Source organism: Corythoichthys intestinalis, chromosome 11, assembly GCF_030265065.1.
Source record: "Corythoichthys intestinalis isolate RoL2023-P3 chromosome 11, ASM3026506v1, whole genome shotgun sequence".
Lineage (NCBI taxonomy): Eukaryota > Metazoa > Chordata > Actinopteri > Syngnathiformes > Syngnathidae > Corythoichthys > Corythoichthys intestinalis.
Window position 1 is genome coordinate 21,823,523 of NC_080405.1, and position 53,130 is coordinate 21,876,652.

The following is a 53,130-nucleotide window of genomic DNA, read 5'->3' on the forward strand; positions in this document are numbered from 1 at the left end:
GTCTCGATTCAATCCTTCTTCCTGAGATAATCCTTCCTGTTTGTATGCGGTAAAGCTTTCGTACTTTTTCAACAGAAATCCGGCGTTAGATCGCTGCGTGTGTGTGTTTGTGAATAGCTCCTCTTGATGTGGGCGGCCCCCTACTTGAAGCTGAGGTGCAGTGCATGACCGATCTGACCTGTCAATACCATTATGAAGTCTATGCTACAGATATGATGGCACTGTATATGAGACTATATAATACAAAAGCAGTGTCCAGTGGTCGCAGCTGATAACAACTGCTGTTGAATGTAATACTCCACAAATGTGGCCAAGTCTACAAGTCAATTACAACACAGACACTCATTAAAGTGCTGAATCAACCCATATACATCCCGTGACACAGTGAGTCTAGAATTAAGATCCTGTTCCGGCATGACCCGGCACAAATTATCCCCTGCCGATAACCATTTCTATTCCTTTATCATTTTGTGTTGATTCTTCTTTCTGAATGTTTCAACAAAAATGTTTGATTTAGCTGAAAATATTTAGAAGACATGTATACATAAAAAGTAAGAAGAAATGGGAATTCGATCGTGAAATGTTTTTTGTCAACTGTAAAAAAGGAAGAAAACATAAATTTTATTAATTCCTTTTCATTTGAATGTTGGGTGTTTCAATCCAAACTTAAGTATTTTTTTAAACCATTGTTTCTGATAAATAATCAAAATAAAGATATTTCAGTTGAAAATTTTAATTGAATGGTATTTTGAGAATGTTTGCTCTTTTTCCATATTGAATTGCACGAGGAGTACAAAATAACCCCCACATTGTACAAAACAATGCTACTTCTATACTGACACTGTGAACCACCATGTATGTAGAAAAAACATGTGACAGAGCACATAATTTAGAAAAAAAATATTGTGCAGTGTTCTGTGTGACTGGGATGAACAAGATATTAATAACGTTTAACCTGAAACAATGGATCATCTGAGCACATCTAAACACTTAAATTACCAAAGCTTCAAAATGACAGCGAACAGCAGCTGAGGTGCACGAGGCAATAAAGTTTGTTGATGAGCCCTTGAGGCTAACTTGCTTGAGCTTGCAATTCATAAGAGAAGGAGAGGGGGGTGGGGGGGGGGGGGGGGCTAAATGCAGTGCAAAACAAATTTAATAGAGGCGCGTCCTTTGTTTACTAGGTTTAGACCGCTGTTACCCGAAATTAAAAATAATTGGAAACTATTAAAATCACGTTTTCTGTTTCTGTAAATGTTCATACGTCAGTATGTAAAAGCTCTTTCAAAGAAAACATGAATTATTGTCACATAAAGAAACAAGACTGCAGTCTAATTTCTTCATTGAGTCATCAAACATTTACTTGCATTCCTGAACTTTTTTTAGGGGTAAGTATGTTAATGTTTTAATCTATGGAAAGAGCATTCATTTTAACATTTCTCAATACTGAATAAATTTGTGAAAAGTCAAGACCTCACTGAAATTGAGAGTCAACTTTAAAGTTGATGCTGGTCTAATAGGTGTTGGTGTTCTAACAATCTATACATCCACTTACTACAAAGCTTGTCCTCCTTAGACTCACGAGAGAGTTGGAGCCTGCTTCTGTCACAGGTTTAAAAAGATGTTATCCATAATTATACAAAGTAGCTTATCAAATCAATGCAAAGTAAAAGTTGAATTCTACTCCACACATAAACAAAACAAACTTGCGATTAATACAAACAACATCCCCATTTAAACTTTCTGCTCAGAGCTAAACATTGTTAGCTTTCTTGAGCAGTGGTGAAAATGTAATTAAGGCTTGAAAGATTCGCATTGGCATCCTATAATACTTCGAGAAAGTGCTCATTCACTTCGCAAACTGAATTGAGCGCAACAACAATAGTTCTTTAAGGTGTGCATACACAATACCTTGTTGTCAGCGTAGTGACGGAGTTTTGGCCAGACACTAACCACTACTTACCAACAAGTAAAAAACAGCAGTGCAAAATGGTGCATGATTGAATCACTGTAATGTACAGTATTAGGAACAAATAAAACAACATTTCAGTCATTTTGGTGTTTGCAAAAAATATTTTTGGGGTGAAAGAATTACACCAATTATTGTTAGGCCCGATTGAGACTCTCATCTGCATTCCAATAGCTTTATTACTTGAAAACGGAACTGGAAAAAAATACAATGGATTTATTATGTTTAAGATACACTACTGTTCAAAAGTTTGAGGTCGCTTAAGCAAAAAAATAATGATTAAAATGCAAACAAATTCATAATCAACCGGTCATGGCATTCCACTACATCATAACTGATTTTCAGTTTTTGGGGGGAATAAAGTTCCGTGGCGGGGTGAGAAACAGCGTAGGGTTTCTGAGATCAAACACACTCTTGTTTTGCTATGGTTATTTAACGTTGCAAGAACTGCACTGGTCTGGAATGAATTCAATTTCATGACGCTTGATGATGGTCAGTTCCAAAGATGTTTAATGTGAGACATGGTAATTTCTGAATAAAAATTCAAGGATTATACCCAGGCTTTACCTTTGGCTGCATTTGTAAATATAGCACGCCCTCTTACTGATAAACTATTTTCTGGCCTGTTCCATATTAGCCATAATTTAATCATTTAACATCTATTTAGTAGCAACAATCACTTCCTCCTATCTTTTTTTTAATTTGTGAAATAAAAGTCAAACCGAGGCATGTAACATGTTTCCACCCATGTGATTTTGTTCTACTATGCCCTGGAGCGCAATGAATCAGCAGACAAAGCAAACAAGTTGAAGCTCCTCAAAATAATGTTAAAGCCAAAAAAATCAAAAATAATTACATGACTAGGCAATTTCGGGTGTGCTGCCCATAGTTAGCTGGGGTAGGTTCCAGCACCCCTGCGAGCTTCATGGGGATAAGCATCTCAGGAAATGAATAACTGCAAAAATTAGCGGTTACAGACGACAGTGTGTAAAACTCAAGTTAATAGCTGTCACAACTCGTGGGATAGCCTTTCTAATTTGTACATCATATACATCACCATAGGAACCTATCATTGTTGTTGCGTATGTGTCATGTATCTTTCTGGAAATTCCCCCCAACACAAACACGTACAGAGATGATTCATAGAGTTGTTCCTTGGGCCCCAAAAAGAATGTGAGGAAAAGGAGACGTTCTAAATTGTGGTTTCCACAGCCAGTTATGACTCACAAACACGAGGGAAAAACAGGGAGGGGTGAAAAGATTATTCTGGGATGGCTGCTATAGCAACATAATAAGCAAGGGGGCAGGTACTAACTGGGTTGTTTCCATAGCAATGCCCTTTGTGTGTATGGATAAATATCACATGCCACAAAGCAGTTTGTAATAAGGAACTTTGGTTCCGCCTTGTACTGTTTTTTTTTTTTTTTTTTTTCTTTGTGATGACACGCAGACACTCCCCTTTGCAAGGAGCCTCACTTCTGTCACCACATTGATTGCACAGTAATGACATTAAAGCGAAAACTCCTTCACAATACAGTTCTACTGTTTACCCAATATAACAACATTAACAGTTATGAAGTACACGAGATATCATTAGCAACTGATTAACCCACTACACCAGAAACTTCTTACACAATAGCCGATGAACCACTCACAGTTTATACCTTTGAAGTCTTAATTTACGAGCAAGTGATATGGGGTTCTTGCTTCACTGTAAGGAACACTTCCCGTCTGTTGCTCTTCAACACAAGCAGACATATTCCCAAGCTGTGCATTCCACTCATAACTGTAAATGTTTCAACAAACCAACTTTTTTCCCCCCTCTGGGTGGGATGAGCCCAACAGCAAGTTCATACATGAAGCAGAAGTAAGGTGTTCACATGTGAGGGTCATCCGAAAGAAGCTGATACTGTGAGCCACTCAATTTGTTGTTAGTGTTATGCCTTTTTCTTGTGTTTGGTGTAGACAACTGATAATCACCCATCTTCTCTGCCAGTACCAATGGTTCTCATTCAGGTAGAGTGTGAGTGGAATCTCTTCCAGCTGACTTGGGCTAAGAACTCGTTCTGACTCAGTCACCCAGTACAGAAATTGTAACTCCGACAACCAAACTCAAGAATGAACATTCATGACACGCCCAAGCCACAAACTGTCTGTGAAGCTTTTGTTTACACTGGTATATGTTCTCAGTGTAGTATTTGTTTTACTATAGCCAGTAATACTACAGTAATGAAACTTAATGATCACCATACCTAGGTCAATATTTCTTAACTTTGTGGCCATTGGCGAGCATCTTCATTTTGCTTTCCATTGACAGTGAATGAGGTCATGCTTCAACTTTCAGATTCTCGTAATACGAGAAAGAGGCAACTTTGGGGTTTCACATCCAGAAAATCAGGGGCTGCCTGTTTTCCCTCCGCCGTACCTCTGTCTCTCCTCCCTCTTACCACGCACTATTACAAACTGCGAGAGAAATAAACGCCTCGTTTTGTTATGTAACACGTCTGCTTTGGTAACGATATCATGTCATTTTGTATTTTGTTGGACACTTTGGGTTTTGTTTTGTTTATCGGCCTTTGGCAGAATCAATTCCAACTTCCCTCATTCTATTCTAGCAATTAATTGCAACAGTCTATTTAAATGGCACAGAGAAATGCTCCTCAAAACACTATAGAAGTCAATTTCTTGCCTAGGATACTTGCTTTGCCGAATAGTAGCTACAGTTTTTTTTTTTTTCCTTTTGTCTGAGTCCTTAGTTGCCATTGCTTAGCTATTGAAATGTTTGTGGCTCCACGTCAAGTGGTAAAGCCCTCAAATGCTGAGTAAGAATCCATTTTCCTGCCCTAATTGCCCCTGAAGTTTTAGCCTGTTTGTGTGTTTAGCGGGATCTTTAGGCCCAACCCCAAACTCAAGTGTAAGGACGCCTCTATTAAACTCAGAGGGTGGCTCTGTGCATGTGTGGCAGCTAAGAGCTGTTTCTGTCTACTTGGAAACATTCCTACGCCAACTGACTTCCATGAGCCATAAAGGCAATGGTTGAGCCCTTAAACATGTCAAAAGGGGAAGGTCTTGTCTATTTACGGCAAGCAGCCATGGCTACAGTTTTTTTAGAGGAAGAAAAAGCTGCACATTCCTTGTCTAATTATAAGTTTTCATCTCTGGTCATAATCAGCTAACCCAAAAAAGATCTATAATAACAGTATTCATAATGTATTGACAGTGTGAAGCTGGTTTAGATTTTATACCATTAGACCCGGTTTTGATCCAGTCTAACATAGAAACTGGTTCAGTCACTGAGTGGATGTACAATTACACTTTATTGTAGTACGGCATAAAAGTATGTTCCCCGTGGTCACATGCATCGCCCCCGGTATCGCTCTGCACCCCCCTGTGGGGGCACGCTCCACTATTTGAGAAGTACTGCCCTAAACTATAATGTTGAATAATCGTTTCTTTCAGATCATTTGACAGTTGTTTTGAAGCTCCCATGTTTCAATTCTTTAGAGATGATGCAAAGAGGAGAACAATTTGAAATTTGCCACCTTAAATACACTTTCTCATGGTGGGCTTTACCTGTGTATGTAGGTCAACATCAGTCAGCTTATCAAACAAATTTTGAGTTCCAAAAATTAGTACTAAAGATTTTTTAATCAATAAAAACACAGGGGTGCCCAAATTTAATTCATCAGCCTATTTTTAATTATTATGCACTTTGTTCATACTATAAACTTCACTTCTCATGTTACTGTGTTCATCTGCTACAGTGGGGAGAACAAGTATTTGATACACTGCCAATGGGTTTTCCCATTGACAGTGTATCAAATACTTGTTCTCCCCACTGTGTATGATATATTTAACTGAAATTTTTGTTCTTAACATTCAGTGATTTATATAAGGAAAATCTTAAATCTTATCGGGGGCGCCCAAACTTGATTTAATTGCAGGTAAACAACAAAAATTAACATTGTTTTACTCATTAAACCAAATATATCAACAAAAATTCATATTCTGAGGAAAAAGTTAGGACACCTTGCCACCTAATAGTGTGTGTTACCCCCTTTAGCTGAAATTTCAGTGAGACACTTTGTAGCCACCCTCCAGTCTTTGACTTCGGTCTGAAGAAAGTTTGCTCCTCTCCTCAACGCAGAATACTTTCAACAGTGACTGACGGTTGAAGTAAGAGAAAACGGCATGGTGCGATCAAAGGAGCTGTCTGTGGCCTTCAGAAAGAAGATTGTAGACGCTTATGAGTCTGATAAGGGATTTCAAAAGAATATAAAATCTGCCATTCCACTGTCCGGAAAATAGTCTACAAGAGGAGGGCATTCAAAACAACTGCCAACATGCCCAGGTCTGGCCGTCCAAGCAAGTTAACCCCGAGAGCAGACCGCAAGATACTAAAAGAAGTCTCCAAAAACCCTAAAATGTCATCACGGGACCTACAGCAGGCTCTTGCTACGGTTGATGTGAAAGTGCATGCCTCTACAATCAGAAAGAGACTACATAAATTTAACATTCATGGGAGGTGTGCAAGGAAGAAACATTTGCTCTCCAAGAAGAACATGAAGGCCAGACTGAAGTTTGCCAGAGTGAATGTTGACACAAACCAGGACTTCTGGAATAATGTTCTTTGGACAGATGAAATTGAATTATTTGGACACCAGAACAAAGGACATGTTTGGCGTAAACCCAATACAGCATTCCAGGAAAAGGACCTCATACAAACTGTGAAGCATGGAAGTGGAAATGTCATGGTTTGGGGATGCTTTGATGCAGCAGGACATGGCCAGTTCACCATCATAGAATCCACCACGAATTCTATCGTGTATCAGAGGGTGCTTAAGGAAAATGCGAGATCATCTTTTGATACATCAAAGCTGAGGCGAAACTAGACCCTGCAACATGATGATGATGCAAAACATACCAGTAAATCCACCAAGGACTGGCTGAAAAGAAATGGAGAGTCATGGAATGGCTGAGTCAAAGCCCAGATCGTAATCCCATTGAGATGCTGTGGGGTGCCTTGAAACGGGCGGTACATGCAAGAAACCCTTCAAACCTCTCACTATTGAAAGTATTCTGCATTGAGGAGTGGGGCAAACTTTTTTCAGACCGATGTCAAAGACTGGTGCTTGGCTACAAAAAGCTTCTCACTGAAGTTACTTTAGTCAAAGGAAGTAACATTAGCTAAGGTGGTAGGGTGTCCTAACTATTTACTCAGAATATGCATTTTTGTTGAGATATTTGGTTTAATGAGTAAAACAATGTTAAGTTTTGTTGTTTACCTACAATGAAATCACTTTCTTTTCCAGTGATAAAGAAAAACAAGATCAGACATTGATATGTGAACATTTCTTAATGAAGAACTGAATATTTAATGGGGTGTCCTAAGTTTTTCACATGACTATGTATATACAGTACTAGTATGTTTGTACAATTGTAGTCAAAAGTTTACATACACTTGGGAAGAACATAATGTCATGGCTCTCTTGAGTTTCCAGTTATTTCTACAACTCTGATTTTTCTCTGATAGAGTGATTGGAACAGATACTTCTTTGTCACAAAAAAACATTCATGAAGTTTGGCTCTTTTATGACTTTATTATGGGTGAACAGAAAAAAGTGATCAAATCTGCTGGGTCAAAAATATACATACAGCAGCGCCAATATTTGGTAACATGTCCCTTGGCCATTTTCACTTCAATTAGGCGCTATTGGTAGCCATCCACAAGCTTCTGGCAAGCTTCTGGTTGAATCTTTGACCACTCCTCTTGACAGAATTGGTGCAGTTCAGTTAAATTTGATGACTTTCTGACATGGACTTGTTTCTTCAGCATTGTCGACAAGTTCTCAATGGGTTTAAGTCAGGACTTTGGGAAGGCCATTTGAAAACCTTAATTCTAGCCTGATTTAGCCATTCCATTACCACTTTTGATGTGTGTTTGGGGTCATTGTCCTGTTGGAACACCCAACTGCGCCCAAGACCCGATCTTCGGGCTGATGACGTTAGGTTAGCTTCAAGAATTTAAAGGTAATCCTCCTTCTTCATTATAAACTATAAACTACATAAACTTTTGACCACAACTGTATATACTGTATATTATATATATGTATATATATTAGGGCTGTCAAACGATTAAAATTTTTAATCGAGTTAAATACAGCTTAAAAATTAATTAATCGTAAATAATCGCAATTAATCGCAATTCAAACCATCTATAAAATATGCCATATTTTTCTGTAAATTATATGTATTCTGTAAAATAAATTGTTGGAATGGAAAGATAAGATGGATATATACAGTGGGGAGAACAAGTATTTGATACACTGCCAATGGGAAAATCCATTGGCAGTGTATCAAATACTTGTTCTCCTCACTGTACATTCAACATACGGTACATAAGGACTGTAGAAGGCATTTCACTCTACTGTCATTTAAATCTGTCTATGCTGTCCTCACTCCGAAGCGTCTACTTTTTCCAAAGCTAGACAGCTAGTGAACGACGCCTTAGTAATCAGACTTCTTCCTTTTTCATCTGATTTATTAATAAAATAGCCTCGAACCATTGTCCTCTTTAGACCGTCATAAAACTACAAAAAAAAAAGAGTACACAAGCATTGCATTAGCAACAACGTTAGCTTAGCACGCTATACAGGTTCACTAAACATAAACAAAAAGCGTCTCATACAAAAAATAGAACATTCCGCTTACTAACATAATATCTACATTCTTTACAACAACCATACTTACGGACAAATCTTGTCCAATGATCATATAAGCACAACATTACAACGTAGGCATCAGCCCGAGACGTCGTGCAGCCATATGAACTGGCAAGAAAAAAATAAACCATGTCGCAAAGCGACCACAAGAGTTCTCTGTTGTGCTGCAGCACAAAAAGCCTTGCTGTAAAACGTACCAAAAGGCAGAATACTGTCTGAGCGGGACATGTGCGTTAATTGCGTCAAATACTTTAACGTGATTAATTTAAAAAATTAATTACTGCGCATTAACGCGATAATTTTGACAGCCCTAATATATATATATATATATATATATATATATATACACATATGTCGTGATGACCTGCTCGGTGAATGTCTCAGGCAACAGAAGCCCAGTAAGGAGGAGGACCCTGAGGAGATATAATGGAAGGACAAGCCCCTGTATGGTATGTACCACCGACAAATTGAGGGTTTAGCTGACATGGGAAAAACATACCAGTGGCTGGAAAAGGCCGGACTGAAAGACAGCACGGAGGCACTGATCATGGCAGCACAAGAACAGGCCCTAAACACAAGATCAGTTGAGGCCGGGGCCCATCACACCAGACAGGACCCCAGGTGCAGGCTATGCAAAGAGGCCCCTGAGACATTCGAGCACATCACACCAGGGTGCCAGATGCTGGCAGGCAAGGCATACATGGAACGACATAACCAGGTAGCAGGCATAGTGTACAGGAACATCTGTGCCAAGTACGGACTGGAGACCCCAGAGTCAAGGTGGGCGACACTTCAAAAGGTGGTCGAGAACAACCGAGCCAAGATCCTTCGGGACTTCCAGATCCAGACGGACAAACTGGTTATGGCCAACCAACCTGACATAGTGGTGGTGGATAAACATCAGAAGACGGCAGTAGTGATAGATGTAGCAATCCCGAGCGATAGCAACATCAGGAAAAAAGAACACGAAAAGCTGGAGAGATATCAAGGTTTGAAGGAAGAGTTGGAGAAAATGTGGAGAGTGGAGGCAACAGTGGTGCCAGTAGTGATCGGGACACTAGGAGCAGTTACCCCCAAGCTGGGTGCATGGCTTCAGCAGATACCAGGAACAACGTCTGACATCTCCGTTCAGAAGAGCGCAATCCTAGGGACAGCTAAGATCCTGCACAGAACCCTCAAGCTCCCAGGCCTCTGGTAGAGGACCCGAGCTTGAAAGGAGAGACCATACCGCCCGGGTGGGCGAGACACCGTTTTTTTTTTTTTTTTAATGTGTGTGCATCACATCCAATAAGCATTCGTATTTATACATCTTGGAGTTGAAGATTATCATGGGGCGGCCGTGGCGCAGTTGGTAGCTAGAGTTGTCCTTGGACTGAAGGGTCAGTGGTTCGATTCCTGGCTACGACTGCCCACTGTCAAAGTGCCCTTGGGCAAGGCACTGAACCCCGATTTGCCTCCAATGGGTTGACAGTGCCTTGCATGGCAGCAGCCCGATTGGTGTGTGAATGGGTAAATGTGTGCTAATGTAAAGCGCTTTGGGCATGGTAACCATGCAGATAAATGCGCTATATAAGTACAGTCCATTTACCATTATGGTTAAATTAATAACTTGCCTAATAATTTTGCACACAGTGTAATAGGCCATTATGCTCCTGCTCTCACTCTTTTTGTAGCCTTTGTGTGTATCACTTTTGGGGACCGATATGAGTAGAGAAGAGTAAGACTAAAAGTGACGTAAATTTAATTCGCTCAAAGAAGTGCATAGTATGCTAATGGTGTGTATTGCAGTATCAAAGAGACCGGAGATGTTCCCTTGAGCCATTAGATCAGTGATCCCCAACTACTGGGCCAATGACAGGTTTTTACATTATCGGATTTTAAGCAATATCTGTAGTCAGAAGTTTTTTTGTGGAAGACTAAGATGCCATGTCATCCGGATAAAGAGTACAAAAAACCCCAACTTGTTAATAACGCTAAGTTCAAAAGCCAGCATCTCTGTGTTATGGGGCTGCATTAGTGCCAGTGGCAGGTACATTAATGTTGAAAGGTACATACAGTGGTACCTCGACATACTAACACATCAACATACGATCCTTCCGACATCAGACATAAAATTTGACTCGTCATTCGTTTGACATGTTTGAAATGCGACGATTTACAACCGCGTCGCAATTTAATTGTTTTACCGCAAGAGGGCAGCACGGCGGATTTTCTTGTGAGAGAAATCAACATTGGTCTCAAGAAGGTTTGTGCAGATGGTAAGGCAAGGCAAGGCAAATTTATTTATATAGCACAATTCAACACAAGGCAATTCAAAGTGCTTTACATCACATGAAGATCATAAAAATCACATTTAAATCAACACAACGTAGAAACGAAGACAAAAGATCGCATTTAATCACAGAATAAAAATAAATAAATAAAATAAAAATAAAACAAAAACTACTACAAATAATAATAATTGAAATCAGCAATGGAGATAAAAACAAGAGGAATAGAAAGCAGGTAGATTGAAATATATAGACAGTTATAGATATGCAGTGCTAAACAAAAGCGTTTTTAGCCCTGATTTAAAAGAGCTAACAGTTTGAGCATACTTCAGACGTTCGGGTAACTTGTTCCAGAGGTGAGGAGCATAATAGAAAGATGGTGAAAGAAAAAAGGTGACGCTCACCGTTGAAATTAAGATGGAAATGATAAAATAAAAAATAAAAAAATTTAAAAGTGTGGTGTGCACGTCAGTGAACTGGCTTGACAATACGACCAGAATCTGTCTACTCTCTCAAAGGTCCTCCTCCTCTACCTCCACCCGTCTCCTCCGACCTCTGTTAGTCATTCTTTATAAGTTAAGGTGACAGTTATTACAGTATTACTGTAACATCGGCAAGGAAGTAGCCAGCTTCATCAGGTTTTTAATCATTTATGTCCGAACTTGTGAAACACAACACGGCTACTGTCCACCATAGATGATGCCAATAACAGAACATGAAAAGAGAAAGTTGAAACTTCCCACTTTTCCGCACCTCTCTCTCTCTCATCATAGGTCACATAGTGCATTCATGAATAGCATGCAAAACACAACCGTCATATTAGAACCCGATTCGTTACATTACTATTATTATTAGAGGTGTGCATCGGTACTGCCCTCACGATTCGATTCGATTACGATTCGGAGGGCCACGATTCGATTCAATTCGATTCAATTCGATTCAATTCGATTCAGAGGGTCACGATTCGATTTGGTTCGATTCGGCAATGCATCGCGATGCCTTAAAGCCTGGGATGCATTAAAATTCTAAAGCAAAGCATATTTTTCGTGAATCATGAGGCAACACAAGCGGTCAGACATTAAACAACTTTTTATTGGCTCTTGTGTCACTCCTGGTTGAAGTCAAATGAAAATACTTTTAGATATATATTTTTTTAAAAAACAAAAAAACAAATCACAGCATTTGCTTTGAATGAGACCAGGGCTTTCTCTTTTTTTTTTTTTACACACAGTAGCAGCCTTTCACACAGTGCAACATCTGAACTCCTGTGCAAAATCAGTAATAACAGTCACTGTATTTTAGTCACAACAACCCATCGATAAAAATATTCAAGTAAATATTAAAGAAAGCGACAAAGAAAATATTGTAGTGCAGCAGCATCTTTATCGCAATATCAATCCAGGGATCAGTTCAGTTGCAAACAAAATATCCAACTAAACTGCAATGTAGAACAAAGGTAAAATGTTGGCCTAGCCCACTATAGACCCTACTCACCTACGTCACAAAATGGGCGTGTCGCTGTTTCCGGCCGCCATATTGTACCTCTTTTTCAGACCTATTCTCATTGTTTTCAATTAGTCGAGCAAGTTATAGAGCAATTCATGGAAGCCCCGGTGTTATCTGACGCTGTAAACTCATTGGATCCGTTGCATAAAAGGCGTTACGTGGAAAAGCTTCAGTTTATCCATTCGCCAGATCCGTATTTGATGCCTAAATCGATGTTTTTCGACCCGCTGGCTTCGCCTGACATCTGATATCCTGATATTTACAACTATCTTGTCCACACAAAATCAGCCTATTCTCACGAAAGTTTGAAAAACTTTAAGAGCTTGGAGGCTTATAAATGCTACGTTGCTGGTTGGGTGAAACAGGTCCTCGTACACGAAAATTCGGCAGGAATCTTGTGCTCGGAAGGTGAGTTACGAAATTTTCAATTCAAAATCTTTTGTTCTTGCTAACATCCACTGTCAAGTCTAATGTATTTCATGTCATTTGTCGATGGAGCTAGGGCTTTTAATGTTTATATGGTTTAGCGATAGCACTCACTACATACATACGTGTATGTTGTCGGCGATTAGCCTAGCAATGATCTTAATTGTGGTTGTCAGCCAAAAACCCTCTAAATATATATTAAATGCATCTTACCAGATATAAAATGACTACTACATAATCTGTGGTAGTCGTTTGGAGCCCAGTTTTCGCGTCGAATTGCAGCAGCCCATCTCGCTCTTCTCTCCGGGTCCCTCGGAATCCGGTAAAACTTCAAGTCTCTCCGTCTATCTTCTCTGTTATTGCAACCGACCGCCACACACGACTTCACCATTTTGAGTATTAATGTTGACGAGCAGTAAAACGTGCAATAATAGGAGGAATTTACGAAGCGCTAATGCATTTATATGACGAGTATCCGGACAACATGGCGCGGGGGCGTGGCTGTGACGTCACGTGAGTAGGGTCTATATATGTGCAATCAACTTAGAAATGCAATTAGTAACTACCACATAACAATAAAAAATAATGAATTAAAATGAAGTGCAGCAGCATTTTAGCAGCCATAATAATCTGTTTCAACATGAAGAAATATCATTTTTTTTGCAATTGAGAGAGCAGAGAGATAGTAGAGGTTAGTTGGGGCCTAAAAAATCCAGCCCGACCCGACACGGCCCGCTGGTATTGAAGCCCGACCTGGATTGGAGTGACGCGGAAAAAAAAAACGCAGCAGCAGCAATTTATTTTCATTTCTTCGAGATGGCAGAAAAAACGCATGTTTCCTAATGTTTAAATAGTTTACATATTTTGGTGATCATTATAGAAGCATTTGCACAACGAAATAACGCTGGGAAAATTTAATATTAAAAAAAAAAAACATGCGATTTTGCAGACACACAGAGAAGATTCAAAAGGATCACATTTGTGTTGCCTTTGTGTGCATAAAAATGTGTCTTTCGTAACGAATTCTCAGTTGGCAGAAAAAAAACGCAAGTTTTCTTAATGTTTAAACAGTCTACATATTTTTGTGATCATTATAAAATCATTTACACAACAAAATAACGCTGGGAAAGTTTAATATAAAAAATAAATAAAAAAACGAGTTTGCAGACACACAGAGGAGAGGATTCAAAAGGATCACATTTGTGTTGCCTTTGTGTGCATATATAAAAGTGTCTTTCGTAACGAATCGCAAGCGCCACAGCAGAGGAGAAGAAAAAGCGGGCGGCGCCACTGCTTCATGTGAGTGCACAAGCAAATGCACAATGCACAAATTTTTTTTTTTTTTTTTTTTTAAATAATTTATTAGTCCGGCGCGGGGCAGCCCGACCCGAACGTGAATGCTTAACATTTTGGGCCCGAACCCGAACTCGGGCACAAGATCTAACCTCTAAGAGATAGGACATAACATAACAATGGCTGAAGCGGAGAAAGAGGGAGCAAGAAAGATTCTTGATGCACCTAAGACATTGAAAGCTGACATCTGGAGACATTTTTGCTTCTATGAGGTTTGTGGGAAACTTGACCAGAGTTATGCTGTGTGTAAAAAATGAAACATGACAATAATAATACAAATGGGGAAACCAAATCCATTGCATCACCGGAATTGTGCAGGGAAGATTTTTGAACTTACTTATATATTTTAAAATGCACTGAATCGATTCGACTTGTTGCCCGCATCGAATCGAATCGTCCATGCCCCGCATCGGGATGCATCGCCGCATCGATTATTGTTGACACCACTAATTATTATACTGATTAGTCTTTATAATCTATTTGTTTTCCGATGTGTAATAGTTATTTTCAACTGTACCTTTAGTATTTATGAAGGATTTAGTACTGGTGTTTGAGCTGTGGAACAAATTAATCGAATTAAAATGTATTCTTATGGAAAATCCCACTCGACATACAGCCATTTCCACTTATTAACCAGGTCCTGGAACGAATTAAATTTGTATGTAGCGGTACCACTGTACTGGTTTGGGAGAAACAGATGCTGCCATCCTAGCAACGTCATTTTCATGGACGCCCCTACTTATTCCAGCAAAACAATGCCAGACCACATTATGCCCGTGTTACAACAGCATGGCTTTTTAGTCCAGTTCAGGTACTAGACTGACCAGCCTGCAATTCAGACTGGTCTCCCAGTGTGGTGCATCATGAAGTGAAAAATATGACAACGGAGACCCTGAACTGTTGAAGAGCTGTAGCTGTACATCAATAAAGAATGGGAAATAATTCCTCCAACAAAGCATCAACAATTAGTGTCCTCAGTTCCTATGTTTACTGAATGTTGTTTAAAGAAAAGGTGACGTAACACAATGGTACACAAGACCCTGTCCCAGCTCTTTTGGCACGTATTAAAGCCAGTTTGAACATTAAATAGATTTATAACGGATTTGTAATCATTTTAGTCTGTTTTTATTTAACACAACTTCATTGGAGTTGGGATTGTACATGTTGGTCCCTGTCCCGTGTTTTCCAATTTTACCATTTCACATTACAAGGCACCTCTGCGGTCCAGTGCCATAGCAGTTATATAACCTGAATTTGTCAGAAGTCAGAACGCGCCAGTGTGTCTAACACACCAGTAAAGACAGATTTACAGCAGATTGTTTGGAAAAAAAAATCTAGGCCATAAATATGGAATCAAAAAAACAAAATTAAAAAAAAAATCCTCCAAATAGCATTCAGGTACCACAGTAAGCCAGGGTTCCCTGTAAACATTTTAGTGCGAACATGAATGGTTTGGCCGTGCCTGCGTGGGTTTCCTCCCACATCCCGAAAACATGCGTGGTAGGCTGATTGAACAGTCTAAATTGTCCGTAGGTATGAGTGTGTGCGTGAATGGTTGTATGTCTCTTTGTGCCCTGCGATTGGCTGGCAACCAGTTCAGGGTGTCCACTGCCTACTGCCCGTAGTTAGCCGAGATAGGCTCCAGCACTTCCGCGACCCTCGTGAGGAAAAAGCGGCATTGGAAAATGGATGAATGAATGGTTTACAAAAAGAAAAAAAAAGAAAATGTAATACGAGTCATATTAGTTAAAATGGCCTCATTATAGTTTTAAAGGGATCCTCTGTTTTTAAGACAAGTAATTCTTAAAAGATACATGTTAGTATGAGTTATAACAATTTGATATTAAAACCCCTCTTAATGTTTTTGTTTTAATAAAGTTTGTAAAATTATTTTAAGTGATAGGTCGCCATTCTTGTTACGTCGCAGTGCGTGACGTCACTGGTCCCGTTGCCGAAATTCCAGCGTGTCACTCGTTAGCTTTCCCAACATGTCGTCAGTTCTACCCTTCCTATTTGAACCAGATCTGAAAAGTGAAGAGCAGGATAGCACTGTCGGTCGTTCACAAGACGAGCTTCAGGGAAAAATGCGTGCAGCAAATACCTGATAAGACAAAAGTTGGGCAAAACTGGTGATGCGAAAGAGTCCTGTTGGGAAGTCCGGTTGGGAGCGAGAGTGTATGCTGTCCGGTTTTATCAGCAGATATTCAAGGTAAGCATATAGCGTTTTCAAACTTATCCCAATATAATTATGTAGATTGTTAGCATCCAGAGCTGTCGTGTGCTTACAGTACAGGCCAAAGAGCACACCTTGTGTAATCCATGTCTTGTACATTGTAACGCGTGGTAGCTAGGATACGTGTATAAAAGTACCAAAAAGGGGAGAAACTTCCACTTATGCACATTTATTCACAAAAAATAATATTTCCACTTTGACCACTCTTCACTCGGGAGCTCAGCAGTACGCAAACACACGTTCCCTGATGAACTCCAACATTGTTGTAAGGTCCACGCCAGAGTCACTGTCGTCACTGTAGCGTGCCATAGTGCTTTAATTATTTAGTATGATTTGGGGAAAAATCCCACAAATATTGTCACCAAAAAAGATAGCAATAGTAATCCAAATCCGCGTTTTTTACTCACTCGAAGATCCAGGAATTAAACCGATACCATGGCAATGTCACAGCTGCGATCAGGCCGTCGATTCCACAAAATAGACTGATCCGAAAAGCCGCTGTGGGACCGACGAATCAAAAAAAATGGACAGACCCGAAACCAATATTGCAGTCGCGGTGGAATCGTCGGATCCAGAAAATAGACGGATCCCTTACTTGACTGACAATCCAGGAAAAATGTTCGGGCGCTAGTTGCAACGCGTGGTGGGTAGGATACAGGCACCAAAAGGGGTAAAAGCTTCCACTTATGCACATTTATTCACTAAAAATGATAATTCCACCTTGACCACTCACTTCACTCCCCTTGTTTCCATTTGACTGGAAATTGCATCCAAAAGCAGCACATCGTGCCATTTTACTCCGCGAGTTTAGGCAGCAATAAGCAATTGTTGAACACGAAAGATGCCAATGACGTCATCACTGCGAGCCCACAAACCATGGCGCCAACTAACGGTCAAAATACGGACTAAATATTATAAAATATTGCCACTGATTTAACATTTTATGTGTTTCTAACAACATATTTTAGTATAAGAGAACAATTGTGGTTTATTAGAGCCTACATGTATTTAAGTTAGAGGATCACTTTAAATCCTTGAGCGTTTGGCAAACCGCTTTAGATTGAGAGTTAAAGTATCTAACCACTAATATACAATATTCTATATGTTCTAGTATTTTTGTAATGCCTATATCCGTCTACAAAGTATTTACTGTGAGTCAACTTTTTCCACATTTTACGTCGTAATATAATAACATGGCATCCTGGAGCAGCCTACTGGTTTAGCCCTTAAAGATAATGATTAGATTATTCTTAAAATAGCTCACTAGTGTCAGACATTACTTTCTAGATATCCCTTTGCCTTAATTGTACGTAGCCATGACTATCAGAGGCCATTGACCTCTGGAACACTGCTTTTTGAAAATTGGTTCAATTCAATCTGTAAATACTTCCCAGATATATCGTAATGCATGTTACAAGACAACATTTTCAACCAGGTGCACATTACTAGTCATTCTAAAAAAAAAATAGCATATTGTGATAAAGTTCATTATTTTCTGTAATGTACTGATAAACATTAGACTTTCATATATTTTAGCTTCATTACACACAACTAGTTCAAGCCTTTTATTGTTTTAATATAGATGATTTTGGCATAAAAGTCAAGAAAAAACAAAAAATCTCTGAAAATTAGCATATTTCATCCGACCAATACAAAAAGTGTGTTTTTTAATACAAAAAAGTCAACCTTCAATTAATTATGTCAGCTATGCACTCAATACTTGGTCATTAATCCTTTTGCAGAAATGACTGCTTCAATGTGGTGTGGTATGGAGGCAATCAGCCTGTGGCACTGCTGAGGTGTTATGGAGGACCAGGATGCTTCGATAGCAGCCTTAAACTCATCCACTGGTGTCTCTCAACTTCCTCTTCACAATATCCCACAGGTTCTCTACGGGGTTCAGGTCAGTAGAGTTGGCAGGCCAATTGAGCACAGCAATGCCATGGTCAGTAAGCCATTTACCAGTGGTTTTGGCACTGTGAGCAGGTGCCAGGCCGTGCTGAAAAATGAAATCTTCATTTCCATAAAGCTTTTCAGCAGATGGAATCATGAAGTGCTCCAAAATCTCCTGATAGCTAGTTGCATTGACCCTGCCCTTGAGAAAACACAGTAGACCAACACCAGCAGCTGACATGGCACCCCAGACCATCACTGACTGTGGGTACTTGACACTGGACTTCAGGCATTTTGGCATTTCCTTCTCCCCAGTCTTCCTTTAAACTCTGGCACATTGATTTCCGAATGACATGCAAAATTTGAATTAATTCATTTGAAAAAAGTACTTTGGACCACTGAGCAACAGTCCAGTGCTGCTTCTCTGTAGCCCAGGTCAGGGGCTTCTGCCTCTGTTTTACACACGCCTGTGCACGTTGGCTCTGGATGTTTCTACTCCAGACTAAGTCCACTGTTTCTGCAGGTCCCCCAAAGTCTGGAATCGGCCCTTCTCCACAATCTTTCTCAGGGTGCGGTCACCTGTTCTGGTTGTGCAGCGTTTCTTGCCACACATTTTCCTTCCCACAGACTTCTATTTGCTCCGAAATTTCTTTCTGTGTCTTCACCTCTTGCCTGAGGGTGTCATTGACGGCCTTCTGGACAGGAGTCAGGTCAGCAGTCTTGCCCATGATTGCGGTTTTGAGTATTGAACCAGGCTGGGAGTTTTTAAAAGCCTCAGGAATCTTTCGCAGGGGTTTTGAGTTGATTCGTTGATTCACATGATTAGGTTAGTAGCTTCTTTAGAGTACCTTTTCATGATATGCTAATTTTTTGAGATAGGGATTTTTGGTTTTTGACTTTTTTGCCAAAATCATCAATGTTAAAACAATAAAAGGCTTGAACTACTTCAGTTGTGTGTAATGAATCTAAAATATATATGAAAGTCTAATGTTTATCAGTACATTACAGAAAATAATCAACTTCATCACAATATGCTAATTTTTTTAGAACGACCAGTATTTCTCCTATTAGCAGCTGATAGAAATTTTAAATCAGAGGCCAACCGGTTCTCCAAATCCTTGCAAGGTGTTACTGTCCATTCGCAAAGGCAGCTGGAAGGCCAGCTCATGTCTGCAATTCCCACGGGGGAGGGGGCCACAGCCATTTAAGGACTTTAAAAACACTAGCTGTTTCTGTACGCCTCCTTGTCCAGTAGCCATGTACTACAACTGATTTTAAGGAGTGAAAAACCACCCTCCATGCTATAAGTCACTCGTGCAGACAAACTGCTAAGAGAGAAAGAAGCAAAAAACATGGCTTTACAGAGTAAAGCAGAAAGGCTGGCAAAGATGGAACAGAAAAGGTTGCTACTGGCCCAACACAACAGATTCTTCTTGTGGCCCACTTTACTTTAGAAGTCTTAAGTGACAAAACGTGAGAACCACGATATTGTGTGAAGCTATTTACTGTGTAGGAAATCTGCCTAAAAACCATAAAACTGCATACGCTTGTGTTCAATTTTCATTTCCTTACATAACTGGAAGGCGCTTGTGACAACTCCCATTCGCTACCCTCATTGTTGTAGCGACTACAATACTGTGGGCCAAGTTATTTAGTCAAGTTACAGAGGCCCTCCTCTTTCATCCAGAGATCCACAGGATGAGTGAGTCATGTGTTCACTGCTGTGGGAACATTTCCATTTTCTCCATTTCCATGAGCGAGCGCAAAGCCAACTAAAATGGCCTCTCTGGTTCTACACTCGCATGGATTTGCCCTTAAATAACACTCTTAAGTCACTGCGGGGCACTTTTTCATAGAACTGTCATTTGGGTACTGTTTGACAGTGCACACTCCTTTTTTTTGGGGGGGGGGGATCTTGGATCATCATGAGTTACTTATTTGTACTGGGGAAAATATTTATGCCCTTACCAAATGCCACATTCTTATGAAACTGCAATAAACGTGGGTGTGGATGAAAGCACATTTGCTTATTGCCAACAGACAAGTTTAGTGTTTGATTATAGGTTTGAAAGCCATAAGAACTTTGATTGTGACAATGCTTGATGAAAGTCATTAACTTCTAAACCACTTGTCCTTTCAGGGTTGCAGTGCTTTATACCATGCTAGCTCACTATTGACATAACACAGGCCTGTCTTCAAGAGTTAACAATATTATTAATACTTTTGTTAATCGCAGGCTGAAGGTAGCTCCAAAGCAAACGACAGTATAAACAAATAACTTGTTTTATGCTCGTTACAAAACCTGATCTCAACAGCCATACAGCTTTTCAAAACTAAGTATTGGCTGCTCCCCGGAGGAAGTAGTGAGAGGTGCAGGAAAAGTTGACAAGCTCGCAATGTTTTTCAATTTTTACTTTAAAAAAAAAAGGGAAATTTCCAGAGGTGGGTAAAGCAGTAAATTTTACTCAATAGTAGCGTTACTTCAAAATAATATTACCAAAGTAAAAGTAAAAAAGTTTCCAGTGAAAAGAATACTCAAGTAATGAGTAACAATGTAACTGCTTATATTTTTGTTTTATACTTATATGAACTGTTATGATACATATGGTATGGTGCCAGGATAGAAAAAATAAAAAATCATAGCTAATCTGTACCCACAGTTTACTCATCTGTGGGTACAGATGAGTAAACTGTGGGTACAGTTTACTCATCTGTACCCACAGATTACTAAACTGTACCCACAGATTAGCAATCTGTACCCACAGATTACTAATCTGTACCCAGTTTACTAAACTGTGCCCACAGTTTACTAATCTGTACCCACAGTTTAGCAATGACCCGGAAACAGTAGTCACTCCGAGTCCAAACGCCGAGGGACCGACCGAGCAAGCATCTGCACCATTTGCCCTCGGCGAACAAAGGGGTTTTAAAAGGTAACTATTGCACGTTTTCTTTGGTAGGCGTCTTTCAGGTGTCATCAATCAATATGGCATGTTGTATTTGCACATTTTCTGTGCTGCTGTCGTGTCCATGCGTGCCTAATTCAAGTAGTGTTCATTTGTGAGTTAGCTATTTTTAGTAGCCACATTAGCGGCTACTAACACACAACATGCCATATTGATTGATGACACCTGAAAATGTAGATGGCTACCAAAGAAAATGTGCAATAGTTACCTTTTAAAACCCCTTTGTTCGCCGAGGGCAAAAGGTGCAGGTGCTTGCTCCGTCAGTCCCTCCGCGTTTGGAGTCCCCGCCAAACATTGGTGACTACAGTTTCTGGGTCATTGCTAATCTGTGGGTACAGATTAGTAATCTGTGGGTACAGTTTACTAATCTGTGGGTACAGATTAGTAATCTGTGGGTACAGTTTACTAATCTGTGGGTACAGTTTACTAATCTGTGGGTACAGATTAGCTATGATTTTTTTTATTTTTTCTACCCTGGCACCTGGGGGGCTCCGTAGTACAATAACCTATGACAGAAAAAAAAAAAAATGGATACCATCGAGAGAGAAAAAAAGCAGTATTATTCGTCCAAAGATCATGAGTGCCCTCTAGTGTAGAAAATGGTTCCTTTGTTTGAATAGGAAATACTTTCCATACCAATTACTATTATTAAACTAAAAGGATCATATCTACGGTTTTCCATTGTCAATCGGTTCCAAATAAAAACTGGGAGATTTAAATCCGCGCTTTCGCTTCATGTTGAAGGCAGCGCTCTTTGTAAAATACTTCATTTTTCTACAGTGCTTTAAAGATGCCATGTGATTGAACAGGCTGGCATGATCATAGAACGGCAAGCTTGCGTCAGATTGGTGCAATGGAGTCGTGGGATTATTGCTGCGATGTCTCATTGGTGAATTTGGTAGAGCTACTCTTGGCATCAATGGCAAAAAAAATAATCTAATACGTAGATTAAAGAGGGAAAATGTAACGACTCTTGAGTAGCCCAAAGTAGCGAAGTAAGTAGCGTTTTCTTCACAAATCTACTCAAGTAAAAGTATGGCTGAGTAAAATTACTAAGAAGTATATTTTTCTCAAAGTTACTCAAGTAAATGTAACGGAGTACATGTAACGCGTTACTACCCACCTCTGGAAATTTCAAATAAACATAACATGGACAAAACTTGAATTCTTGGGGCATTGCACAACTGGAGCATTGTAGCTGTATAAGGAGGTTTCACCTCTCATTCTAGCAGGCTTCATCAGATCATACACATAGATCAAGAAAGACAACGAGATCTAAGTTGAGCATGGTTGCATGCGTGAGTCAATTTTTTAAAAAGCACAATTGAAACTTAAATAGCATTAATGAAAACCCTTTATTTTGTAGGCAACAAAACAAGATAGGGGCCACAGACAAATCCAAAAGACCATCAGTTTTAGTTGTAGCGGAACCTGGTGGTGAAAAGTGTCTGATGGGAAGCATGGCGAGCAGAGGCGCAAAGTGCTTTTGTTCCAACTGTCCCACTGTCCACTCATTTGAAGATTTTTCCCTGGTTGAACTTTTTGCCCACATGCTTGAACTCTCCCTCCCATGCAAAATATTCCTTCACCATCGTCTTGCACTCATCACTGTTTGGATCCAGCTTGCGCCAGTCATATGACTCATAGTCGATTTGCCAGTCGGGAGAGAGCTGGGGAGTGGAAAGAAACACAAAGCACTCTTTTGAATATCTGTACACTGGCCTCAGGTTTCGAAAGCTTGTTTTGCAACAGTCAGATGAGCTGGTTTGTCCAACAACATAACTTTGCACAATGAAGGGGGGGAGGCGGAAATTGGTGCGCGACATATCTGGAATTTTAGCCTTAGTCTGAATGATTGATAGAAGAATTACAAAGCTTGTGCAGCGTGTTCTAAAACAAGGGGTCTACCAATGCAGGAATCGTATATCGGCCGTCTGATGTGTATTCTCAACCACCCTGTGTTCCATTTTGATGCTTTGAAATGTGACCATAGCATGAACCAGCCTTTTAACTCACTTATTGACCAGAGATGACTGGGATGAATATGATCTTAATTTACTTTCCCCCTGTCAGATTAAGACAATGTGCCACAATATGGCACCGCCTTGCCCAATGACTGGGGATGGCACGAATTGGTTGCGGCACACCAATAAAGTGCATGCACAGTTATTTATAAACTATCCGTTCATGAATGCAGAAATGTAATTAAATTAGTTGTTTCACATTGCCGTATCAGTTGTGAATGTGGAATTGTATAATTATGCAGGTTTGATGATCTAACCACACCAAAAATAACAAAACGGTAACAAAATATGACTGGATGATGACAAGCCATACATTCCGCAGTTGTCAAGAACACTCACTGTGAAGGCCAGGTTTTGGCCTCTGAAGACCCAGATTCCAGAGATACAGCTGTCGTTATTATCACCAAACAAAAGAACACTAGCAAAGGCATTCTTTCGCAGTTTGTCGAGGCGCTGAAACATCCCTGAGAAAGACAAAGGTAGTGTTATAATTTAAACCGATTGCCACGAACACAATCTGATACAGACAAGAGGGTTGAGATAGTCTTCAATTTCCGTTTGATGACTTGGATGAACATGGATCCCATGTGCTCAAATCCTTTTTATTTTTGTACCCACAGCATGAACCAGCCTTAAACTCACTGAAGCAGAGATGACTGGGATGAACATGGATGACTATTCATCTTCCCTTGTCAGATTAAGACCTTGTGCCATGAAAGGACACAGGCTTGCCAAATGTAAGGGGAGTCTAACCGGCAGAGACATTTAAGAAAAGATACATTTTTGATTATGGTAAAATTTTATTCGACAGCATTATGTATTATGTGGATTTTCACTGTCACCGATTGGTGATCTTAACAAGACTCAGACTTAGAAATGAAGTATGTTATTTTGCCGAATGGAGTTTTTTTTTTTGGGGGGGGGGGGGGCGATGATTGCTGCAAAACCACAAATAATTTGCTTGCACACAATAAAAAAATCCAAATTCCTTATGATTTGGAACAAAAACAATTTTAAAAAGTTTTAATTTAGGTTTACCTGAGATAAGGTTGCAGCTTTTGAAGACCTCTGCAAGTTCGTCTGAATATTTGTACTCTGCATACCAGATTGAGTACCCCTCCGGATCAAAGTTTTCCCAGAAATGGGGAACGGCTACTGTTAAGGTTTCCTCGTTGGAGTACTTTCTCTTGAACTCGTCCATGACGAACGTGCTGGAACAAACAAATAAGACAGCTGAGTAATATTTAAATAAATGTGCTAAACTTGCCTGCTGAGGATCTTTCAAGGTGTGATATCAAATGTGACCACAGCATGAACCAGCCTTTAACTCACTTAACCAGAGATGACTGGGATGAATATGGACTCATGTTTTCTCTTCCCCCATCAGATTAAGACTTCGTGTCACAACCAGACACAACCTTGCCCAATGATGGGGGAGGGAGATTTTCAACTATATGTATAACATCATTTCAACTACGGCCACCAATAGACTCAACTTGTACTCCTCCCTACCTCTTTGGCAGCTCTGCAAACGGGTCCTTTGCTTTGGGCTCTGCAGCCAAAGCAGCATCACAGTCATCCATCTCTTCTGGTTCAGGCTTCTTTTCCTCCTTTTTCTTCTCTTTCTTCTCCTGAGGTTTGGCTGCTTCTTTTCCAACCTTCTCTTTCTTAGGGGGTGCCTCTTTCTTGGGCTGTATTTCAGCAAACTTTTTAGCTATTGCAAAAAAAAAAAAAACAAAAAAACAAAAAATTGGGGGTTTCTAAGACAACAAAATTAAGACTGTCAATAAAAGTCATCGACTTAATTTTAACACATAAATAAGCTGTCCTTGTGGAGGTGTCCAAGTCTTTCTGTAGATGGCAGAGACACTTCAGCCACGTTATCTATGCAAGTTAATTTCAATCATACTTACATTTACCAAATAGCAAAATTTTAAGTTTGTCCTTATATGTGACAACCATCTTGGACCAGGAAAACAAAATTCAATGTGCATATCCTTGGTCCCATGAAAGAATGCCATAATTGTAAGCGTAGTAAATTAAAATAATTCTTGTAAAGTGTTTAGTCTACATGGAGTATGTTCACAGGGTCAACAGACATTACACCAAGAGTCCACTTTCGAAAATAGCTGCATCATGTGACATTATTTCAAATTGTAGTGGTAGGTGTCCGATTCTAATTTTACTCCAGGAAGAAAAATGAAAAATAAATTAGCAAAAATAAATTAGCAAATAGAACCAAGTTTCATTTCTTTACCAGTCTGAGCTAATTTAAATAGTTGACTCATTGAAGTGACCTTTTAAGGACCATATTAACCTGAAATTCCTAGAATATATTATTCGTAGATGACACGCACCATCAAACTGGGCCATTTTCTCACACAGCTTGACCTCCCCGATGACAGTTTTGAACTGGGGCTGGTTAACACAAGTGACAAACCAGCGGGTCACGTTGGGATAAGGCTGACGGAAAGATGGTTCAAGGACCTAAATGGGAGAGACGGGAAGCTGTCTTGTCAAACAGCTCATTCACACACACACAAAACTTTTTCATCAATAGTATTAATCTGAATTTCATTGACAGTATGACCCTACGCGGTCAACATACAGTATTAGAGGTGTGCAAAATTTCCGATTCTTAGATTATTCGTGATTCGGCCGTGGAAGATTCGAGAACGATTCACAAACATCTAAATTCCGATTATTGAAATATGCGAAGTAAAGCGGAAGTACACAACACTCAGCGCGCCGCGCGGTCTTCGGGACGGAACGGAGCGAGAGTAGCTAAACATCATGCTTCCCATTACCCGGCCCCTCGGGTAATGCCAATGCTCAACTCACGGCTCTAGCTCAACTCATGCAACGAGATAAAAAAACACAACAACATACCTGACTGCTGCCGAAAAGCTGCCACAAAGTACATCCATATAATGTTACGGTGGATATCATTTATATAGGACTGCAATATAGATTTGGTAGTGATAGCAGCACATCTACAAAAAGCTAGATGCGGGCGTTATAAACGGCCACCATCTTAAAGCAGTACACTTCCCTGCAAGGCTGTTGTAGCGAACCTTCCAAGCAAACCTAATTAACTTTTTATCTAAAATACTCCTAAATCGACTATTGACTTGAATCTATCTTTAAAATAGTTTTAAAACTTTCACATGTCGAAAGTAGACAAAAGGGAAATTATGGAATAACGGGAGCAATTTTAACAAATTTAACGGTTGATTCACAACATTAAATTAATTGAATGTAGTTTAAAGCTGCTGATACAGAATGGGGACTGGAGTTTTTTATTTAATGTTATTTTTGTATATTTGTTTACTGCTATATGTTAACCTGATACTGAAAGAGTAGTGTGGTTTAGCCTGAGAGTGTTTTTGAACAATTTTGGAACTAATGTACAAAACATTAAAAAAAAAAAAAAAGAAAAAAAAAGGAGGGGGGGTGCATCAATAATCGTTTTATAATCGAATCGGAGCCTCTGAATCGTAATCGCAATCGAATCGTTAGGTGCCCAAAGATTCCCAGCTCTATACAGTATATTGTGCAATATTCAGTTTGCGCCTGGCCGTCACAATGTATGGACGAACAGAGCTGGCTCTTGCATTTTAGCCATGAAGCGAAGAAACTAGGGCTGCAACTATCAAATATTTTAGTAATCGACTGAAAATCCTATCGATTAGTCGAGTAATCGGATAAAACATTTTTAAGTAAAGAGCAATTATATATATACATGAGAAAACAAGACATTTCATCTAATATTGAACCATTTTCAGTCAATCAATGTCTTTATTTTCGATGTACATTGTTGAAAACAGCCAACAATTGACTCTCGGATGTGACTAGAAATTAAAAAAAAAAATAATAATTCACTGCTTTCACTCCAAAAACTTTTAGGTCTTGTATATATATATATACATATACATATATATATATATATTTCTTACCTAAAAATGCCATTACGCTTGATAACACACATCACTTAAAATTTAGGCGTTTTTAAGTTAGTCTAAACTGCAAGTCCTGAAAGGATTTTGAGTTTTTGCAGTGTTCAAAATAAATGTATTGTAACATATCAGGTTATAATATGGCGGGGATATTTGCATGCGTTCCTGAATGCACCGCGTGACGTGCGGGGGTGCGGGAGGTGCGGGAGAGCGAGAGACGTCCCTTCCTCTTGTTGTCGTTCTACAAGTTCCCAAAAAAAGAAATAATTGCAACCTAACGAAGTGGGTGACTCTTTGTCAACGTTACAGTATGATACCTGCTGTATTGGAGCACATTAGGGACCAGTGCTACTTGGGTGTTTTATCCAGCAATGACTACCGAGCTAAAATTGACAGTTAGCTTTATCATATTTTCATTTTACACCCTCATCACTCTACAGCACTATGTTTTTACAGATTAAATAAAGCCTGTATGTAAGAAACGTTAGCCACGCATCGACAGCGGTCTTAATAGAAACCTAGCCCTCTGCAGGGCTAACGTTACGTGAGCAAGTGACAGTAACAATCTTATTTATTAGCGCTGAGAAGATGGCGGCTGTTTACTAACACCGCTGACTCTGTCATTTCGCATCTAGTTCAATATACATGTGATATCTATGAGACGCATCAGATGCTACCTGCTACCACCATACCATCATGTGGGCTAGTTTTTAGCAACATCAGAGTAGTTTGTAGCGGCTGTCGGCTGCAGAAAGGTTTTTTATACTTTTTTATTGCTTCTTCCTCTACGCACGTGACATCAGCGCGTTGTCCCGCATTAAAAGTAGTCCGGGCAAAACATGATACTTAGAGCTGGCAAAATTAAACGATTCAACTACGATTAAACTAAATACATATTAAGCCGAATTACAAAAAAAAAAAAAAAAAAAAAAAAAAAAAATTTTTTTTAGGAACGTATGGAGATTCATTTGATGAACTTCTGAAGCTTGTCACGCCATTCATATATTCACAGCCCTCGACATCTAGGACATTAACAGTCCTAGACAGCTGTAGATACAAAATCAATTTGAACTGGGAGGATGGGAAGTGAAGCGATCAATCCCAGTCATTCTTCCCAGCCAAAATAGATTGGAAAGCAATTGTCATTAATAGGAGTGAATGAGTTTATACTGTATACGGCTAACCTGCTTGTACAGCCACAGCATGGAACAAGCCACAGTGATGTCAGCAAGGCTCACTCTCTCCCCAACCAGGAAGGTACGAGTGTTCAGGTGTTGGTTCAGCACTGCTAGCACCTTCTTCACATCCTCCTTTGCCTGCTCTGTAGCCTGGGCGCACAAAGTATAACTAAAATGATGGACAATCATGACAAAACATGCATTGCTAAAGACAACAGAACGATCAATGACTGATTTTTTTTTCTTGTTTTCCAACCTAAAAATACATAAACTAACCTAACTCAGTTTTAGGGGTGCCAACGGTACATTATTAGGCTAAGCAATTATCAAATTGATCTAAATGCAAAACATCAAATAACACAGTCATCTTATAAATTTGTTTTGTTTACATGACTGGTATTGAAATGCTGTGTTTTTATTAGTTTAGCTTAACTGTAACTGTATTAAATGTGCATGTATTCTTGTATTAAGCCGATCAAAACTCCTAAATAAGGGGAAACTAAAGGCAAACATCATGGTTTCTACTTTCTAATGTTATAGTCATGAAATGCAATATTTACAACGTTAGTTGGGACCACAGTATGAAGCATCCTATATTCTACTGAATCAAAAAATGATTGGGATGAATATGGGCAAAAAAAATATCTTCCCAGCTGGGATGAATATGGACACCCGACTTTGTGACATGTTCAGGAAACGCACGTCACACTTCAGGGTTTGGGAAGTGGGATCGACGAAGTGCTAAACTTGCTCCACGCAAACTGTTGTTTTAGTTATGCATTAGAAATAACTCGTTTTCAGGAACTCAAAAGTTTAAAATTGTAAAATCCTCTTCATTAGCCCTTTAACGTGGTCTAAATGATATTGCCAATCGAGAAACGTGCTGGAACAGAAACAACATTCTGCTAGCCCACACACAACAAGCAGACTTGGAAGTCATTTTTTTTTTACCATGCTACACACCTGCTTGTTGAACTGCATGATTCCAAGAGTGGGAAAAACCCATGTGCTGGCTGGAGGGACAATCTCTGAGTCAGCAAAGCTCACCCACTGGAGGACCTGAGCTGAAGTCTGGGGTGTGGTGCCACGCAAGACATCATTGCCCACTGCATTTGAAGGGGGACAACGTTGCGGTGAGATGTTAATCAAGTCTGTACGATTTAGCGGTGCTTTCACTGCCACGACTTATTTTTCAATTCTTTATTCAACATCTATGTTCAAATGTGACCACAGCATGAACCAGCCTTTATAACTCACTGAACTAGAGATGACTGGGATGAATATGATCAATTTGCTCTTCCCCTGTCAGATTAAGACAATATGCCATGGCATGGCATTGCCTTGCCCAAAGACAGGGGCTGAAAATTGTGAGGCGCAAACAAAGTCCACATACCTAGTTATTACAGGGCAATGAATGCTTTTATCCAAAGCTGAGAACACATTAGCAATGTCCCATGGTCTCATTTCAGGGGCTGCACACTGCGTAGGCATGTCCGTACAGCGCGGCGAAAGGGCACTGCACTACGCTATGCTGCCGACAAAGGTAGGACCAAATGAGGCTGTCTCCCCTTCTGTAAATTCCCTGGTTTATATGTCGTTTTACTATAAAATTTACAGTCTAAGAATTTCATATAATTTGAACCTCAAATAGTTGAATGTTTTCATTGCATCAAGTAAACATTACTAAGCAGTAAATCACTGATTTTTAATTAAGATTGAGATTTTGGTAATTGCATGGATGTCTAAATAAGTAAAAATCCAACAGTTAAAATGTTTTTGAGTACTTAACACGCCATATCGCCAGTAGATGCCGCCTTTTGATTACTTTCAGCTGCAGCAGCAGCGCCACACAAATCATTCGTGGCAAGGTTAGCAAGATGGTAGTAAACTGTAGTCGCAAGTACAAATCGTTGCAAAAGGGCTGAAAAGGAGTGTGTAAAAGCAGTGAAGGAGTGCGGACCCCTTCTGGTTTTAGTGAATTGGGACAGCACTTGGCACAATACTGTGACATAGTCCTAAAATAGACCTTTCACAGGGTGCAGCCCCTGGATTGAGATACAGATATTGAGATACTCACAGTAATGAGCAATGGCGTTACTCTCAAACAGACAAAAACCGTCATCTCCCTGGTAGGCAGGTACCTGCAAGTAATTGGTTGATAGTATTTATTAAAAGAGCATGGCCATTTTGGTAAGACTGTTTGGTCAAACTAGTTTGTGACTTAACCATCAACAATCTCAGATTTTGATAATCAAACACCAACCTTGCCCTGGGGGAAGTTTTTAAGGAATGCAGGGGTACGGTTCGTCTGCCCGAAGGTAAAGGCAGGGGCACTGCTGGCGACTTTGAGGGTGGCGCCGCTGTACTGGGCGGCAATTTGAGCCTTGAAGGCCCTCCAGTTCTCTGGATACGTGAACAGAGTCTAAAAAGATGAGGGACAAGAGTTTGCCATCAGTTGACCTTTTGCATGTAATGGAGGAAACTCGAAAATAAAGCAGTTGTTTATATTCTGTTTGAATTAACCATTGTACCATTGAAAGATAGATGTATTGCCTATCCATAGACTTAAAGAACTAAAAGCATTACTTGCGCTAATAGATTATTTCAATCAGGCATGTAGGAGGGTGACCAAAAAAAAGTTCACAGATATTTGGGGTGAAACCCAGACAAAACAGCTGAAATTAGGCTTAGCATTTTCTTTCAGGTACCACATACAGTAGCTAGCAAGCACGTCTCCCCTGCTCTTGAAACCCAACGTTGTATAAAATTGTAATGTATAAAAATTAAATATTTAACATCAAATTTCATGTTCAACGGATAAATTAGCTCAATTTGTTTTCTCGACATTCAAACAGCAAACGTGGCACAAGCTTGGGCCGGGAGATGGGCGTCATTCACTGAATGCAACGTCAGTGCAGCAGAGGGCTAACATTTCATCACGGTGCTCCCGAAATGAAGTTTTACCAACAAATACACTATGATTTCGTGGCCTAGGTATCACACAACAGAGCCAACGTTGAGTAGAGTCGTGTGACGACAGTGATTGCCGAGATTTAAGGCAGATTGAAGAAGATGAGGTCCATCAGTATAAAATTCAAATCGACTCTCCATTTTACTCACCCCTGCCGCCATCTTCAGGAGAGAGAGAAAGAAAGACGGCGCGATCTGATGACGTATTTACGCCGAACTTCGCGTCAGAGACGTTTCACTTTCGAAAGCAGCGTGTCAAGCGAACAAAAATAATAATAAAAAGGGACAAATTCATTTTGAAACAATTTTCAAATACTTATTGCGAAACACATAGATCTAATTTCAGCTCCATATCAAAGGTTTATGTATAGTTCCGAGTCTACAGTACTTAAACATTATAAACAAAGGAAGTTAATCAGTCAAGACTTTTAATACAGTACTGTATACTTTATGGCCTAGTAGGTCAAAATAAAGGTCCATCAAAGCCCCTTTTAGATAAACATAACACTGCTTCTGGGGTCCAACATTAATGTCATGTCCTTTGGCTGCAAAAACTCGGGACACCTCAACATCAGACGAGTGGAAGTTGTTACAGTTGCAATTAAAGCAACTTTTTTACTTTCTCAAGGTGTAGTAATCAAATGGCCAATCACTCATGTCCATGGAGCATATTGTGCCTGTCCATTGTAAAACACAAGTTAAAACGTTCATGCTGTCATTTTCCCCAACTAGCCTGTTTTTTTTAAAGGGTTTTAATGTCTCTGGATTTATTGTTTTATTTGTTTTAATGAGTTAGCGAGACTTTTTTTTTTTTTAAATCTCAATTTTATTGTATACCATAGTTCTTTCCTGCCTTTTATTTATCATGTACTATATTTTGCTTTGTTGTAAAGCAATTTGAGGACCTCTCAGGTTTCTATAAAGGGCTATAAAAACTGATCTGATGTCCTTTAACTTGTGTAGCCTTATTTGCTGATCAAATTTTACTGTGTAAATATTAAAAAGTGGAACACACAGTCGATTAGTATACATCATATTCAGAAAAAACACTATTGTTCTGAGGGCACTATAATGAAAGAAAAAGAAGACCAACAGATATGAGAACATTTTTATTACTGTCTGTAGATCACATAAAAAAATAGTGTAAAAATATAAAAATTATAGTTAAATATGCCTAAATCAAAAAAGTAACATGACTTGCAAGAGTAATAAAGGAATAGAGGTTGCCAATAACATTAATGAACCATGCCAAATCAACAAAACGAACACAAAGAAAGATATTTTGAATAAGTGGTGCAATCCACCACTTTAAAAAGAAAACTAAGAATAAATTGATTAATCACAGTGATGACGGAAATAGAAGTGGCTACCAATAGCATGATTACTGGTAACTCCCTAAAAGCACATACATGGAAAACAGATTTTGGGTAATGCAGGCCACACTTGTATACCAAATGTTAATATTGTTGCCTAAATGTATGGAGGAACAAAGCTGCTAAAATAAGTAGAGAAAGAAAGAAGAAAATAAAAAGGACTATAAATAAAAAGATGATTCAAAGATTAAAAATAAATGTGGAAATTAATTAATGGTAATAACAATCAAATGTTATTTCTTATTCTTTAATTTATATTTATTTATTTCCAGATTTATTTTCAATCTTTAAATTTTATATTTTTGTATTCATAGTCATTTCTACTTTCACTTATATCTATTTAGTCATGTATTTATTTTTTCATTTTGGCAGCTTTGGTCCTTCATATGAGTGACCCAAAAAGTGACATCCACTTAAGTGGACACCAGGTCTCAGGCAGTTTTAACCCAGACCAGTTATATAAAAATGAAGCAAATGAAACATTTACTGAGGCTCTATTGCCACTAAAAAACTAAAATAACTAACCAACTAAAAAAACAAAGTGACTACACTAAAACTACAGTAATAACTACTTTACTAACTCGTCCATTGCAGTTCAGCTCACGAGACCTAAAAAAACAAAGAAAAAAAATACTCTCAGTTGTTATTATTAATACATAAAGTATACATTTTGTATGCTCATGATTACTTTTACACATTTGCTGGTTGGAAAAAGTGTTTGCCCCTTAAGTCCTTTTTTTTGCTGGTTTTTCACACCTAATTGTTTCAGTATTTTTTTCTTTTTTCTTTTAATACTAGTCAAAGACAAGTATAAAATGCAGTTTTTATTGATAAGGGAGAAAAAAATCCAAATTTACATGGCTCTGAAAATTGACTGTGTAAACACAAAATGGAATGTCTAAATTAAGATTTATATAATTAAGGGAATGTGGAAAAAGTGATTCGGGGCAATCACTTTGAGTACTCAGTTTTCTAATGGGAAACATGGCATTTTGACGGTTTACAAACATGCCTCCTCCCTCCAAAAAAAAAAAAGGAATCAGGAAAGGAGCAGACAGTTTTTCACTCCACTGGATTTACAGTATAATATGTTATATTCACAAATGTTTTGCATTGTTTTTCCACCATGTACTACAATGCAGCAACAACCACTTCCTATATTCAAAAAACTAAGGCTAGGTTCATACTGCAAGTCTTAATCCACGAACACGATTTTTTTTTTTTTTCCGTGTTTTTCCGACTCGAGTGACGCATTAACTTGACGGTCTGAACGGGAAAAAGTCGCATAAAAGTGGACCATTTCAAATCCGATCTAGGTCACTTTCGTTTGTGGTTAAAATCCCGATCTGGGCAACATTTTTCCAGAATTGATCTGAACTGTCAAGGCCCCCAAATCGGAATTCATGCAGCAATTACGTCAGCAAAGAGCGAGAGAGACAGGGCGCTACGGTAGCGGTGCAGCTGTGCATTAGTGTTGGCACCTAGCTTGAACGCGGCTTTTGGGAAAAGGACGGGCTTGACAACAGTCATAAAAAAATAAAATGGGTTGAGGATTAGCCTGAGAATGCTCGGTTTTCTCTCGGTTCCAAATGAGCAATATTTCAAGATTGCTTACACGACGGAGGGTCGGGGCAAACTGTCCGTATGTGTGTGTGTCTGTGCGTCATGTGTAGTAATTTGCTTCGATGCTCCTACGCATGCAGGTCAGTTTGCTCAGTGCATCTCAGACTGCGAATTAGTGCGCATGCGTGATATTTGAACAGGCTCAATGGTTATGGTTATGGTGTTATAATGGACAAAGGCAGTCTGAACGGGCACGCCAAAAAAATTGACAAAAGATATGACCAAAAAAATCATAATTGTGTATTGAAACCTACTGAATGAACCTAGCCTAAGATTCTCTGAGAAATGCCCATGCGCAGCATGGTCCTTTTTCTAAGGATCTATCCAGATAGGAAGTTTACATGGCCAGATTTTCGGTTGAGAAAAGGGTTAAACCAGGAGAATTAATTATGTTTTTAATAAACATAATACAAACATATTAGGGTAATTGAATGTGTTTACATGGCCCTGCATAACTGGGTTACTGCCAAAAACAAGTATGAAAGGGTTACAGGCTGAATGTAGACGGACTTTGCATCTAAAGTACAGTATTATTTGATTTTTTTCATCCACTAAAATCCTTTATAATGAAAAATTTAGCTTTTGGGAGCAAATGCTGTAAAAATGTGTTCAACCAATATTATTTAAATACAAAGCTTTTAATGTACTTATTTCAACTGATTACTACCCTAAAATAAAACCTAACAGTACAGTAACAATCACAATGCATTTATGTATTCGGACAACTCACCAAGATAGTCATCCATGAGGGATCCAATTGCAAACTGAAAAACACAGAACATTTTATCACTGGTTTTGTACAGGTCTTAGCACCCCCCCCCCCCCCCCCCACCCCTCTCAGTTTCCACTACATTGGATCAGTCCATCTTAGTGTGTGTCTGCAGAAAGTATCCAAACACCTAACCCAAAGTACCCTAACCTCAATACCTTAACTGCGCCTCTGCATACAAATAAGGCATTGCACAGTATAGACCGATTTTTTGGGGGGAAGAAAATAATACATACAATATCATTTTTGTCGACTCTCGTTCCCACAATCTTCAGCCTGATCTCATCATCTTGCTGGATCACAATGTCCTTGAAAACAAACAAAAAATAGAACTTAAAATGGTACAGAAATTATGGAATTATGATCAATTCAAGAGTTCAGAATAGATATGGACTGTAGGTGGGGTTGAGAGACAGCATGCCTGTTATGGATTGTCACTATTGGTCAATCGTAGGACATATCACAGTGAAAAAAATGTGACATGCTGGATTTTCTGTGTGGTGTTTGGGAGGTATCTTAAACGCCAAATAGGCAATCTTGAGGTAACACTGCTTGATCTGTAACTTCTAAATTCAAAAGTCAGCCAACTTTTGTCAGTAATGTCAGGTTCAAATCAAGCTGCAATAGTTTAATCGGAGCTCGGCATTAGTCATCCCCCACACCTCAATCTCTCACGACACCCAGGGGACCCATACTGCATACAACTCATACAAAAGTAATGTTAATTAATGAAGAAAATCTATGTTTATGAACAAAGAAAGTATGTTTGGGGGAAACTGTGGTAGTTGCCTTCATTTTTACCAGAGACAGTTGTTTTCTTTTTGTTAAAGTAAATCTAGTACTTCAGTCAGTTCTGAATCATGTCAGTGAAAGGAGTCTGAGATAATTTCACTGCAGATACATGATTGTGATACTGTAGGTTGGGTAATTAGCCTTATGTGTCAATATAAAGTTGCAAGGACTGCTAAATTAGACAAGTCATAAAATGATGTAATTCTATCATCGGGCCCGTGGCAGCAAGAAGAACAGTAATTTGATTTTTACATAATAACACATACAGTCTATATTTTACCTCATCAACTGTCTTGTAACATGGTGGATTAGAATTGGGATCAAACTCCATTTCTGAAGGGATGGACTGTAAAAAGAGTTATCCTTTTAGAGGACATAGGATAACGTTTGGTGTGTAAAACGTGGCAAGTAAAAAAAGTCAAAGCCGACTCACGTGACGGGAGATGAAACATGACATGGGTCCAATTTCTGTGAACAAACCGACCTAGAGAATGATATGAAAAAAAAAATTGAAATAAACATGTGGTTCATCTAAACAATACAAATTTGGCAATTTTTTTATCAACCTTTCATTTTCCACATCAGCCAACTCATTTATAACCACAGATAAAACCAAAGCTTCATCGATAATGGAAATATGGATATGTTTTCCAGATAAAATGCATTCACGAAAGTTTAATGGATAATACCACCGAATATTTATACTGTTTAATTCATCTCACCTTGTTAACCTGAGTCACTACAGCATCCACCACTTCCCCTTTGAATGGCCGGAACACAATTGCCTTGTACTTGACTGGGTACAAAACAAACCCTCTGCCCGGCTGGATGACTCCTGCGCCGATGTTATCAATGGTCGTGACTGCGATGACAAAACCATACCTAAAAGAGAAGCATGAGTAATTGCAGTGTATTTCAGTGCATGATTTTTGTAGGTGCTCTCCTTTTTCTAGTACTAAAAATGCAGTAATACTCAGAATGGAAACATTCCACGCATTCCAAACGAGTTATTAATCAAATAAAACCTGACCCTTGTACGGCTGCTGACTTCACTAACATTACAGTCACAAACAGCTTGGTCAGCCCAAGACCAAGAAAACTGTATACTTGAACTCACCACAACAAAAGTGCCGAAAAGAATGATGTGCCGGTGTAGTTTGCATGGCAGAATTCCACTGTTAATTAGGGGTTTTTTTGTTTGTTTTTTTATAAGTTGACCTTTGTGCAACAGGAAGAAAATCACTCTTACAACCCTAATGTCAGTGAAGTTGGATGTGTTAAACGTAAATGAAAAACGGATGCAATGATTTGCAAATAATGTTCAACCTCTATTTAATTGAATACACTACAAAGACAAGATATTTAACCCACGTTGTTCATTGTCTTAGCAAATGATTATTAACTTAAATTTTATGGCAGCAACAGATTCCACAAGAGCTGCAACAACTCCTTTTCTTTTACCAAAAATGCCATGACAGTCAATTTTGCCACTGTGTTTCATCACCTTTTCTTTTAACGATAAGGAATACATGGACAGCCTGTTCTAAAAATAGCTCCCCACCAGTGAGGAGTGTAGCTGAGGTCATCACTTTTTTTTTTTTTTGCAAGCGATAACAAATTTTCTCATTAACCTTTTAATAAGGTTTCATGTTCATTCATTCAAACAATTGTAATACAATAGAGGCTTTCTTAAATATCCAAGTTAAAAATAATTATTTCCTTCTATCCAGCTATTTTCTATAGTTCCTATCCTCCTTTAGGGTTGTGGGTTAGTTGTCATGGTTGCCACAAAAATTGCAGGCCACATTTCGACAAAGAACAATTTGTATTCAAATTCAGTTCTATTCCAGTGGACGATTTAGTCGATTCTTCAGTTAAAACATAAAATGTGTATTTTTGGAAAGTGTGAGGAAGATTGTGTACCCTGAAGTAAATCATGCAAGTACAGGGAGAACAGGTAAACTCCACACAGGAATACACAAGCAGATATTTATATGGCAAAACAAAGAGCTGTGAGTAAATCTTTTTTCTTTTTGCCTGACATTACCTATAAAGTTGAACAGTAAAGTGCGTAGGTTTTTCTCCAATTATTACAGCATAGTACCCCCCTTCTATGATTCTTAGTTTTACAACTCTAAATTGTCCATATGTGTCGTTGTGGTTCTTCAACTGTATATTTGTCCGAACTAACAACCAGTCCAAGATGAACCCAAATCAGCTCTGATTGGCTCAAGGCCACCCACAACTATTGTGAGAACTGGCGGTACATGGAAAATAGTACGGGTGTCCCGACATTACTTTATCCTGCACAATTGTTGTAAAGTAATGTCTCAAACAAATTACGTTTGAATATTCTGTTTTAAATAAATAAACGTGTATAAAAAATATATATATATATATATATATATATATATATATATATATAGATATCGGAAATTCCAATAATTGCAGTAACAGCAATAGATCTTGAAAGATGTGGATTATTTGTTGATTTGTAACCTTAAAAATTAGAATTTCAAACAAATAATAATACTCTTAATCCAATCATGTGATGGAATCAGGGACATATAAAATAGATGTTACTTATTTTCTCAATAGAAGAATTAAGAAATAGAATCTTAAAAGTTTAAATGTTTTGAAAATGTGTATTGGGCAGCATGGTGCGTGAGCAGTTAGCATGTCGGCCTCACAGTTCTGAGATCAAAGAGGTCAAGTCTTCCTGTGTGGAATTTGCATGTTGTCCCCGCACCTATGAGGGTTTTCTCCGGGGTCTCCGCTCTCTGGGGACTCCGTTTTCTCCGGGGACGCCGTTCTCTCCGGGGACAAGAGGTCAAAACTTCCTGTGGAGTTTGCATGTTGTTTTTGTGCCTGCGTCGGTTTTCTCCGGGGACTCAGTTTTCTCTGGGGACGCTGTTTTCTCCGGGGAGTACCTTTTCCCTGGATGCTACATTTTCTCCGGGGACTACATTTTCTCTGGGGACAAGGGGTCAAGCCTTCCTCCGTGTTGTGCCCGCGCCTGCGTCTCCGGGGACTCTGCTTTCTCCGGGCACAACCCCTGTGTGGGTTTTCTCCAGGGACTCCAGTTTCTCCAGGGACACCACTCTCTCTAGGGGCAAGGGGTCAAGCCTTCCTGTGTGGAATTTGCATTTTGTCCCCACGCCTGCGTCGTTTTTTTCCGTAGACTCGTTTTTTTTCCAGGGACTCAGCTTTTCTCACACATTCCAAAATCATCCATGGTAGGTTGATTGAACACTACAAATTGTTCGTAGGTAAAACTGTATGCGTAAATGGTTGTTTGTCTAATTGTGCCCTGCCTGCTGCCCAGTTAGCTGGGATAGGTTCCAGCACTGCCATGACCCTTGTGAGGATAAGTGGCACGGAAGATGAATGAAAATGGTTACTGGTGGTTCACCTTCCAAAATATGTGTGTGTGTGTGTGTGTGTGGGGGGGGGGGGGGGGGCATATTGCAGCATTCCCATTAACCTTTTACAATATTTTGAAAATCTGTACTGGTGGTTGTCCTAAAACAACTAATTCACTCACAGGTGTTTGCTTCTGATGGACATACTAATACAATGATGTTATTCTCCAAATAGATGGCAGTAAGTGGATTCGTTCAAACAGCATTTTTTAAAAGTGTATCTTCAATCGAATATTTAGCTACACACTGTTAAGTTTCTGGAAATATACCAATTCTGAGTTGGTTAAATTTATTTTTTTAATTTCCTTGCAACAATTTTCGTGTCAATGCTGTTTTGTATAGCAACTGAATCTCGTCAAATTAAGGTGTGTTCTATAAGGTTGGATTATTTCATTAATCGTGGTTAATTAGGGCTACTCGACCCTTGTTGATTTACATTCGACGGACAACAATTCAGCCGCAGAGGACCGACGGGGTACGTTCGTTTGTTTTCGGAATCTTTTGCATGTACTTACTTTCCGGTACAAGTACCCTCCACTTCAGTAAAAAGCTTCTGCTTCACTGTATTTAAGAGGTTGGGACCAAAGTACCTTGGGTGAAGTAAAATTTCATGTTCCAAAGATATCTGTGAACATAAAAATGCAGCATAAATATGAGTCAAATATGACCCAGGCTTGCTGTAAAATATTTTGACCCTACAAAATGAAAGTATACTCTTTTAGTATTCACTCAACATTGACCAGCCATCCATGTATAACAAAGTCTAACACTTTGTAATATTGATTTTAACAACCGTGTGAAAGGATTAAAACCCACACTTACATGATAAAACATTTCTTTTTGTGCTCAGTTTGTTCTTGATTATATTCAGTGAATGAACGGTAACGTTTGACTAGAAGATGAAGCGAAACTACCTCCAATCTACTCCAATTTATTATTTCAACTTCGGCGTTCGACGGTGATCACTTCCTTTTACTCAGCATTTAGAACATAATTGATTCAAAGCACGGTAGAATGTAAATAGTAAGTCCATCTAATGACTTCATATCAATAATTTATGTAGAGGTTTTGATGCAACGAATATTATATTTTGCGCTATATGATTCTGTTAAAATTAAAAACATTTATAAAACGTCACAAATGTATTTTGAAAAACTCCATGACCCGGAAAAAGATATTGGCTAACGTATTTGAAAGAATGTGTCGAAAACCGTAAAGCAGTAGGAGAAGACGTAAATCAGGCGCACAACTGTGACGTAACAAAAGATCGCCTGATTGTGTGACGGATGGGAAGAGGGGCAAGGGGTGCGCCTCATTCAATCAATATTCATTAAATATGATATTTATGTGTTTCATTTGAAATACAAAAACACAAACATAAATCTGATATCCAGTTGCTAAGGAGCGGGAAGCCGTAAGATAATAAATTTTGACAATTTTAGATTAAGGGGTTTCAAAAAGGTTTGTTATCCAGTGGCTATTTCATCCCCATTTACATTTTTAGCAAAATCGGTCGGCTTTATTCCCTGGTTCCTTTTTTTCAGACAAACTACCAATCAAACTTTCATCAAAAAGCCCATCATGCATAGAAATTTAGCGTGACCTTGATCTACATTTTTTGCCTGACAAAATGTTCCTCTATAATAACTTTGACATAAGTGTTAGAAATAACGTTCTATTCCTTCTTACATGGAACAAAAACAAACATGAACCACCGTATTAACCTATTTAAAGAATGTGCTATGATGATGTATCGGGCAAATTGTATGGCTACAATTTTCCTCTATCTTTGAAATATAAATAATAAATTTCTTTGTGCCATTTCAAAGCGCTTGATTCAATTTAAAGTAATAAGCCACTTGAAACATGACAGGGAAGTTCTAACAGAGCCTATTTTTATGTTTGATGGAATATAATTTGGATATAAAGCATTGAAATTACAATCAGGAATAACAAATCTGTCCCAAGAGGACCCCCTCCTCCCAAGTTTACTTTAGAAAATGCTGTATTATAAATAAAGACAAACTACAACAATATTTATTCCAATAGAAATATTTTAAATTGTATACTGTTATGTATCTGGCTGTTTACACTACAGTCCTTTTTATGTTAGTGCCTCTTGCTCCTTCTATGGTATTAACATAGACACAATTTCTTTTTTTTCTGTGATAATAAAAAAAAGTTCTGATATTGTGCTGTATTTCTTTAAAGCTTCCTAAACGCCTATACTTTTAATTTGAAATACTTTATTTATTTTAGTCTATGTTTCATTGTTAACCATGTTTATCGTTGGTTATCATTTTTTCTGCCAAGGCTTTTTATATTTATGCGAACAAAGGTTTTCTTTTGAAAAAAAAAAAAAAAAATCCCAGATTTGCATTTTTCCCGTCAGAATTAAACTCCATACTCAAATTCATAAAATGTTTTAACTATATAAAGGTAACAAGTTGATGACAATGTTGAAAGTGGAGTCCATTAAGTTTGGAGTTTCTGGAGAGGATAAAAACTTAATATATGTTCTTAATGTCATATTGTGACTGGAAAAAAATATTCATTCACAAATGCAGATTTTAAGACAAAACATTGCTTTAAACATTGGATGGATGAGTTGATACATGAGTCGATAAAAAAGTCCTCAACCTTCAGTATTTGAAAAAGTTAACATAACTTTCTGAAGCCCACTGAGTGTGTGGAGGTGTGTGTGCGAGTGTAAATGTAAACGTGTATATGGTAAATAGATAGGAATGATTGGAAATTGGTACAGCAAGTTTTATATATTTTGTGAATTATTTTACATATTTTTTAAATCCAATGTTTGTTTGTATGTATAATTTCTTGTTAGTAAAAAAAAAAAAGTTTCATTTCCTGTAGCCCCAGTTTACTTTCACTTTTACTTTAAGTGCTGTGTAATGTTCAATAAAGTTACATTCAAAGAAAAAAACGACAGGCGTAACCATCGGGGCGTACCACGATACGGTACTGCAATTGGACAGATTGCATCTTGAGAGAAAAGTGTAGAGACATGTACTGAAAGGGATACTGCCGGTTTTTTTTTTTTTTTAAAGGAAACAAGTGGGAAGTTGCGCTTGAAGACGTAGTTAACTTTGTCGATTCTCCTGCACTCGTTTGCTCGGTACGAATAAAAGCACGATCTAATGGCTAGCATCTTCGTTCGGAGGTTATTTCTGGTCTCCACTCACCTTGTAAGTTGTTACTCAAATTACTCATGTCGCGCAAAATGTCTGTGTGTCTCTTGAAACCGTGGTTGGTTGTGTCCAGACAGCCCCGCGGTCGGGCTGTCTGCTTCTAGCCAAGCGAGCAGAGGAGACCGCCGCAGGGGCTAGACGTTTCTGCAATGATCCTCCGGAGAGAATCAGCCGTTATCCAGTTCCTTCTAAAAAAGACTTGCCATATGACATAGTGGAACTTATGCAGGAAGTCGAGACTAAGGTATGTGAACGCCTCATCATGACAAAATTACAGTTTACGAATGGTTGCAATTACCTTGTTTACAGGGAGGATTCCTACCCAATGTTTTCAAAGTCCTTTCTCACAGACCTGGAGAGTTTCGAGCCTTCTTCTCCTATTACAATGAACTTATGAACAAGGAGACAGGTGTGTTTACTTCTCTCTCTTTTCAAGAGCAACCGGTACTTAGACATGGTGACGTGGTTTAATAGGGGAATAATATAGAAAACATGTTTTATACAAGTTTTATAAATAGATGTCCGGACTGCCTGCTATCACAACAAGTGTGACGTTTTGAAAGCAATTTAAATGTTTTAATATGCCAATGTGCAATTCTGCATCGGCCTAGTCCTGTCAAATTGGTGTTAATTAACATCCCAGATAGCAGACCGACGTTAAAAAGATGTTGGATCAACATTCCGCTGTCGATCTTATATCGTTGAATCAACGTCACTTTTGCACCCTCAATTAATGCTGTTTCAACATTGAAATCCTTATAAAACCTAATTATCGTTTCGATTATTAATAAAATTGGAACAATGCTGAATCAATGTTATGTTTTTGACTAAAACGCCCGCTCATCCATAATTCAATGAGTTTTCAATCATATTTCCAGGTCAATCATAAATCAACTATTGGTCAACATTAGTTCATCAACGTTAAAACAATGTTAACCCAGCCATCACCTGACATATAATAGAACAGCGTTGTTTCAACGTCACTTGACGTCGAAAATTTCAATGTCAGCCATACTGATGATTTTGATGGAAAATCAACATTTATTCAATGTCGGTCTGCTATCTGGGATAATAACCAACCTCCGCCAGTGACAGCCGCTGGAATGGCCAAAGTTGTAGAGCAAAAGAAACACTTTGAAACAGCTGTCGGCGCACGAGAGTGAAAAACCCAAAAGCTGAACGTAACAGTTCTAGTTGTAAGTCTTGGCATGCATTAGCTTCTGATAAAAATGTTTAGGGCTGCAGCTATGAAATATTTTAGTAGTCGATTAATCGATGGACTACTTAGTTCGAATAATCGAGTAATTGGATAAGGAACATGAAAAATTAAAATAACTGAGCTGAGCCTCAAACGGCATAAAAAAATAAATAAATAAAAATGAGGCTCTATGTACAACAAAAGAACAATTGGCTAACTAACATAGAAAAAGTCAGCTAGCTTAAATGCTATAAAATGCTTGGTTTTTTTTTACAATGCTCTTCACAAAAGGTTGAGACACATATTCCAACAAAAAATTACTCAATATACCTATAAACTAAATTATGAATGCATAAAAAAAACATTAGCTCAAACAAAAACTTAGCTTATGTTGGTCTTAACAGAAAGCAGTTGGATTCAGCCATATGAAAAGAGGCAGACCAGAGGGCAGTGTATCCACCCTAATCAATAAAACTAAACCATTTCAACGCCACTTCAATTAAACGAATACTCGAAGCAGCAAAATTTAATTCGAATATTTTTTTCTAATCGAATACTCGAGTTAATCGATTAATCGTTGCAGCACTAAAAATGTTGTAATATACAGTACAGGCCAAAAGTTTGGACACACCTTCTCCCTCGTGCGTTTTCTTTATTTTCATGACTATTTACATTTAAATCTTCATTAAAGGTAATAAATCTATGAATGAACACGTGTGGAATTATGCATTTGGCAAAAAAGTTTTTTTTTTTAAATTTATTTATTTTTTCTTTTTACTTCAATCAATCAATCAATCAAATTTATTTATATAGCCCTTTACAAAACCCGAAAGGCCCCCAAAGTGCTTTACAACAAAACATGGCTCAAGATAAATAAAAGGCAGGAAAATATTATACAATGACATTTTACAAAATAAAATAAAACAAAGAGCGCATCGCAATAAAATTCCAGCAAGTAAAACAATAAAACCGATAAAATCGAGAAAAAAAAAAAAAAAACATTAAAAAAGCCCTTAAGCTAATAAAACCAGGCTATCCTAATCTTTGTAAAAGGCGAGTTTAAAAAGGTGTGTTTTTAGCCGAGACTTAAAAAAGACCTACATCCGTGGTGGTGCGGATTTCGGGGGGAAGGCTGTTCCACAGCCTGGGGGCAGCAACCGCAAAGGATCGGTCTCCCCACTGTTTAAGTTTTGACCTTGGAACATCTAAAAGAAGCTGGCCGGTCGAGCGAAGAGTCCTGCCAGAGTTACGAAAAGTTAAAATTTCCGATAGATAAGATGGAGCCTGGCCATTAATAGAATTAAAAACAAACAGTAAAAGTTTGAAATCAATTCTAAAATGGACTGGAAGCCAGTGGAGTGATGATAGCACGGGGGTAATATGCTCACGTCTAGGTGTACTAGGTGTAGGTGTATTTTGAACAAGTTGCAGCCGAGAGATCGAGGACTTGGGTAGGCCAACATAAAGTGCATTGCAGTAGTCCAGCCTTGAACTTATAAAAGCGTGAATTGCTTTTTCAAGGTCGTGGCGACTAAGAAAAGGCTTCACTTTGGCTAAGAGACGAAGCTGGAAGAAACTTGCTCTTACAACGGAACTAATCTGTTTTTCAAAGTTAAGCCTGCTATCGAATATCACTCCGAGATTTTTAACGTGTGTCTTAAAAATGTCAGCCGGAGCGTCAGAGTTGGGCTCAAGGGCTTTCATCATGGAAGGTGTGCCAAAATTAATAAATTCAGTTTTGCTCTCGTTAAGGTGTAAAAAGTTTTGTGCAAGCCACTGCTTCACATCAGATATGCACCCCATCAATTTAGCAAGAGCAGTTTTTTTGTTAGGTCTCAGGGGCAGATAAAGCTGCAGGTCATCAGCATAAAAATGAAAAGCGATATTATGTTTTTTTATAATTGATCCTAAAGGTAGGAGATAAAGCGCAAAAAGAACAGGCCCTAAAATAGAGCCTTGCGGTACCCCGCAAGACAGAGAAGTTTGTGAGGAGGAAAATTCCCCAATCATTACCGAGAATGTTCTATGTTGTAAATAGGATTTAAACCATTTTAAAGCGTTACCACGGATACCTATGAAATGTTCTAAACGAGATACAAGGACTGAATGGTCAACTGTACTTGATTGTATGAATGCCCAGGTTTTGAATTCTGCACATCATGCACCACATTACTCCTCTAATTTTGAATTATAATCCTGTTTAGTAATATAAATATAAATACTGCCTCCACGAGTTGAGTTTGCCAATTTTAGCATATGCCACAAATGCACAAGAACAGCAGACTACACGACAAAAAATTCTACATTTTTGCGTCAGTTTCTCCAAGTACAGTAAATACCGGTAATTGCTTACAAGCAAATGCCATCTAGGGTGATGGCTCGCTCATTCTATGACACCGATCTGCGTCTAAGACCAGATGATTAAACAATGGTAAGAAAGTTGATGTAAGAGTATGGCTATCTCTTTATGTTTGGGCTATTTTGATAAACCCCTATCCCAAGCATGTTGTTGTAGTAATGGAATTGTTATAAACTGTGAGAAACACGTCTCCTTTCTTTTATGTTTGTGTAAATTTTTATTTTATGTTTAAAAACAAACGGTAGTCACACACTTGATGTATAATTGACTGTCCGAAAAAAAAAAAAAAACAAGATGAGTAAGTACAGAAATCAGGAAGGAAAAGGAAAAGCATATGTTGCCCTTCTAAATGATGATTCAAATGCAATTAAAGTATTATTGCTCAATGCAGTTTTAAGATTATTTTGTGTTTCAGGTGGACTAACCAAGGCAGATCGTGAGCTGATTGTGGTGGCCACCAGCATGTATAATAAGTGTCTTTACTGTGTGGTTTCCCATAGTGCACTTCACCGCATCTACTCAAAGAACCCCACCCTCTCAGACCAGGTAGCAGCAATAACAAACTTTTTTTATTTGTCTGTAATAAAAGAAAAATTCACCTAATCTATAAGTGTAGACAAAATGAACTTAATACAACTATAAACCGTTTTTGTCATTTATTTATTCTATTTGGTGTTTAATATGTTTAGTCAGATCCATTTGCATGTTGTAGTACACCAAAACAATCGTTCATTATTGCATTTATCAACAGTCATTCATTCTCTACTTTGTCCAAATTGCTTGTCTTGGGACATGTTAAAAGGTTGCATTTTCATGGTTAGTTTACTTGGTAGTCCTTGACATGTTTATTCTAAATTGAGTTTTCTGTTAGACTTAGTTTACATTAAAATATCCTCATGACTCCCTTCTTACTCCTCCCTCAGGTGGTCGTCAACTATGAGAACGCAGCGCTGCAACCGCGAGAGCGCACTATGTTGGACTTTGCAATGGCCATTTGCCGTGCAGACACCATTACAGAAAAGCACTTTAAGTCTTTAGAGGACGTAGGCTTCGACAGCGAGGATGCCTGGGACATTGCTGCCATTGCAGCCTTATTTGCCATGTCTAATCGGCTCGCCCACCTTACTGACATGCGACCAAACCAGGAGTTTTACAACATGGGCCGCATACCGCGGGACAAGAGCAAAGACGAAGCAGGCAAACAGAACAAGTGACGAGGAGGACAAGTTGAATTTTGGAGAAGAAACTATGACTCATGAAGCAAAGTTAAATGTGAAACCTGCAAAGCTCAATATTTGCATAGAATAATGACAGGATCGTGGATTTGATTATGGTTGTTTGGGACTTCTAACCAATATTCTTGTTTGTTTTCCCTTGTGTACACTGAAGTTCAGCTGTCTTTGCTTTGATATGATGTGTCATAATATGACATTTTTGGTGTCTGCCTCTGATAAAGGCAGCATTTAAAGTTTTATAGACAAAGGTGATTGTTTTTATGAACTGTTCTTTCATCAAATTATAGCTATTTTATTGATACTGCATAGCACTGTATTCTACTCGTTTGTCAACACTAGGTGGCCCTACAACATTATTTTGTTGGAATATCTCAGGTGTGTCAAACTCAAATTCACAGTGGGCTAAATTAAAAACTGGGACAAAATAAAGAAGGACGTGGTGAAGAGTCTTCAAAAGAAAGCAGTATTTATCCATTTCTCATTGTAAAATGTTGAATGAATGAATAAATACAACTTTGTCTTTGCTTTTGTTTTGCGTGTGATATGTAAATACCCCTGAGACATTTAAATCTGAGATCAAATCAAGGAAAAAGAGGATAGAATGAAGTAATTTAGGCTGTGGGTATGTGAAAAGATGCATGACAATTTTACACATTCGTGCAATGTCATTTTGAATCCCAAAATTATTATATTGCAAGGGTAAGATCCTTTATTTAATGCGCTATACATTTTCACTCAAAGTAAAGACATTTTATTTCTTGCTATCAGTCTTTATCGTGTGAGCTAGTTGCCAGATCAACTGTTTTTTTTTTTCATTAAAGTGTTCTCTAAAAGGAACAAACAATGACTTCTTGTCCTGTTAAAAAGTTCTGGGCTACCTTTCAAGAAATATCTTGGATTGAAAGATCAGGAAATTTATAATATTTGCATTTGTGATCATATACTGTATGAAACACTTCTGCATCACCAACCGGAAACATTGAAGCTCTTCCACGAGCTCTCGTTTCAGATTAGAGTGGTTCCAGACTGATAATCCAAATGCACATTCACTCAGATTACTTCATCCCTGGGATTATGGGCCATGTGCCTTCTCATATTTGCTCAGAGAGAACGATTTAGGCGCGAACTATTTTTATGTGTCTATGGATGTGTTCTATTTGTGTCTTATTTTGTATGTTTGTTTTTCCCCCAGTGTGTGAGACTGTGACCTGATTTTCAGCGTTTCAGAGCACTTTGGGAATGACAACATTGATATCTGACAGGGAAGGTTGTTATGCACTGGGATACTGTTTAAGATTTGGCATCATTAAACACTTTCAATACATTCACAGCACATTAGTTTGATATAATGATTGAGTGGATGACTCAAAACAATCTCAAGTTTCTTCGTCCTTGAAGACTGGTGAGACCACATTTTGGCAGAGTCCAATGTTTTCCTCATCTTGCTAATGTGTGCCATGAATTTGAATAACATTTCATGTCCCCCCGCTGCCTTGTTTCTGAAGATACTTGTGTAGTTCCAGCACACATCAGATTTCAGCAAACTGATAATGGACTAGTGACGAGTCTATTACTTTGACTAGTCACTAGTCTGTCGCATGTTGGGACTGTAATAACTTGATAGCTCCTCCATGGTTTTTACACAGGTGGAGTCCTGTGTGCGTCAGTATTGTACTTCATAGTCTCTTTTTTCCTGCGGCTGTCAGTTTCTTACTGCTCTATGTCTCAAATGAAATATGTCTCCTTCTGAACAAGAAAATGAAATCTCCGCTCGACTGTACTTGTTGTTTGCTAACAGATCTAACTTTATAACGCATGTGTGATTTTAACACTTTGAATTGGAAAACTGATGCAAGTACTGCTCAGCTGAGCCAAGGCAGTAGAGAGTACTGGGCAGTGACAAAGTTGCATAAATCCAGCCACCCAGCTCAGTAGTGTTGACTCATTTAGTGATGCATCACATTACCATTCAAGGTGTCCTGCTATATTGAAAGCAATCATCTTTTGACAGCAATAAACAAGTATTGAGCGAATTAATCAAATCACTCAATAATTTATTGGGAAGCAGCCCAAAACCTTCAAAGACATAGAAAATTTGTGTCTGGTAGAGTACAGTTAGGAAAATAAGTTTTGAACACCGTGCAAGTTTGCAAGTTTTCCCATTTAGAAATGATGGGTGGATATGAAATTTTCGTGGTAGGTGCTTGTCCACTGTGAGAGACAATCTAAAAAAAAATGCAGAAATCACAATGTATGATTTTGTAACAATTTATTTGTATTATACTGCTACAAATAAATATTTGAACACCTGTCTATTAGCTAGAATTGTGAGCCTCAAATACCTGTTAGTCGCCTTTAAAAGTCCACCTCCACTACACTTATTCCCCTAAATAAGTGGAGTGAAGGTGAGCTTTTTGAGCCTGACTTTTTGACCTGTTTGAGGCTGTTAGCTGAATACTTTATAAACACCTGTCCACCACATACACACCAAAGAGCTGTCCAAAGACACCAGACACATAATTGTAGACCTCTACAAGGCTGGAAAGAGTTACAGGGCAAATGCCAAGCAGCTTGGTGATATAAGATCCACCATTGGAGCAATTATTAGAAAATGGAAGCGAGCTAAACATGACTGTCAATCTCTGTCGGAATAAGGCTCCATGCAAGAGCTACCTCGCAGGGTCTCAATGATCCTAAGATCAGCCAAGAACTACACAGGAGGAGCTGGTCAATGACCTGATGGGAGCTGGGACCACCATTTCCAAGGTTAGTGTTGGTAATACATTAAGACTTCATGGTTTGAAATCATGCATGGCACGGAAGGTTCCCACGCTTAAACTAGCACATGTCCAAGCGTGTTTTAAGCTTGTTTACTTTTTGGTCATAATTCCATTCATAGTGTTTGGAGGTAGAAGAATGATAAGTACCATCCCAAGAACACCATCCCTACTGTGAAGCATGGGGGTGGTAGCATCATGCTTTGGGGTTGTTTTTCTGAACATGAGACTGGACGACTGCACTGAATTAAGAAGAGGATGACCAAGGCCACGTATTGTTAGGTTCTGGGGAATAACCTCCTTCCCTCAGTTAGAGCATTGAATATGGGTTGTGACACTGACAAACACTGGCAAATCACTGACAGGGGCCTAGGGCAGTAGTCTTTTCAATTTTCCTCATCAGGGGCTCCATATAATAACGTTTAAAAGATTATTATCATTTTAAATGAGAATTGAGAATTGCCTTAATTAGACTCCGAAAGTTACAATGTGAATACATCATTGACTGCAACAGTGAATAGTGGTCTTGGTTGTGATTTTGCTTTGTAGTACTTGTCCAGGATTTAAAAAGAAACTAACTAAAACATTTACCACTCTAGAGTCTCTTTATTATTTCTACCGTTCACAATGTATACCTTTAAGTGTCCTTGGTGATTATGTTCAAAGTGTTGTTACTGAAGAATTTTTAATCAATCCCATTTCCCTCCAAAAAGTGTCTGCTTTATATTTTAAGTTTTTATTATGCATGAAGTTGACATCAGCTTCACACTGAGCTCAACGGTCTGACCATTTGTGAACACGCAATCTGCTCTCATGCTCACCCCCACTGTGCACAGTCTGCACAACTGTGTTTATGTCCACGTTAACTGTGTTTATGTGGTTGAATCTTAAGGCTCCAGCCCCGCCATCTTCGAAACACCCTTCGTTGCTGTCACCTCACACAGTGCCATTTCACAACTCATGCTCACAGCAAACAAGTTTAAAAATCAACAACATATGTTGGCATTGTATACTTCGGTCACTTGAAGTTGTAAAAGCATCAGACTAAAGTTACCCTCAGAGGGTGTTGCAATGTTGATGACATTGTTGGAGACCCATCTGGTATGATACTAGTCCGCTTATGATGGTCTTCTTTCTGTCAAATGATGAAAAATAACAAGAGTGGGGGAAAAAATATCCCATGAAAACTATGAAATATCTACTCTGTTTCTGAACTGCAGCCGTGATAGACTAGCACAGCACGACATACTGTTTCACTTTTCTTTTTTTCAACTTCTCCATTTTTTTCACTGCAAATTTATAGTCATGTCACGTGTAATGGGCCAAGAAGTTTCCATTTAATTTTCAGTTTTTGTGTAATTACCAAATGATGAAAGCATATGCTTCTCATGACAAATGTGTTCAGCTTCACAGCAATAATGAATTAAAACTGTAGATAATCACAAAGTCCTCACATGTCTCTGAGTGTGATGATTTGGGCTTGAGTTGGGGCTCTGTTCCTCATTTACATTTTTTTTTACTATTAATGCAATGATTGATGTTTCCAAATAAAACTGTCTCACTTCCAGCATTTGCATATGTATTGTTATTAGAGCACAAAGCTAATGGTGTGCATTGCCAGTATCTTATGGCCCAACAACTGCCCAAATTATGGTGAAGGTGAAATCAATAGTTTACATTAAAAATAAAAACATAATCATACATTTGCACATGTTTAGAAGCATTACATGATAAATCTAATGAATATTTTATATGGTATACATACATTATTCATTCATACTTACTATACATTATTCCCCCAATTGCTATTAAAGGCTTAGTTTATGCAACGATTCAGGGTGTACCCCACCTACTGCCCGTAGTAAATTGGAATTGGCTCCAGCTTCCCTTGTGATGATAAGCGGCTTGGAAAATGAATGAATTAATTAATGAATGAGTAAATTGACTGGCACTACTTTACATTTGAGTCATAATGACAGGACTATAGTGCTGAAGATGGCATATGATCACGTAATACTGATGCAGAGCCGTCCAAATTCAAAGCTTTATTGCAACGAACATTTTGGGGCGTTTGTCTCACCAACCTGAATAAAACTCGGATTAGACTAAAAGAGAGCGCAGTCCTCCTTCAGGACCAGCAACCCAGTATGAAAGAAATGTTAATTTATAGAGAAATTAAGACATTCTACAATCACAGTCTACCCCCTGCAGTGTCTGAACAACTTTGAAAGAAGTTATTGGAATTGGTGGAGCATAATTTATATAATTTGGGACCCCAGCATTTACTCATATGGTGAGACTTTTGACAAGCAAGAACATGTATCAGGTCAGAGGTTACTGATGTGTATGGCTCACAGTCTCTGTTAATGTTCATCACAATGTTTTTCCACATAAACATACAAATTTGCCTTTATGATTCATTGAATGGCAAAATGGCAAGATGAGAAATTAGGAAGTTGTGAGAACAAAGGAGCAAAAGAGGTGTCTCCTGGCACTTTGTCAATGTAGGCTACAGGATGGAAGTCATGGAACACAAAGTTCCAGAGCAGGACTGCACAATAAATACATGTGTCCCTTTCTGATATTCCCCATCTGCGTAGAAAAAGAGTGGGACATTAAATGAGGTGGAAAAAACATCCGGACTGAAAACCGCCCCAGTTTCAATGTTGTATCAGTGTTGGGGGAAGGGTTGACATAGTTAATGGTCAATTATGTGGTACGGGGCAATTTAGGGTGAGGGCAATGACAAAGAATATTGTAAAATTGTATAAACATGTTTTTTTATTGTGATATGATTAGCTGTATTCACTCCCCATATTATTCAGTTACTGTGAGTAAAGGCATGGGTGAAAGTGGGCCAGAACGGTCAGGAAAGCAGTTCCGGTATAAGATTCAGGGCCAGAACGCAGT

At 38.6% G+C, this 53,130-nt stretch overlaps 3 protein-coding genes across 3 annotated transcripts; 1 reads left to right on the forward strand and 2 right to left on the reverse strand.

Moving 5' to 3' along the window:
- Positions 1 to 22,674: 22,674 nt before the first annotated feature.
- eef1g (eukaryotic translation elongation factor 1 gamma) lies at positions 22,675 to 31,720 on the reverse strand. The gene is made up of 10 exons (XM_057851262.1): positions 31,617 to 31,720; positions 30,760 to 30,918; positions 30,574 to 30,637; positions 29,460 to 29,602; positions 28,503 to 28,646; positions 25,720 to 25,849; positions 24,875 to 25,076; positions 24,401 to 24,573; positions 23,702 to 23,826; positions 22,675 to 23,008 (listed from the first exon to the last, which is right to left on the reverse strand). The coding sequence occupies exons 1-10, from the start codon at positions 31,626 to 31,628 to the stop codon at positions 22,850 to 22,852; spliced, it is 1,311 nt and encodes a 436-aa protein (XP_057707245.1). The 5' UTR covers positions 31,629 to 31,720; the 3' UTR covers positions 22,675 to 22,849.
- An 851-nt stretch (positions 31,721 to 32,571) lies between these two features.
- polr2g (RNA polymerase II subunit G) lies at positions 32,572 to 40,587 on the reverse strand. The gene is made up of 8 exons (XM_057849301.1): positions 40,268 to 40,587; positions 39,961 to 40,070; positions 36,746 to 36,905; positions 36,457 to 36,507; positions 36,304 to 36,369; positions 35,468 to 35,539; positions 35,193 to 35,226; positions 32,572 to 33,448 (listed from the first exon to the last, which is right to left on the reverse strand). Exons 1-8 carry the CDS (start codon positions 40,277 to 40,279, stop codon positions 33,435 to 33,437), a joined length of 519 nt encoding a protein of 172 aa, XP_057705284.1. The 5' UTR covers positions 40,280 to 40,587; the 3' UTR covers positions 32,572 to 33,434.
- Positions 40,588 to 42,479: 1,892 nt separating this feature from the next.
- si:ch211-175m2.5 (uncharacterized protein LOC568697 homolog) lies at positions 42,480 to 48,148 on the forward strand. The gene is made up of 5 exons (XM_057849300.1): positions 42,480 to 42,648; positions 42,725 to 42,895; positions 42,961 to 43,060; positions 46,624 to 46,754; positions 47,132 to 48,148. The coding sequence occupies exons 1-5, from the start codon at positions 42,601 to 42,603 to the stop codon at positions 47,420 to 47,422; spliced, it is 741 nt and encodes a 246-aa protein (XP_057705283.1). The 5' UTR covers positions 42,480 to 42,600; the 3' UTR covers positions 47,423 to 48,148.
- The last annotated feature ends 4,982 nt before the right edge of the window (positions 48,149 to 53,130 follow it).

Coding starts and splice junctions, on each gene's coding strand:
- si:ch211-175m2.5 (XM_057849300.1), top strand. CDS start 42,601: ATGGCTAGCATCTTCGTTCGGAGGTTATTTCTGGTCTCCACTCACCTT. Junction 42,649..42,724: donor TTCTGGTCTCCACTCACCTT/GTAAGTTGTTAC, acceptor GGTTGTGTCCAG/ACAGCCCCGCGGTCGGGCTG. Junction 42,896..42,960: donor TGCAGGAAGTCGAGACTAAG/GTATGTGAACGC, acceptor CCTTGTTTACAG/GGAGGATTCCTACCCAATGT.
- eef1g (XM_057851262.1), bottom strand. Junction 29,603..30,573: donor TAACGCCATTGCTCATTACT/GTGAGTATCTCA, acceptor CTTCAAATGCAG/TGGGCAATGATGTCTTGCGT. Junction 25,077..25,719: donor GAAAATGGCCCAGTTTGATG/GTGCGTGTCATC, acceptor TTTTTGCAATAG/CTAAAAAGTTTGCTGAAATA.
- polr2g (XM_057849301.1), bottom strand. Junction 36,508..36,745: donor TAGTGACTCAGGTTAACAAG/GTGAGATGAATT, acceptor ATCATTCTCTAG/GTCGGTTTGTTCACAGAAAT. Junction 35,227..35,467: donor GAGTCGACAAAAATGATATT/GTATGTATTATT, acceptor TGTGTTTTTCAG/TTTGCAATTGGATCCCTCAT.